At 40.7% G+C, this 72,089-nt stretch overlaps 2 protein-coding genes and 1 non-coding gene across 14 annotated transcripts in view; all 3 read right to left on the bottom strand.

The window, feature by feature from the left end:
• Positions 1 to 12,369: 12,369 nt before the first annotated feature.
• On the bottom strand, positions 12,370 to 45,910 carry LOC137149559 (programmed cell death 1 ligand 1-like). Of its 9 annotated transcripts, none has more exons than XM_067543070.1 (7): positions 45,883 to 45,910; positions 24,286 to 24,354; positions 21,898 to 22,260; positions 20,614 to 20,895; positions 19,777 to 19,917; positions 19,053 to 19,094; positions 12,370 to 14,642 (listed from the first exon to the last, which is right to left on the bottom strand). In XM_067543070.1, the coding sequence occupies exons 2-7, from the start codon at positions 24,338 to 24,340 to the stop codon at positions 14,533 to 14,535; spliced, it is 993 nt and encodes a 330-aa protein (XP_067399171.1). In that variant the 5' UTR covers positions 24,341 to 24,354; positions 45,883 to 45,910; the 3' UTR covers positions 12,370 to 14,532. The 9 variants fall into 9 exon arrangements, with proteins under 9 accessions (XP_067399171.1, XP_067399172.1, XP_067399175.1 ...); XM_067543071.1 differs by having other exon boundaries at positions 19,053 to 19,113; XM_067543066.1 differs by having other exon boundaries at positions 14,639 to 15,043; positions 19,053 to 19,113.
• Positions 18,014 to 18,204, bottom strand: LOC137149564 (U2 spliceosomal RNA). The gene has a single exon (XR_010918803.1). It is a non-coding gene; the product is annotated as a U2 spliceosomal RNA (small nuclear RNA).
• A 3,123-nt stretch (positions 45,911 to 49,033) lies between the features above and the next one.
• The window catches only part of LOC137149545 (programmed cell death 1 ligand 1-like), a 30,998-nt gene continuing 7,942 nt past the window's right edge, over positions 49,034 to 72,089 (bottom strand). Inside the window, exons 1-9 of one of the 4 annotated variants that reach the window (XR_010918799.1) lie at positions 67,422 to 67,529; positions 59,873 to 59,941; positions 58,859 to 59,212; positions 57,366 to 57,659; positions 54,814 to 54,924; positions 51,906 to 51,962; positions 51,209 to 51,274; positions 50,727 to 50,905; positions 49,034 to 50,093 (exon numbers count right to left, since the gene is read on the bottom strand). Coding sequence is in view for 3 of the 4 variants with exons in the window: in XM_067543043.1 (XP_067399144.1) it covers positions 50,071 to 50,093; positions 51,209 to 51,274; positions 51,906 to 51,962; positions 54,814 to 54,924; positions 57,366 to 57,659; positions 58,859 to 59,212; positions 59,873 to 59,927 (960 nt within the window). In the remaining variant the exon portion in view is untranslated. Of the gene's footprint in view, positions 50,094 to 50,726; positions 50,906 to 51,208; positions 51,275 to 51,905; positions 51,963 to 54,813; positions 54,925 to 57,365; positions 57,660 to 58,858; positions 59,213 to 59,872; positions 59,942 to 67,421; positions 67,530 to 72,089 lie in introns of those variants that run through there. The other 3 variants (XM_067543043.1, XM_067543044.1, XM_067543045.1) reach the window with 3 other exon arrangements.

Consider the following 72,089-nt stretch of genomic DNA (forward strand, 5'->3'; position numbering starts at 1 on the left):
GTTTAGAAAAGTAGATCATTTAGAATTAGACAACGATAACCTTGATGCTTTATTTTACTTTTTAGGTGGTGACGAAAAATGCTGGCTTGACAGCCTTTTTAAATGCCTATCTTCTGTTATTCACATACCAGCAATGTCTCATCAGTATCCTTCAAACTTTCTTCTCTATGTGCATGCTAGGGCAGTTCATTCACTGTACCCACTGATCTCTTGGCTAAGGCTGCCACAAAATACCCATAATGATAGTAAGTTCTTTTTGCGATGCGACCACCTGTCGCTAAGGAACTGAAATGAGACTACCAAGACATTTCACACTGGCAGCTGCTCAGCCATCGCGTCAGTAGTGATTTTTGCTCATTCCTGACCTGAACTGAAGACCTGGGATAAAAGGCAGGCCCATTGTAAACAATGGGAGTTTTGCCATAGACTCCAAACGGGCCTGGATTTCACCTGGGGAAGGGGCGGAGGGGCTGGGGTGTGTCTCCAAATCCCTACCTCATCAAATCAGTTGATGCGTCCCATCTTAGCAGTTACATAACTCTGTTTTCTCCCAGGAGTGTTTTTCTTTACCATATTAAGTTTATCCTTTGCCTATGACAAATGTCATAAAATTGTATTTTATCTTCTTGGAGCTCTTTCTTTTGCTGTATAAAAAGTTATTCTGTAGCCCTTCACGATAATCGCGTAAGCAGTGCACATATTTCTACTTACGTATGATTTTGTTTTTTAATTTGCTTGTATGGGTGTTTCCAATAAACTGGACTTGTACTGCTGCTACCATCTTTGTTTTGTCCCAAGGCAGCCTTGGAAAAGAGACATACGATTCAAAAATATTTGAAAGAAATAACCCAAAACAGTATAAATACATCATCAAAGAAAGAGTGAATGTGTTAACACAACTGCCTCTGCTGATCAGTACATGGGCCAGTAGAGGGCACTGTAAAACAGTACTAATGGCCTATCAGTGTTTCCTATTGTATCACTAAATTGAAAAGTGAATTAGCAGATTAGCAGTTAATAGGCACATCGTGCTTTCCAGATGGAACAAGACAAAGGAATAGCGTCTTACTTTAGTACTCCTATAAGATAATATTGAGGCTACCAGGCTACCAAAGTGGCATTAACATTTATCAGAAATGCTAGCCGCTTGACTACTGGACATGGCTTGCTCCATTGGCATGTTTGAGAAACTCAGTCCACAAAATAGCCAACACTGGAAGATGACCAGTAAGATGAAAACATTCACGCTTGGATTCATTATACTTGCACACAGCAGAAAGCAGTTGTGGATAAACTTGTCTAAAGCATCTACTTGTACTGTGCAGGGCATGGCATTACTTTGAATAGAAATGACCTATAACCATGTACAAGAAAGGGCTACAGGGAACAGCTAAGAGCTAAAGCCACATGATGTGCAAAGATGAGTACAGCTTTTATCTGCCCCTTTGCTTATAGGTAGTGACAACAAATGGAAACTACCCCCAACAATGGCTTGTCCTTTGGGAAACAGATGCAGCTGAGTCTTGCTGGGGAAGAGTAGTGTTAAGTATAATTCAGTATTGGATTTACTATAGTCATGGCCACTCCAAAGCACAATATCTTTTTCTAAGCTCACAATAGCCATGGTTGTGGTATCTTTTCAGACTGATGTACTCTTTGTGCAATGTAGGATACTGAGCTGATATCTGTGCGAGCAACATTCATGCACAGCCATCATCGGTTTTATTGCTACACATGTCACACATACAAAAATCATAGGTAGAACAAGTTTTTGCTGATAACTCCTAAACAACGTCTTCAGTTAGCACAAGAATGTTTGCCATGTCATCTACCTTATCTTCAAGTAGCATTTGTCTGAAAAGAGCCATATTGTGCAGCATCCAAAAAGACAACAAGCTGGCATATGCCTTTCTTACCTTAAATTGGTGATTGTATAGTGTACACACCACAATTTAAAAAACATTTCAAGTTACAAATGTCTCGACTGATTTCATTGCATAATGTGACACATAGGATGCTTGAGCCCCTGGAGTTACATATTGGCATAGATGTCATCGTCTGGTAATGATTGTCATACAGCTTCAAAGTGATGAAAGTTAAAACAGTTTGCTTAATTCATATCTCATATATATCATCAAGTGCGTTTTGTGATGTTTAGATATATTTCCAATATTGAGGAACATTGGTTGGTCTACTGACCAACTAGGGGTTGGTCTACTTAGGGGTTCATATGTATATCTGAGAGTCCTAGTCAGTCATATTTATTCATTTCCTTTTCACATACAATAGTTCTCATCCGCCTGAGGCTTTGCTATTCTATACTGCAATCAGTCTTTATGTCAGCACACTGCAGCCATCATTTCCCCCTGGAAGCCTCACCCAATGGGTGTTACTCAGTTAAGAACATGCTCATCATCCACACACTGCCTGGTTTCTTACCATGTATTAGCTTGCATAGCCTCCACCTGGTTATTATAGCTTGGCAATACACTAAAGAATCTAAATTAATAAAATTATTTTTCAAGCCCCAGATTCAACAAATGACAAGTGAATTTGGGTGCCCAGTTTGAAACACCTTAAAGGAGTCTAATTTTCAGAATGTTTTCTGCTTGCCTGGAGGCTAAAGTTGTATTTCCCTGAACTGACATTGACACCAGGCAGAGACTAGTGTCTGTGCAAAGCAAGTTCTTCATTGCTTAGCTGTGAAACTAAAAGTGCATTCCTTATTGATTTAAACCAGGACAATAAAACATGAAGGGATGTATTTCTGGGATTATTTCCATTGACCTGGGGAGGAGCTTTTAAAAAATGGAATCCTTTTAAACTTCCAGAAGTTATTAAAAGCCAAGCAAGCGATTTGTGTAGTCTATTTATTCCATCTTATGTAAATTTTATGATAGCTAACAACATTAAACTTTATCTACATCCTGTAGTAACATTTTAAGATTCACTGATCAAAACTCACATGTTTTGGAGCTATTAGTGCAGCAAGCAATGTGGATTTATTTCAAATCTTTTCTCCTCTGCCTCGTATTTTTGTTCAACTATGTTTTCTCAATTTATGTGTATACCTCATCTCTCATTTTCGTTATATTTTCCTAGCGCTCATCAAATAGTGGAAAATATTTTCAGCTAATATTTCTTTGAATTCTATAATGAGTTTAGATAAAACCATGTTCAAAACCTTCTTGCTTTTACTTTCTGGAAACATTCAAGATCTCAGGATTTATTAACTCAAATAGTCACAAAGCATATGTTGAACGTTACATTCATTTGCAAAATTCAGAGTTCAGATTTCGTTACATAAGTACCTCAAACAGAAACAATATTATGTGACTTCTGAACCCAATCAGCATAGTGTCTATTTCAAATTCTATATTGACTTGTAACACTAGTTGTTTATGATGTTGGTTAGTTACACAAGTCATCCAATGTGAGAAAAGAAACAGAAACCAAAACAGTGTGAATTGTGAATAATCATACCTAACTATTGTAAGTGGTCGGGAGACAAAGAATTATTCACTGTAAAAATCTGAAAATAATTTCTAAATTGGGCAAATTTGCAATTTGTGAATAATTGATTACTAGAAAAACAAATGAAATTAATTGAATAAATTTCTACTTGTAAACTCTTGGCTCAATTCTAGTTTTTTTAAGCTGTTTAGATCTATCTAGGTATACGGATAAAAATTAATTTGACAGAAATACTGCGTGTATTTAGAGACCCACCTGCATCCTGGATCTGCTGCGTTCAGCAATAAATTAATGACTCCAGTCATTATATACAAACCAACAGAGCACTGTCTCAAATCTCATGGGAAGATCCCTTCCAGCTTGCCAAAGAGGGTTTAGGAATAACAAAAGAAGAGACTACCCTCCTTCCCTTAGAGCAAAGGCTCTCAAATTGCGAGGTGGGCGCTGTCCTGTTAAATACTTGGAAAGTGCCATGAAAAGCCTTTATTGACCCACACTAAAACTAGCCAGTACTGGCTGAGCTATCCCCTAATAGTCTAACGCTATTGCTATGGCAAGAAGCTTAGCTCTGTTGCCACGGCAAAAGAGGCAATAAGGCAAGACACAAAATACACAATGGGTGCCACTGTGGGGGGTAGGGAGGCGAGGCGCGGAATATATTCTGGAGGGGGCGGAATGAGACGCTTTAGAAAAAAAAAATGTACTGTGCACATTTTACTCACAGCAATGAATAACCCACCAAAGCTGATTCTTCCAGAAATGTCAGGTTCTCAGATGACACTGTACATTTGACTCGTGCATTTGACTCATGCATTTGACTTGTGCATTTGTCTAGTGGCTGATGAGCGAGGGTTAGGGTTCCTATGCGTACATCACTCAGAGGAAGGGTTATGGTTCCTAAAGGAAGAGCTTCTCAACCTAGGTTTACAGTTCTAATGGTAGGACTGTGTGATCTAGGGTTAGGGTTCCTAACGGTAAGGATCCCTAACCTAGGTTTAGGGTTGTATGAGTAGGTCTCTCCTATCTAGGGTTACAGTTACTATGGTAGATCACTGGGAGTTAGGGTTAGGGTTCCTATGGGTGAGGGTTCACTAGGGTAAGGGTTCCTAGGTTCCTAGGGCTTCCCAATCTAGGGTTAGAGTTCCTATGGTATATCACTTGCTTCTAGGGTTAGGGTTCCTATGGGACTCCCTGAGCGAGGGTTAGGGTTCCTATGGGTTGGGCTTCTCGAACTAGGGATAGGGGTCCTATAAGTAGATCACTTAGAGGTAGTGTTAGGGTTTCTAAGGGTAGCGATCCCGTCCGAGGTTGAGGCTCTAAGTGTATGGCTCTCCAATCAAGGCTTAGGGTTCCTATGGGTAGATCACTTGGAGCTAGGATTAGAGTTCCTATGGGTAGGGCTTCTCTAGCTAGCACCTAGGGTTCCTATGGGTAGATCACTTGGAGCTAGTGTTAGGGTTACTATGGTTAGGGCTCCCCAACACAGGGTTTCTGTTACTAAGGTTAGATCTCCCCGAGCTTCCGTTATGTTTCCGATGGATAGATCACTTGGAACTAGGGTTGGGTTCATCTGGGTAGGGGCCCCTCTGCCTAAGGTTAGGTTTTCTATGGGAAGGACTCCTTTACCTAGGGTTAGAGTTCATGTGGGTAGGGGGTCCCTGACATAGCATTAGGGTTCCTATGGGGAACATTCTCCAATCTTAGGTTAGAGCTCCTATGGGTAGGTCACTTGGAGACAAGGTTAGTGAAATACCCTTAGGAACACTAACCCTCGGTAGGGGAACCCTACCCATATGAATCCTAAACCTAGGACAGGGAGCCCTACTTATAGGAAATGAACCATAGTTCTAAATTATCCACCCACAGGGACCTTATCCCTATGATGGGGAGCCCTACCCACTGGAACACTCACTATAGATTGCTGAGCTCTACTGATAGGAACACTAACCCTAGGTCGGGAGCCTTTCCCGTAGGAATCCTAAATCTAGCTTCAAGTAATCGCCCAATAGGGATCCTAACCCCATGTCGGGGGGCTCTACCAATAGGAACCCTAATCCTAGGTTGGCGTGCCCTAATCATAGGAATCCTAACCCTAACTCCAAGTGATCTACCCACAGGAACACTAACCATAATTTGGGGAGTCTTACCCATCGGAACTGTAACGCTAGGTCAGGAAGCACTAAACATAGCAACCCTAACTCTAGGTCTGGGAGCCCTACCCATAGAAACCCTAATCCTAGATCCAAGTGCTCTACCCATGGAAAATCTAACAATAGCTCCAAGTGATCTTCTCATAGGAACCCTAACACTAGCTCCAAGTCATCTCCCCTTATGATCCCTAACTGTAAATTGGGCAGCCCTACCCAGAGGGACCATAACACTAAATCAGGGAGCCCTAAATATAGGAACCCTAATCTTAACTCCAAGTGAAGTACCTATAGGAACCCTAACCATAGGTTTGGGAGCCCAGTCCTTAGGAACCATAATGCTAGGTCGGGTAGCCATACCCATAGGACCCTAACCCTAGCTTTTAGTAATCTACACATAGGAAGCATAATATTAGCTCTAAGTGAAATACCTATAGGATCCCTAACCCTAGAGAGGGCAGCCATCCCCATAGGACCCCTAACCATCTGTCTGGAATCCCTACCTATAGAATCCCTAACACTCGGTCAGGGAGCCCTATCAATATGAACACTAACCCAAGATTGGGGAGCCTTACCCATAGGACACTTAATCCTAGCTCCAAGTGATTGAAAAAGCATTCAAATCTTTTTCTGTAATAGTATCAAGGGAGCAAGCAGTTCTCATGAAGGCCCCAATCTTGCAAGCAGTCTCGCATGCTAACTTCGGTAGGGGGCCACCTGGGTTCAGGGCGGCTTGCAGGATCAGGCCCTTAGCATCAAAATTCTCCAGTGATTAATTATAACAAACAACCTATGGTATACAGAGGGGGGAAATTTCTTTTTCTTCAATAAAAATAGATGATAAAAAGACATAACCAAATAAACTAACCAGACATAAAGTAACAATCTGGAGTAAAGTCTAACATAAATCCACCACAGCCACAAAATTCAAAGTATTATATTGAAAAGTTCAACCTGATACACTGTCTGTACCTCATTTTTTTAACATTTCTCACGGGTTTTTTTGTGGTTTATTTAACAGCTCAAAAAATTTCAGGGAAGTGTGATTGTTATAAAACCACAAACTCAAAGGGGATTTAAGGCTGTAGTTACGTTAGTCTTTTTTCATATTGTTGCTAGGGGTCTGGAGCACAAGACTTATGAGGAGAGACTGAGGGAACTAGGCTTGTTTAGTCTGCAAAAGAGAAGAATGAGGGGGGATTTGATAGCAGCCTTTAACTACCTGAAAGGAGTTCCAGGGAGGATGGAGATACACTGTTCTCCATGGTAGTAGATGACAGAACAAGGAACAATGGTCTCAAGTTGCAGTGGGGGAGGTCTAGGTTGGATATTAGGAAAAAGTTTTTCACTAGGAGGGTGGTGAAGTACTGGAATGGGTTACCTAGGGAAATGGTGGAATCTCCATCTTTAGAGGTTTTTAAACTGTGGCTTGACAAAGTCCTGGCTGCGATGATTTAGCTGAGGTTAGTCCTGTTTTGATCAGAGGGTTGGACTAGATGACCTCCTGCGGTCCCTTCCAACTCTAATATTCTATGATTCTGTCTGGCTTCTGCTGTTTTTAAAAAAATATTGTTATTTTATACTTCCCAGGGCAGATCTAGCTGGAGTAAGACCCAGTCTGGCAAACACTAATACACATGCCTAACTTTATATTCATCACATTAGCTTTAGTCGAATTGAATTAAAAAAAGTCTATCATGTGCATTAAGGTAAGCACTTACATAAGTGTGTGCAAAATTTGTGCACCAGTTATTATTATGGTAGCCACAAACATCTTGTCTATACTAGTGCTTGATGAGAATGAGCATCTGTAACTAATAAGGCACTATGAACATTTTCGGACTCCATCTTGAAAATGCAGATTCCATCTTGGATTTGAGAATCCATGTTGTCGTGAAAACAACGAGAGTTCTGTGGCACTTTAAAGACTAACAAATTTAATTTTAGCAGGCATAAGCTTTCGTGAGGCTCAGCTCACTTCGTCAGATGCACAGGTAGAAATGAGAAACATAGGATCATCATATACATTGTGATATAGCAAGGGCAGAAGGCAATAGGAGAGTACATGATGGGAGGTATGTAAACCCCAGAATGGTCAGGGCTTTATTCCCTGCAGACTAGCCAGAGTCAGTAGAGGTCAATTAGGAGCAGCTGAGGCCAATTAAGGCCCAGCCAGGTGCCTGATAAAAGCCCACTGCTCCAGAGAGACAGGGCATAAGCTGGAGGAGTAGGTGTGCTGTGCTACTAGGAGCTGCGGAGCAGACAGGAGTACAGTGGAGGTGTGGAAGAGTGGAGGAGTCCCAAGAGAGGTACTGAGCCCAGGAGGGGGGGAACCTGCCCCTGGCCGGACTGAAACACTACCCAAGGCACAGGGGCCTGGCTCAGGAAGCCCAGTTTGGGCAGCAAGGAAACAGGGCTGAGAGGTCAGAAGGACTGAGGGGGGAAAAGTAGCCCAGGGGAAAAAGTCTGCAGCTGCAAATACAGTGCCAGAAGCTCATAGCTGCTACTCATAGGGCCCCTGGCCTGGGACCCGGAAGAGCGGGCGGGCCCGGGTCCCTACCCCCCTCCCTGGGGAGACAGGGTGATGGGCGACTCCCTTGCCCACTACAAGAGGTGAAGCGCAAGATCCACTAGAGCAGGGGTGTCAAACTCGCTGATGGTGACGGGCCAAATTCACGTAACATGCCCTTCACAGGGGCCATGCAATACCCGCTGCCGAAAAATTCAGGCTATCTTCCATTTTCGGCGGCGGGATTTCACGGGGGACCCAGTTGCCACTTTAAGGGATTTCTGCGGAGGAAGGTATTGCTGCTTTAAGACTCTCTTAAAGTGGGCCCTCTGCCGACTAATCTCTTAAAGGGGCAATGCCACACGCAGAGAAACTTTCAGCGGCAGCATGACTCACTGAAACACTGGCTGAACGTGGACCGGATCAAAAAGGTTCGTCGTATGTTTGACACCCCTGCACTAGAGGGAAGTTGGCCGTCTGCCACAACAAATACAAGTGCATAGAGAACAATGGGGGAGGTGGATAAAAGCCCGGTACTTGAGGTCTAATGACAGTCATTGAGTAGGAGGTGAGAATGAGTGAGCAAAGCCCTTGTATATGTATATGATGATCCTATGTTTCTTATTTCTACCTCTGCATCTGACGAAGTGAGCTGAGCCTCACGAAAGCTTATGCCTGCTAAAATTAAATTTGTTAGTCTTTAAAGTGCCACAGAACTCTCGTTGTTTTTACTGTATACAGACTAACACGGCTACCCCCTGGAACTCTTCTACATGTTGTTGTGCCTTCTTTATAGACTTATCCCACACTTTTCAAGCTGTGGCAAGAAAAGTTGAGGCGGGAAAGGCATCACATGATGCAAAGTCTGCCCAATAACAGTACTCATAAAAGGGCAGTACTGACTCAGATCCGGGCTGTCCTTCTAACAGGCAGCCTTGCCCATGTCTGTATAGCTGATTGACGGATCAAGACCTTGAGTGTACTTACTGTTCCTGATGGTGCCTGTTGTCTTGTTTCTCCATTCCTGTATCCTTATTTGTTCCTAGTTCCAGCACTGTTCCTCTCAATCCTCTCCATTCCTTGAGTGACTATTTCATTGTCAACACCCTGTTAGGGAGAAGAGAAATGGTGATGTTTTGGACTTACTGTTACCCATGGTTTTAAGTTTTGGTAGTTGGCCCAGGTTTTATACCTCAAACTTTTCTTAACCCCTGAGCTATTTTTAACCTTGTTATTTGTTATACAATAAATGGTGCTTGCCTGTTTTACCACTTTACATACCTGTTCGTTTAATTTATAAAATCTAACTGGTGATAGATACAGTCAGGGTTGGACCTGAGGGAGGGAGGAGTCCTCTCAAAATAATTACCTTCCCACAGATCCCTAATTAGCTCTTATCAGGCTAGCACGCTCCTACTGAAGGAAAACTGCAGAGAAAAAAGACTAGTGTAGACCAGGCCTAAAATAGCTAACTATACATGACTGGCTCACAGGAACTACCATACCATATTTTTATTGTTCCTCATAGCTGTTGTGAGATTTTTCGACTCTTATAAACAGCCCTGTTGCTGGGTTAGTGCAGCATTTACTGGTATGACATTGCAACAAGAGATCTATTTTTCAAGGAATATTCCCAGTGGTTTTTTTTCATGTCAACCAAGTCAATGAGCATTTCATATGCTTTCATTCATTTTGGTAAAACCCCAAGCAAGTGAATACCAGTTGAGCAAAGCCCAAGGGGAAACTTTTGCATGTAAACAACAATCTTCTTCTCTTGGGCCTAAGATGTCATCATGTAAGTGCATAATTATGTAATGGATGATAACAGCTAGTTATTTTTGCCTGTTTCTTTGGAGCAGAATTTCCTATGGAAGCCCTTCATTTCCTTATTTTTTGCTGTCAAATGCCCTAAATTGGTCTACTCTTCCTCCAGCTATGGAAAGATAAAAGCAACTCACTCCCGTTAGAGACTCAGCTTCGTTTCAGTGCTAGCCAGATGGTTTCCATTCACCCCTCTGAGTTGGGTTAGAAGCCCTGCCTCCAGGAGCTGAGATTCAAAGAATATTTCTTGCCCCTCTGCAGGAATAATAATAAGTACTTAATGTATTGAATCCACCCCTAATGTTGGTGTAATATGTACCATATTCTGGCTTTTTTGCTTCTCTAAGTAAAAGCAATTTTAAGATATTGTTTGAATTAAAAACACTGTGCTAAATGAAACTGTATTGTATTATTAATACTTTTCTGTACAGACCTCTTCAGCTGGCACAATAAGGATATTTCACTTCTCAGCTGGAAAGCCCAGTAGGGAAAGTAGATTGTAAGTCAATGACACTAAGATGCAGAGCAGAGACAAGTAAACATGAAAACAAAAGTCAAATCCAGGACCGAACTTATAATTACTATAGCATTATTATTATGAGTTACTATTTTATTACAGTTTAATGAGTGCAAATTCCAAGTGAGGTGGAATTAACTTCTGAGATATAAATACTTTATCCTGCACTTTAATTATTTACATGAGCGATATAGTTTGTTAAGCTTTTTCCCCTACTCTATTTCAAGAACTAGTGACTTTTTTTTTGTTTGTTTTTGCTGGCAAGCAGCAGGTTACTGCCAGGGAGGAGAAAAGTTCCAGAGGGGTAGCCGTGTTAGTCTGTATACAGCAAAAACAACGAGAGTCCTGTAGCGCTTTAAAGACTGACAAATTTAATTTCTGCAGGCATAAGCTTTTGTGGGCTGCAACCCACTTCATCAGATGCAAGAAATAGAAATCAGATAGGGGGCATATATATATATATATATATATATATATATATATACACACACATCCAAGGGTAAGGAACAATAATGGGGAGGGTATGTGTTAGCAAAGTCCATTCAGTTATTCTTCTTCTGTGGCAGAAGAGCCCAGCTGAAACTGCAGCTAAGCCTTCAAAGTTGCAGGAGAAAGCCGGCAACATGAGTGGCAGGCTGAAAAAAGAAGGCAACCACCCATCCCCTTATTCAACTGCAAATATCAGACTTCCTTTCCCGACTGACAAGCAGTGGGAACACAAGAGCGCCCCCTGCTGGATAGGAGAAGTAGAGGATTAGACACACCATGAATTTCAAGCATATCTGCATGTTAGGGAGTGCAAAATCAGAGTAAATGAACTGGTGAAAAACGTGGCATGTATTTTCACAGAAATGTTTTCATCAGCTCTAACTAAATCCCCAAACCTAATATGGTGTGCTATCACATAGTGCTTTGGTATATTCTCCCAGTGATCATCAGGAATTAATTTATACAGATGAAGAGAGGATGTCCATGTCAGAAGAAATCATGGGAGCCTACAGTGGGAAGTATCCAATGCGCCAGACTGTGATGCCAACCTGGGCTGATAGTCTGAAAGTCTGCACATACAGACTTCCCTTTGGATCTTGTTTTAAAAATTTCCACTTTGATTTCTAGCATAACAGCAGCTTTTAGTCCACTGTACTTGGAAACTGCTCATAAAATCTTTGACCTTTAACCATTCTATCCTAGAATATTCTTGCCTCAGATGCTCCAAAATAACAGCTTGTGAGAAGCAGTAGATGAAGCAGAAAGTTTAAAGACTCATCATATCACACGCTCATGCATGAGTGCATAGGCAAATACAGACTAGCCTAACAGCTGATATTTGCTGAAATTTGAGAACAGTTTTGGTTTCTCTTCTCTTCCTGTGGCATAGACATTTCAGGTAGGTTAAAGTGCAAAAATTCAGATTGATATATTTGTGATTTTCACAGGTATATACTAAGCTGACTTGTGGTCTTGCTCATCTCTGTCATCTGGAGGTGCAGCGCTATAGTTTCCAAGCTGAGATGTTCTGAGGCATTCTGTCTGGGAAGAACAGAGGTAGGCAGCATGCTTCATGGAGCATTGTATAGTGTATAGTACTGTATAGTGCTTTTTTACATTTGATAGTGAAATGTGCAGTGTATGCTTCTCCACAGGACCAGCTTTCCGACTATTGAACCTGCACACAAGAAGTCAAAATTGAATCTTCAGTGTAAGATAATAATGTCAGACAGAACTCTGTCTGTTCATTTGAATAAGGAGGGAACATAACAAAACCAGACATCATAGAAATCATATCAACGCACAGTTATGTTCTTCCAGACACAAAGAGCAAACGTGTTTCCAGCTTGAATGACTTTTATTTTATGATTATGGAAAACAAAAGAATAAGAAAGAACAAAAATAAAGTCTCCGTGTGAGAGCACAATGGGCCAGGTTCTCAGCACTGGTCAGGCTACACAAAAAAGAATGAAGATAGCCCATAACTTCCAGTTTAGTATACCCCTGGCATGGGGGGAGACCCCAGGGAGTATAGGGCCAACTCCTATGCCTCTCACTCTACAGCCCCCAGCACAACAGATGGGTCAAAGCACAGAGAAGGAATGGCTGAAGCATGATGCACTCTGGCTATCCTTCAATGGTGGATGGTCCTTGAGGGACCATTGCTAGCTGATGCAAGTTAGAGTAGTCCTAAGGCTGCTCTATTCTGCACATGAATCCTGGCAGAGAATCAGGGAGCCATAACTGGCTCTCTGACATCCCAACCAATTTGCTAAACTCAGCAGAAAATCTGGGTCAACGTGTCTCTCCTCTGCAACATACTACATCTGAACTGAACACATAATGGTAGATGCTTCCAGCAAACAGGCACCTCTACATTTAAATTGCAATACATGGAAGCAAAGTCATGACACTTTTTATTCTTTCCCTATCAACCAGTGATCATTCATAAAATCAATACTACTGCTGAATCTGTAAGTCAGCTCCTGCCACACATCAGGGACCTAATTTTTGATTGCTCTGCACCTTGTGTAGTCATTTGCACCAGTGCAAAATAAGTGCAGAACGGGTGTAAATCAGTGGTTCCCAACCCAGGGCCCACAAGCCAAAAGTGGCACATTGGGGCTTTCAAAGTGGCCCACTGCTCCCCTCCCACTGGCTGCATAGGGAGCCGCTTCCTAAGAACCCCGGCAGAGCACATTGCCATGGGGCTACAAGACTGGTGCAGGATCTTTGCTGCAGCCAAAGGGATGGGAGAACAGCGCTCCTGTGCACCTGGCTGTAGCAGGGACCATGGCAAAGGGTTGTAATAATGATATCTGTGGCCCTCAAGCCAAAAAGGTTGGGAACCACTGGTATAAATGCTATCATTCTGATTGGATAGTGTTGTACACCCACTTTGCCCTGGTGTAAATAACTCCACAAGATGCAGGGCAATAGGAAACCAGCCTCAAAGTATCCAAATCTAGACCCACTGGAGGAAGAGGGAAATGTTGACTTCACTGTTGTGACAATTTTTATATAGCTGGACCAAAACATTTTGGGAAAGTATGATTATCTCCAAACCTGAGGTTTTTCGGGGGAAGTGGGCTTTTGACAGAAGTTGGTTTCACTGGCTTGTGTGTATCTGTTTATTTGATCCCACAAGATACTTCTCAGCAGCAGGGCCCCCACATGGGGTGAAAGGGGAAAGGGTACACTTTACCAGGGCCTGGAGGCCCTGGGGGGCCCAGCCCAGGCTGCAACCCCCATTACCACAAGGAAACATTTTTTCATGGCTCATGAGATTCTATGTATGGGGTGAGGGATTGTGGTATGTGTGTGGGACGGAGCCTGTGTTACAAGTTTGTACTGGGCCTGAAAAAATTATGCTTGGGCCCTGCTAAGCAGTGACTGCTTTTCCAGAAGACAAAGCCCACAAAAGCCACTGCTCTGGGGGTAAATTACACCAAGTTCTGTCAGGTTCAAGCTCATAATGTGACGCTACTCCAGGAGACAATAGTTCCCCAGGAAGTAATATAAAAAGATGGTGCTCCCCTGTAGCAGTTACTCATAGGTGACTCACGCATTCCTGTGATGGGATGTAGAGATGTTATCCAGTGATTGGCATGGAGAGGATTATTTTTCTGGTCCTGAGGAGGGTTAAAACTGCAGCCTGGCTAGTAAACACTTCAGCACATAAATCTGTGCTTAATTTAATTTTCCGTTTTGCTTTGCAATTCCCCATTAAGTAAAATAGTTCTAAAACAAAACATTTAGCAAATATGTAGATACAGCTTCATAGTCTAGATTTTTAGTTGCTTCCGCTCCGTCGCTGTAAAACAGCTTTAATATTATATGCTTCTACAAATAAGAAATAACTATACAGGAATCAACATAACAAATTGTACATTAAACTGTTGTTTATATGACATAATGTTGATCCAGGGGTAATTTTGGATCTGTTGCTTCATGTGTACTCCAACTCTTCTTAGCGTTGTAAAATGAAACTTCTTCAGTCTATGTCCTTGCCGTTGGTGCTCTAGGTAATTTCCAGTTTCATGCGTTGTAAAGTTTGGCCCAAGAAAAATAGATATCTAGTAATTTCGGCATACAAAATATGATTGTCCAGGCATCAGATAGCACATATAGCCTCTACACAGACTCCCATGAGACATGACCGAGGTTTTGTATCCTGACTCTAGTCCTGAAATTAAATCAGCTTGTCAGAGGATTCTTGAACGCAAAATATTTGATGCACACAATGTTCTCAGGTGAACAATATACCCAAACATACAATGTATGGAATCCCTTAGCAGTTGTTAACCACATTTAGTAACAGCATGATTCTCTGTAACTGTAAGATATAACATGGCAAAAAGCCCAGGGAGCCTTTAAGTGGTATAGTACAGACAAAACCAAGAATTTGCATTGTTTGTTCCAGACCTAAAGTGCTGTGATTTCCCTATGCAGTCGTCAAAAAGGGATCTGAAAAGTGCAAATTGCAAGCATGGCAGATGAAGAGTTTTCATGGACACACGTCTGTGCAGTCTCTTCAATCTGTGACATTTGTCATGATTAAATCCTGGGTTTGAGGGTTCAAGTTTCCTTTAAAAAAAAAGAAAAACAAAAAAACAGAAAAGTATTGTTTAAAAGGAAAACAATTTTAAAACCACTTCTGCTTGAAAACCTGAGCACTAAATATTGAGATCCTAATTCTCATTTATAACTCAGGCTCCTTTACACCATATTGCCAGTGCAAAGGGACCTTGAAGTGGGCATAGATTACAGTTACACCCATTTTAAGATTGATTTATACTGACAGAGTGGCATAAAGAGCAATATTCAAGGCCTGACTCTCATTTACACTACAGCCTATTAATAATTGTGGGTCAGATTATGAACAGCTTACTCGACTGGTGAACATTTACTTTCACAAGCAGTCCCACTGTCTGGGCCTATATTTTAAACTTCTTATAATCAGTAAGTTACTTATTGTGTTTGCACATGCACATCAGAGGTGAGAAGAAGTGTGTTGACAAGACTCAGATAATTTGTCATGGCCGCTGTCAGAGTAATGACAGAATCCCTTATCCTTCCTACTTGGTTTGTATACAAAGTCACTAATGTCTGTTCAGTGCTATTCATACCAATGATGTTGCACTAGTAACAATGATTTAACTGAATTGCAGATATAGAAACCCGCGTATTGGGAACAACATGTGAAATGGGTAACCTGCAATCTTTATATCAGGCTTTATATGGTTAGAATATAGTGTAATATATATTTAACAACTGCTTATGTCCAATAGTGGGAGACTTGCAAAATTACGTGTTAGTTCTTTTAATCTAGAGATGAGCAAATAATTACAACATTTTCTGTGATTAAAAAAAAAAATGTTTAGATGAATCTGCTTTCATTATGTTCATACTCCCTTTGTGCTCTCTATTTGCGAATAGTTTAGCAACAGGTTTACCAGCAGGAATGTTTGCCAAAGACCTTTGTGATTGATCAAAACTGTTGAAAATTTGAATCTAGAACACTGGCAATAAATAATTATGTTAATATTCTAAATCTCCATTGCTGACATAGCTTAAGTTGTACCGTTCAGAATTTCTTATACAAAAAATTCTTGTTCCTCAAACTGAGGCACGTTAGGTCATTTCCAAGGCATTACAACAAACATTTGTGGCTTTCAGGCTTCACATACACACTCAGCATAGAATAAAGGTTCTTTCCAGTGTTTCTTAAAAGTGCATGATGCTGAGAAATAGAATTGGCTGTCATATGATTTACTGCATACTGCACAGACATTTTCAGTCATTAAAATGAGGAAGTAAAACAAAACCCAAAAAACGCAATGAGTATTCCAATGATCTGTTATCTTCTCTTTCAAATTCTTCATTTTAATGTGTTTCATAATAATCTCTAACATACGACTTGATGTGTAAGCAGGGGATAGGTCTTATGGCAAAAAGAATTCTACAGCTGTAAGCAATCAAAGCCATGAGAAGCCACGCTATGTGCTCAAAGAATATGCATTAGAGTTAGGTTTGGACATGTATTGAAACTGAGCTCCAGAGCCTATCTTGCCTGATGGCTTTAGTTTAGTTGGGGCCAAATTTTGCACTCATTTGCACCTGCAGTATCTCCACTGAAATTTTACATCAGTTTGTGAGAGCAAAGACTTTGGTTTTTGATTATTAATGTTTATTTTTAAAATGCTTAATTGGGACAGCATGAAAGTGTCTGTGTTTGGACATGGTACCTATTAATGTTAGCAGACTGGAAAACTGGAAGTACCCTGCAGTATGTATCTTTCAAGACTCAGTGAGTCACTTCCATGAAGAACCCAGTCTCAATCAATCCAATTCCCAATCTACACTTCTCCTCTGGAAGCTCAAAGTTATCTTGTCACCAGGCCACCTTCTGACTTGTCTTTTAATAGTCAGAAGATAGAATGTATTTTTAATTTAACTCCATCCTTGGAAAAGACATAAGACTAGCTGGCTTGTAAATGACAATTAGTTGTTTCTCCAGAGACCATTCTCAATACTGAACCAAAACCACCCCTGTGCCAGAGCTTTGCTCCACATATTTCATTGATCCTGGGGCTTTGGTGGTCTGCTTGGCCTATGGAATAACTTAAAACAGTTTCAGGACTGCTCTAAATTATGTCTCACTTCAATGACTCCGAAGGGGCCATTCTGTCAACTAGGGATGCCAGGGCACAGCAACATTGTGGTCATAATCCCTTCTACTACCAACCACCTTGGCCCATTCTCTGTGCTGGGTTTAGGGAGAAGGTTGGTGGTATAGAATCAGCTCCCTATGTCAGAAGAATCTCCCTTTGGCCAATAAGACTGACTCTAAAGGCATCCTGTGGTGCAAAGTAGCCTTATCAGGGGCCAGAATCTGGCCCATTATTTCAACTGTGTCCTAAGAAGTCTAGTCTCTGGCAGTTCTCCATACTGATTTTGTCCTTGGTCTATCTTGAGCATATTATTGATTGAAAGCACAGTGTTCAATAAGAAGCTTTATACAGAAATTTACCTACAGTACCTCAGGCTGAAGTATATAAATATTATTATCCCCTTTTTGATCTGAATGGCTAGTCAAAGTTCTGGGCTCTGGGAATCTCCTAGTTGGTAGTAGTTGTATGGTGGTGTCTATTATTTTGTTTGATGCAATCTTATTTGCAAGGAATGTACAAAATCCTGCTTCCCTGAATGCAGGAAGAACCAAAACAAAAGGATAGCCCACATTGTGCTAGTTTCTGGGCAGACTCTGTTAGGCCTTGTTTTAGATTTGATCACTGACTGGTCCCTTCCATATATCTTAAATGAAGGGCATGTTCATGCATCAGTTTCAGCAAGGTTTAATCTCAACTCATAACAAGGTTTAACCAATCTGAGAACTGTATGAAATAGAACCAAATGCAGAAAATTCTTAGGTGGAGGTTGTCAGATCTATGCTGTCATCTTGTTTATTGCTTGATTTGTCTTGTTTTTACAAAATGAAAGTTCTTTTGTGACACAGTTTTGGATGTTCAGATACATTTGGAAATTACCTATTCTTTACCTTGTACAAACTTCTGTACAGCAAAGAAAGTCATATGTTCTTAAGAGTTAAAGATGGAAAAGACCCATTAGAATATATTATCAAGTCCATCTTCAATTAGGGCAGGACATGGTCCCCATATCAATTGTTATATTGATAAAAACTGATACTGCACTTGATTTGAGCCAAAAGGCCAAGGAAAAGCAAGTAAAATTACTACTACGAAAAACTCTACATTCACCAAAACAAAGTCAGTTTATCATCCAGTACCATACCAGATTATGACTAGTAGAAACACAAATGGCCATAGGTGGCATGTGTACCCCCTCTTCAGGGAGGCTGGCCCACCACACCCTGCCCCTTCTGCCCAAGGTCCCACCCAGCCTCCATCCTCACTGGCCAGCCAGCCTGCTGGAGCAGCACCAAACCCTGGCCAGCACCCAGAGCAGCCCTGAACCCCGGTCAGCCCACTGGTGCTCAGAGCAGCCCCAGCCAGCTCGCTAGCACATGGAGCAGTCCGAAGGAGCCCTGAACCTTGGCTGGCTAGGGCCAAACTCTGAGCCCCAGCTGGCTAGAGGAGCTCTGAGCCCTGCTGTGGCCCAGCACCCCAAACTCCATTACCTGCCATCCATGGTGTGGAGGACTCGGTGAAGGGGAGGAGCAGTGACGGGAAAAGGTGTGACCATCACAGCCCAGGCATCTGACAGTGAGTCAGCGGAGGCTGCGCCAGGCCTCTCCTGGCCTATTTTACCCGCTACCCATGACAATGGCCTGATGTGAACTTAGAACCAAACTAGCAGCCCAGACAATACCTTGGAGGAAGTGACCTGTTCTTTATCATCTACAAATTTCTGTGTAATCTAGAAAGTCATAGCAATACATTTATAATCTGGAGAACATTCTTACTAGGCTTAGCAATTTTAAGGAAAATCAAATTTAGACTCTAAAGTACATAGTGGTACATGGTGTTATCATTTGTCTAATTCTTTATATATTGATAATGCCCTTGTTTAAAAAAAAAGTCATAAGCAGGAAGTTTAAAATTCCATCACTTACTGTTGTCTTCTTTCTGTAATTGGGGACATTTTCTTTTTTTGTCTGTTAAAACAAATGTAAACTAATTTGACTTAGTTTTGTTTTACAGGTTTCTACTTTAACAAACAACATAATATAATTCAACAGATTTTTAAATATCTAAAACATTTGGGTTCTTATATTTGGCATGAGACTGTAACAAATTTCTCCAGTGTTCTTCTGCCCAACAACTGTAGGGCCAAATCCTGTAGACCTTAACTGCAGGATTAGGCCCATAATCCTGTTTCCATTCCAGTTGCGTATTAAGGTAATCAAAGTGCATGTATAGTTTACTGAAAGAGTAACAAGACCAGAGTTGAATACTAGGCCAGTATCCAATATTACTTTTCCACTATGTTTTCCTTCAGATAGTAAAACATTAAGAAAAAAGCAAAATAAATAAAGCAAGTAAACCTGGCTAACAATAGTTCAGTAAAGAGTATGGCACATACACCATGCAACATCATGTTAGCTATTTAATCTGAACAAAAATCATACATAAAATTCCTATGTCACATGATGAGGGAAGTAAAGCCTAACTCAAGTCTAACAAGTGAAACAATCGGTCATCTTCAGATCAGAGTTCCTCTGAAAAACAAAAGAATCAAATATCAAATGAGTGTGGATAAAAGTCATCCGGTTGTTTTGTAAGGTATGAAGTGCAAATTATGAGATATAGGACCCACTAAATAAAGTCAAAATGTACCTTTTTTTGCATGGAGCTTTGAGAGTGATTTTCTCTTTAGAAAGATAATTAATGGGAACACGAGAATAACCACTATTACACAGGTTGGGATGATAAATAAGATCAGAGATTTTTTTCCAACAACTGATGCACCCATTCGAGCTACAAAAAAAAAACAACAAAAAACAAAAAAACACCAAAAACAAATATGGTATATAAACTTATCAGACCTTAGTCTCATTTACACTAAGGTCTCTTTACACCACCATGACAAAGCAAAGAGTCCTTAAAGTGGGTGGGTATGTTTTTACACTCAAAATAAAACTCTTTAAGCTGCCAGAGTGATGTAAAGGGCTCTTATTGTAAATGAGAAGAAGGCCCATTGTATTCATGACAACTCAGTGAATACTGTTATAAAATCAACTGTGTACAGATTGAAGATTAGTTGGATAAAACGCCATAAAATGGAAGACCATGCAGATTGAAGATATACATTGAGGAATACCATTGTACTGGCAGCTAAGCAAGAGCAGCTGCTTTAGAATTTAGGAGAGGAAATGCAAATATGTGACAGGGGAAGGTTGTGTTTAACAACAGCAAAGCTAGTCTGGTTCAGAAAGAGCTAGTAAAATGCCCAGTTTCCAAAGGCAAATACAATGTTTGATTTGTTTTATTTCCAAAAAAATCAATACTATACTACTTACTAGGAAGGAATTTTAGTGATTGATTTTAGGATATATAGTATTATATTAAAGCATATAATCAGTTTCTACAATCACTCTCTCTCTCTCTTTCACACTCACTCATATACACACATTGTGGCAACCCATATGTACAGGTTCAAAAGGAGATACTAACCTAAAGTGAAAATGTGAGAAGTTTCTTCATTCAGTTCTTTATTCCAGAACGTGCAGCTGTAGTTTTCACTAGCATTTGGCTTGAACATCAGCGAACTGGTTACATTGTATAGTCCATCTGTGGTCAATGTGTAGGTGGTATTTACAGAGACATTGACTTTAAGATTCTTCTCATTTTGCCAGAACACCTCAGCCAGAGGAAACCCTTCTGACTGGCAAGTTAAAATCAACTCCTCTTCTTCAAGTTCACTCATTATTTGTACATTTATTCTCCTGTAGGATGCTGCATAAGAACAAGTTTAATGAAATTGCTTTTAAATATGTATTAATTTTTCCCCTTTGTTTCTTCCTCTTTCTCTCCCTTCCTCTTTCTTTCACTATTTCTTGTCTACAAGTGTTTCTTATGTAATACAATTTGAAATGATGCTCATTTTGCAGCAGAACACAGTATACATTACTCAGTGCTCCTCAGGTTCTATCACATCTATTCTTTCTTCAATTTATTTCTTACAGAGCCACACTAGATCATATATTTATAAATAATGGATCTAGAGAAAGCTAGTGCCTAGCACAATGGGGCTCCATTCAGTGATGGGGCCTGCAGGCCTTACTGTAATAAATACAATAAAAGTAGTAATATCCTAAAGAACAATTCAGGCCACCAGAGGGAAAAATGGGTGTTTGGAATGTTTGTGTAACACCAGCTTACAGCTCTGGCATTATCATCATATTGGAATGAAACCAAGAAAATGACTGGATGCTTGCAAACACAAGTCAAAGTAATACAGCTGATCCTTTGAATTTCACATCTCCGTTCTTCACCTTTTAGAAAGCCTTTCCTCTAAATGATTGCACAGGAGATTCTTCACCCCAGAATCTCCTTGACATGCTATGAGCAGCAAGAAAGGCCATGAGTCAAATGCTGCCCTCAGTTTCATCGGTGTAAATTATGTTTAGTAACATTAGGCTCTTACAAATAAGAAAAGGTCACTGGCCTGACAGGTACAATCTCTTAGACAATCCCCACTTGTTATAAGATGGTACAACTTATGGCAGCCATAAAGCTGCTCCAAGTTTGGCAGGGACAAAACAGGCTCTAGAATCCAGAGGAAAGGAAAGGTGATATAAAGCCCCCTCTACAAGCTACCCCAAATATTGCTTGGGTATACTTGGGGACTGAGCCCAAGGTCTTTGTAGTAGAGCCAGAAAGTGTTAGTGCTGATCTTGGGAAGTGGAATATTGAATTTGAGTTAATATATTATTCATGTCTTATATAGCCACAAACCTTTTACTTCCAAAGTAATGTACTTGTAATCAGCACCTCTGTAGTCAATGAGACAGATGTAAGACCCTGCATCCATGAGCTTTATGCTGGTGATTTGAAGCACAGAATATCCCAAATTCAATTTATCACGTAACAATGTTGCTCTTCCCCTATAGTCGATGTGCTGGAATTTAAGATCTTCCTCTCCCTTGTGAAGAGTGTAAACCTCTTTTGATTTTTGCTCTGTTAACTCTTTTTGCTCCCAACTGACACTTAAGTCTTTAAGATTTAACTGGCCATCCACTGGAAACCTGCATTCCATGGTCACGTTGCTCCCATATTCTGCAATGTACCGTTGCTGAGGAACTTCAACTGTGAAAAAAGCTAAGATAGACAAAACCATATGATACCCACTGAGCAAATGTTATGATTTTTCCTTTAATTGGGGGCAAAAAGTGTCAAAAAGTCAAACATTCACAATTATTGGGTAGACTATAACTTTGCAGACTTTTCTTTGTTATTTTAGTAATTTTTTCTCATGATAACTGCATGTAAATAGCAAATCCACCTGATTCCATGCTGATTTCAGGAGTCCAAAACACAAAGACAGAACAAAACACAAGCTGGGTTCTCTGCAGCTCAGAAATAACCCATGATTGTCTGTGGATGGATTTTTACACAAGGGGCACTTGTCTAAAATTATTAATGTACCTTGTATACCCTGAAGTTTCTCTAAAAGGAACAATCCTTTGTGGAAATACTAAGCCAATTTGTTTTGTCCTTTAGACCAGTGTGAATCCAGTCTAACTCCTGTGAAATTAATATTTTTACTCTGGATACCCACATACACAAAAGGCAGCAAAATTTTGTCCAGTGTAAGTACACATTACTGGAGGAATTTATATACTGAAGGCATTACGCAATGCAGCTTTCAATCATCACTGCAGTTCTGATTCTGCCACACATGTGGAGTAGCACCTTAATTCAGGAATATTTCCAATGTATCTTGTCAGTGGGACTTCTTGCGAGCAAGGTGCAACCTCATGGGAGAAAGGATGGCAGCTAACTAAAGAGCTGGTTTTACTAAGTAAATTTCATGACATTTGATCCATACAGCCACATGAGCCTGAAATATTTATTGCGGTATGTTGTTTACACCTTAAAACTTTATTTGATGCAGAAAGTTATTTCCACTATAAAATTAAATGTATCTTTATTTTATTTGTACTATCACCTGTACTGTACAGTGGTAGATTTAATGCAGTAGTGCTAGCAAACATTATTAGTGATAATAAAAGAAGAAATCTAGATAGCTACTCATGAATCTTCAACTTTTGTGTCATGAATTAATCAATAATTATCAGTAGGAAAAAATTCATTACTTTTTTTAGCAGTGTGATCAATGCTTCACTTATTAAAAATTGTTGTCATGGGAGAACGATATAAAATGGTTTCAAACTATTCCTTTTTATTTATATCTCATATTTACACAGACAGTATGTCTTCAACTGCATCCTGTGGTGAAAGTGAAATAATAAATAAGAGAGAAAGAATATCTTTGTGCTGTGAAAACCATTTGCATTTGGATGTTTAGAAAAAGGTAAAGTGAAGGTTTTAGCCTTAGCAGTATTTACTAGATATTTTGGACTGGATTCTCTGATCTGCTCGTGTGGTACAAATGGTCTTACAATGTCTAGAGATAGCCAGTGGAGAGTTCCTTTTGCATAGTGGAACTCTCTGTCAGCAGAAAGCTGACGGAGGCAATTCCACTCCTTCTATAGCGGTCATGCCATGATCCCCAGCTGTGTGGGGGCATTCTGAAGAACAGAAGTGGGAGGATGTGGGGGAGGGAGGAAGGAGAAGTGATGAAGCAGAGCTCCACAATGCCTGATCCTCTATTGATCCTGGTAGTTGGTGGGTTTTCAACCTTGCTGACAAAGGCATAACAAAATCCAAAGGCTGGAAGTTGAAGTTAGTTTGGCCATGGTGATGGGGTTTTGAGGGTATCACATGAAATAGATAGATCAGATAAATAGATTAGAGAGAGGGGAAAAAACAAATGGATCAGTGGATATGCACTGTCTGTTAAGAAAATAGCTGTTTATGGAAAAATTGATAGGTGCCACTTAGAGGGAAACACCCAAAATTTTTAAAAGCCACTAGTGATTGTGAATGTTTCAGTTTTTGGATTCCCAATATGAGACTTCTTAAAGGGACCTGATTTTTGGAAGTGCTAAGCACCTACTCTTTGGAAATCTGGCCCCAAGTTGGACACCAAAAACTGAGCTCTCAAAAATCACTATTTCTTTTTGAAAATCTTGGTGAAGACTTTGAAATGCATGTACAAAGGCGGTGGCTGTATTTTTATGCCAATTTTATTGATGACAGTCAAAAGAAAAGCTCTCTCACCTCTTATCAAGTAGAGCTGCACTTCCAGTATCAGGATTGGCAGGATTCTGAACATTTTCTCAGATGAATCTAAAACATAACAATATTAGCAACTTCAATTTTCACAAATGCCTTATCATGCTGAGACGTAGCAAGCTCCTTTACCATAAAGTTATCATTAAAAGTTAACTCACTTTCCAGGGTTCATAAAAGTCAGAAAATATAGAGGACCTACATTTTGATTGAATCAAGTGACATTCCTGGTTATGACGACACACAAGCATATGCTGTATATTATGATACACTAAACTCTGACACTGAAAAAAGGGAAACCACTTTTACAGTTTCACATCTGAGCCTTCATAATTTCAAAAGAGTCCAGAAGGGTCATACGCACACCAGTTATTTACCAGGATTATTTCTTACAGTAACTACAATAATCTCTCTTTGAAACTGTACCCAAGAATAATATAAGCAACTGAAGATGAATTTTCATAGTCAGTAAAGCTTTGTATATATATATATAAACATACTTCCCAAACTCCCATAGTGGAAGGAATCTGACCTGCTCTGGGGCTCTCCACCCTATACACTGTCTTAACAGAGTTTTTACATGAGTCCACTGTGCTCATGATCTGTATTTGTTTTAGGTCTCCATGTAGGACACACAAAGGAGAATGAAGACCTCTTTTTAGCTTCTCTTCCACTCACCCATGCAAAGGCCAAGGACAATCTGATCTTTAGTCTGGCCCAGGGATCGGCAATCGGTGGCACGCACGATGATTTTGAGCAGCACGCTGCACTGCTTCCAGCCCCAAGCAGGACCGCATGGCGCCCCTCCCCTCTTCCAGCCCTGCCCCTCTCCCAAGTGGGCCGGGGCCCAGCAGTGCCCTGCTGGCCGGAGCCACGCCACTCCAGGCCCCAAGGAGGGCTGTGCAGCGGCTGCCCCCCTTTCGAGAACCCCAGTGTGCAAAGGCCAGGCAACCTTCCCTCTTTCACTCCCACTCCCCACCACCCCTGCAGGGGGGGGGGCGTGGTGGGGGGGGAAGAGAAGAGTAGGAAATGGGTCTGCAGACACCCCCCACCACTGCTACCACCGTACACACAGTAAGTCACTGGCCAGGGCGCTGCTGAGTCCACGGCACATGGGGAAAGTGCGGGGCTAGAGGGGGGGGGGGGGGGAAAGACTTGGCACGCCCCTTCTTAAAGGTTGCCGACCCCTAGTTTGGTCAAAAGAGGTTAGATTTTTAGTGAAGGGACTTTCTGGAGCGGAAAACATATTTCATTCTTCTGCTTGCTGTGATGGTACGGTACGTGCCACAAAACACCATGCTGTGTGGACAGTAAACAGACAGACCATCAACAATTCATCTGAAAGGAATAAATCCAGTTTTATTGTCAGCAACCTTTTGTACAGACTGCCCCCCAACCTGAAGCAAATACTCACCAGCAACCATACACCCTACAAGAAGTCTAATCCAGGAACCTATCCCTGCAACAAACCCCGTTGTCAGCTCTGTCCATACATCGACTCTAGTGACAGCATCACTGGTCCTAACCACATCAATCACACCATAAGGGGCTCATTCACCTGCACATCCACCAATGTTACATATGCCATCATGTGCCAGCAATGCCCCATTGCCATGTACATTGGCCAAACTGGACTATCACTACGCACAAGGATAAATGGACACAAATCAGACATAAAAAATAATAACATCCATAAACCAGTTGGAGAACACTTCAATCTCCCAGGACACTTTGTAGCTGACCTGAAAGTTGCTATCCTATCACAAAAAAAACTTCAAAAACAGACTTGAAAGAGAAACTGCTGAATTAGAAATTATCTGCAAACTTGACACATTCAAACTGGGTTTAAACAGAGATTTGGAATGGCTATCTCATTACAAGAAGTAATTTGCTCTGATCACCCATTCTCACCTCCTACTCAATGGTTGTCATTAGGCCTCAAGTACCCGGCTTTCATCCACCTATCCCATTGTTGTCTATGCCTTTGGATATGTATATGTTGCCTACTATATATATGTTGCCTGTATTTGCTATATTATTTCTACCAACTGCATCTGATGAAGTGGGGTGCAACCCACGAAAGCTTATGCCTACTGAAATTAAATTTGTTAGTCTTTAAAGTGCTACAGAACTCTCTTTTTTTGTGTGTGTGCCATTGATTATTAACAAGGAGACTATTCTCTGTACAGGTAAACAAAAGAAAAAGCAATGGAATGAAATAGTCTTAAATAGCCAGGAATGCTAGAGCTAATGAGATGGGAAAATAAGAAGGAGGTTTTAATTTTATAAAATCAAACAGACACACAGAAACACAACCAATAAAGCAAACAAAATAGACTCAGAAATAAACATAAGGAAATAAAGAATAAAAGGAGAAATTTTTAACCTCACCAGAATATGGTAATATGGGTGCTAGATTTTTAGTTCCTCAGTTTTTTGGTGTCCAATTTGAGATGTCTGGGACTTAATTTTCAGCAGCACTGTGATCCTGCAGCTACCTCGGACTTCACTGAAAGTTGTGAATTCTCAGCACCAACATTCAGGTTTAAGATTTCTCAGGATGGGCACACAAAGTTAGTGGATGCTTTCTGGAAATTTAGGCCTTCAACTCTTTGTCTATGTCTACACTGCTTAATAAGCCCAGATCTGTGGGACCAGGGCTCACTGTTTTCAAACACACGCTTGAGAGTCCACACTGCATTGTGAACGTAAGCTCCCCAACCATGCTGACACGTCCATACTGCTCTATGCAGACCCAAATCAGATCTACTTCTGGGGGAGTACCCCAGGGTTCCTAGTGCCTTTAAAAGATGTAGCTGCACTAGGGCTTGATTCATAGTGGATTGTGGAGAACTTGTCAGTCCATCCCACGTGCCTTGACCAGAAGTGGCTTGAGTTGTTTGACCCTGCCAATATATACATTTTCTATGAGCCATTTTCTAACCTGCATGCTCTCAGCAGCCAGAGTCATCAACATGGATCCCGACCTGGTGAAAGAACTTCTCCAGCTCATGTTGTCAGTCCTGTTTTGGGAATAAGACAACGCATCTGTGAGATGCTGGTGAATATTTTGGCAGTGGTATATGACCTGCCAAAGACACCTCTTGGCAAGGGGAATTGGCATGTTGGCTGAAACCCCTTGCAATGCTGCTCATGCATGTTGCCATAGCTGCACATTCCCTCTATATAGACAGGCACTTCTGATGCAAGGTCACAAGCACAGACTGGTGGGACCACATTCTCGTGCAGACCTGGGATGACCAGCAGTGGCTCCAGAACTTTCACATGAGAAAGAAGCAGATGCTCCCGGAGGTTTGCGCTCAGCTTGTCCCAACCCTTCAGCAGCACAACCCACAAATGAAGGAGTCCATACTGATCGAGAAATGGGTCCATCTGGAAACTGCCTATCCCAGACTGCTACAAGTTCATTACTAACTAGTTTAGATTTGGCAAGTCAACTGAGTGGGTTGTTGTGGCGGAGGTTTTTGATGTGATCAGGACTGTGATGTACCTAAAGGTGGTGAGCATTACTTATTTTCCTCAAATGATTGCTGGCTTTGAGAGAATGGGCTTGTCAAACTGCACCGGGGCCATTGATGGGACTAGTTTGCCCTTTACAAGGAGCACATAAACTGTAAAGGGTACTACTTTATCATTATGCAGGACCTTGTCCACCACAGAAGCCAATTCATGAACACTAACGTGGGATGCACTGGCAAGGTACATGATGCTACGGTATTTTGGAGATCAGGACCTTACCTTCATGGACAAACTGGTACATTATTCCCACCGAATGACATTGTTATAAATGGAATCATTGTTCCCACTATTATTCTAGGGAACCCCGCTTACTTCCTGTTGCCTTGGCTTATGAAACCATATCCTGATTTCAGAGGGCCTGGCGAAAGAAGGTTCAACTACACACTCAGTAGCTGTAAAATGGTGGTTGAAGGTTTGTTTGGCAGATTGAAATCCCTTTGGTGCTCCAAGTTTGGTGTACCTGCGTTATTGTGGCTTGCTGTGTTCTGCACAAAGTCTACGAGGGCCAGAGAGAATCTTTCCACCACTGCTGGTTTGCTGACCTGGTACACTCAGCCAGATGTCCACCTGTCATTACTTGGGCTGGATCCACACACACAGTGGAAATCAAGGATGCTTTGTGTGCCCACATAATGGGTTTACATGCTCCCGTGAATGAGGGGGAGTGAAATGGTATGTATATTTGTGTTCCTGGGTGTGGGATATCTCTGGCAAAAAAAGTCATTAATTTGTATTAAGTGTTATGAATTTTGTAAATACTTTAATGCACTTCTGCACACTGTTGCTCACTGTGCTGAAATGTGTGAAGCTTTTTTATGCATATTGTGACAGGGCCAGACCAGACGGCTATGAAAGGGTGCTGGAAAGCATGTATATTAGCCAAAGGCTCCATAAAGCCCTATTCCCTGGGTAACCCAACTGGAGGCTATTTCAAAGTAATTGGGCCAATTAGGCCACCTAGAGCCTATCAAAGTAACTGCCCCAGCAGTTAAAAGCCTCCACTCCAGGCAGGCCAAAAGAGGGCTGAAAGGGAGTTAACAGCCGGAGCAGAGAAAGTGGAGCAAAGCAAAATGGAATGGAACGGAGCTGCCCTGCCCTGCCCTGCCCTGCCCTGCCCTGCCCTGCCCTGCCCTGCCCTGCCACAGCTACAGAGCTTGGGACTACCATCCATTGCTGCCACCATACCAGAGACGGAAAGGGTCCAGCTGGGGAAGGCAGAACAACCCTTCACACCGGTACCAGGGAGCAGGCCACAAGCAGTGGGGCTGTGGACAGGCGACCCAGGGAATGTAGTTGATCTCAGGGACTAAGCAGTGTGAGACCACTCCTTGCAGGGGCCCTGGGTCAGGGCCCAGGGTAGAAGGCGAGACCGGGCCCCCCTCCCTCTCCCAGCTGCACCACTGGTGTGGCGGGAAAAGTGCAGGACCGACAGGGTGGAGTAGGCCCACCCCGCCACAATATGGATTACTATGATGACATTTATTTCTTTTTTTGTGAAGGGGATTTCATTGAGAGTGGGCATGTATTTCAAAGCACAGTTTATATAGTATGGTGGTGACACAGTAATCAGCCACAGTGCAAAAACAGTGAATAGTGCGTATTTCCAAATAAGATGGACGGCTATTTCTGGGTGTTCCTTCTTCCTCTGTTCTCCTTGACCTTTCTACTGCATTTGCATGTGTGTGTTGTGAGTGGATTGGACTGGAGCAATGCACATGGTACATTTGACCATTCCCTGTACTAGTGTTCATTGCCTGAGACCTAGTCCAGTGAACTCCTAAGTTGTCCAAAGGCTGCATAGTCTACCTGCACAGTAACATGGAGGAGACTCAGGTAATGAGACTGGAGAAAGAAGTGAAGGTGACAGTGACAGTAGAGCTGGTGCTGAAGCCTGCAGTCTGGTGGCTATGCACACTAGTAACTCCTTCTGCCACAGCAGCACTGTGGCTTCTTTGTCTTGTCTTTGTGCTGCATTGTCTTCTTCCCTCAACCTGTGGTCATGTCTCTCCTTGTGCTGTACAGCCCCACTCTCTCTTTCCACATTTCTTGCATCCTTATCTTTCTGGTACTCAATCCGGTCTGGGTGTGAGCCCAGCCGGACCTAAGCTGGGCCCCTGGGCTACTTCCTCCATCCCCATGCCCAGGTACCTGTGGTCAAGGGTCATCAGGGTATGTTGCCAGTAGTAGTCCAACCAAACCTTCGCTGTCTGAGTTGTCCACTGGCTCAACTGGGTTGGGGGAATCCTCAGGGTAACCGGGGTCCTCTCCAGCTCCTCTCTTCAGCAGCAGACTGGAGATGTCCTTCTCTTTAGCAGCTCCCTCCTGTCTGAGTTGTAGGTCCCACCCTTTATACTTCCGGTTCCTGTCTGGGCTCTGCCCCTCTGCATCCAGCATGGCTTCCTTGGCTCTGCGCTCCAGGGGGTTGAATGGCAGAGCCTCCCTGACTGTCTTGGAGGGAAACCATGCCCCTTCACTACACTACCAATAGCCGAGCTGCTACTAGCAGATGAGAAATTTACTCTTTTCCTTTTCTATGCCCATTTCCATTAGAAAGCCCCAGGAGGATTACCAAAGGATCCTTTGGTAATAAATATCCAACAATTTGTGATATTTGGTTATGGATTGCATTAAAATTCTCTCTGACTGGACCTGTCCATCATATATGCATAAAATCTCTTTCACCACAATTTCTCCAACATTTATCCCCATTCAGTCTCTCTATATTTTTAACCTGACTGATGTGGGGTACCACTGAAATATTATTTTAAAGAAATGTTATTTTATTGTGCTACAGACTGAGATTGCTGGCCATCTTTTCCAGATCAAACCCCATTCTTCTGGGATAATTTGTCTCTCCATATCCCTTTTCCCAGTGTGTCATATATGGACACTTATTTGTTAGGAAAGCTGTCTGCAAAGATTGATGTAAATTAATTAATTTTTTTTTTTTTTTTTTGGTTTCCTAATTGACACCATCGTTTCTATTAAAGTTAGCTTTCTGTATAAAATAAGTTTTCCAGAAAATTGAGAAACCTGGTGCCTGACTTGAAAATACTGGTACTAGGGGAGACTGGGCCAGTTAAAGTTTGTTTTGATCTCCAAATAAGTTAGAAAAGTTTCTTTACTGAATAGCTGGTCAACTATTTGAATTCCATGGCTTTCCCAATCTTTGAAGCCTTCTGAATCACAATGTGGGATAAGATCTGGATTATTTGCAATGGGTGTGATTGGTGAGGGAAAAGCACTTTTTGTTCTTGTTGTTACAAAATCGGTGGATGAAGAGAAATATAGTATATTTGGATTTCAGTAAAGCATTTAACTGACCTTACGCTGAAAAATAATTCAAATCCAGAGAGGGTATGAACAATGTGAACAAAGTGGGAATGAGCTAATAAAACTTGCAGAAAACACAAAGTTGGGAGGTATTGCCAATACAGAGGACAATCAGGATATCAGACAAGAAGATCTGGATGACCTTGTAAACTGGAGTAATAAAAATAGGATGAAATTTAATAGTGGAAAGTGCAAAGTCATGCACCTAGGGACTAATAACAAAAATTTTTGCTATAAGGTGGGGACGCATCATTTGGAAGTGACAGAGAAGAAGGACCTGAGCATACTGGTTGATCACAGGATGACTATGAGCCACCAATGTGATGTGGCCGTGAAAAAAGCTATTACAGTCCTAGGATGCATCAGATGAGGTATTTCCAGTAGAGATAGGGAGGTGTTAGTATCGTTATACAAGGCGCTGGTGAGACCTCATCTGGAATATTCTGTGCAGTTCTGGTCCCCAATGTAAAAGAAAGATGAATTTAAACTGGAACAGGTGCAAAGAAAGGCTGCTAGGATGATCCGCGGAATGAAAAACCTGCCTTATGAGAGGAGACTCTAAGACCTTGGCTTGTTTAGCCTCACCAAAAGAAGGTTGAGGGGAGATACAATCGCTCTCTATAAATACATCAGAGGGATGAAATACCAGAGAGGGAGAGGAATTATTGAAGTTCAGCGCCAATGTGGACACAAGAAAAAATGGCTATAAACTAGCCATCAAGAAGTTTAGACTTGAAATTAGATGTATGTTTCTAGCCATCAGAGGAGTGAAGTTCTGGAATAACCTTCCAAGGGGAGCAGTGAGGGCAAAAAAACCTAGTTGGTTTCAAAACTGAGCTTGATAAATATATGGAGGGGATGGTATGATGGGGGTGGGTTCTGAGTTACTACAGAGAATTCTTTCTTGGGACTTCCCCACATGCTCAGGGTATAGCTGATAACCACAATTGGGGTCACGAAGGAACTTCCCCACAGGGCAGATTGGCAAAGGCACTGGTGGTTTTTCACCTTCCTCTGTAGCATGGAACATGGGTCACTTGCTGGTGGATTCTCTGTACCTTGAAGTCTTTACACCATGATTTGAGGACTTCAATAACTCAGTCATACATTAGAGGTCTATTACAGGAGTGGATGGGTGAGTTTCTGTGACCTGTGTTGTGCAGGAGGTCAGATTAGATGATCATATTGGTCCCTTCTGATCTTAAAGTCTATGAGTCTATGAAAATGTTACTTGTACTAAAAAAAGGAGCTAACAATACACAGCCATTTGTGATATTGGAAGGGGGCATACAGTGGGGAGCAGCAGGGTTTAATGTTATGGCAAGTCTTATTTAACATCTCCATGATCTAAATGGGAGGGAAAATACCACATTAATGATATTCACTACTAGACAGATGTTGACTAATTAGAGGGAAGTCCAAGAAGAGTAACAAAAGGGTTCATGGTTCAAGAGAGGAAAGACTACAAGAATTAAATCCATATAGGTTGACTAAGCAATAAGTATTTAAATTGTATGGGGTGGTACATGAGGGCAGGCATAAAACTAGGAGCAATAGAATGACCAGATGTAGTGGAAGCCCTATCACTTGGGTCTTTAAAATAAATTGTCTCACTGACACCTTCTGCTCTTCCCCCCACCCTCCAAATGTTTCTATCTGTAGTCTCCCCTCTTATACTTGGATTGTAAGCTCTTTGGGACAGGGACTATATTTTTCTTATATATATTTACCGTTCCTGGAACAATAGGGCTCTAATTTCTGCTTGGAGCCTCTGAATGCTACCATAATCATTATCATCATCACTGGAGTAGATAAATAAAATAAAGTACTATAGGGAACTTGAAATGAAACTGAAAGGTAGCTAACTAAATACTGATTAAAAAACCTTTAGCACTTAGTACATAATCAGACTGTGTAACTCATTGCCACACTAAGCCATTGAGAACTTAATAAGAAACAAAAAGGGATTGGACTTTTATATGGATTACAAGAATATCCACAGTTGTAACAGCTAATGCAAAAAAAATTTGGGAGTGATAGGAATGTCATGCTTTAGGGCTTCCAGCAATCTCTGTTGCACATCTGCCTACTGTGTTTCCTCTGAAGTGTTTGGTGCTGCTCACTGTTGGAGATTGGAATTGGACTAGATGGACTATTAGTCTGATATAGTCTGGCAATTCCTATATTCCTAATTTTTCATTGGCTTGTAATGGACTTCATGATCCAGTAAGTCCAATTTCTATTATTATTGTTCATATTTCACGATTCAGTGTGTTAGAAATGATGAAAGTTTTAAAATAGGATGGATAAATAGAAGATCTCAGTTTGGGACCATATGAACAGCAGGGAGGGAAATCATCCTGAGGATACAGTAGACAATCTGGGCACCAGACCATAGGAAAGTTATTGAAGCACAAGAAAAAGTACAGAAGGAAGCAATGAAGATAAGGAACTTGGGGGGGTATAATTACAAGGTGAGTTTAGGGACTTTCAGTATATTGTATTTGTTGGAAAAGAGATTAGGGGACATGACTGAGTTCTTAAATGTTCTGCGAGGTGTAGAGTCTTTGGATGTCACAAAATTATTCAAGACAGTAATAGGCAGTAAATTCACACACAGAGAAACACACTACTGCCAACTTTATGGACCTTGTCTTTCTAGTCTTCTCCTAACATTGCCATTCCCTCTGCTATTTGAGCACCAGTTTCCCCTCTGTCCTGTCCCAGAATTTCTCCACTGTTGGTGCAAGAGCCCTCATCTATGCAGCCCTTCTACTGATAAGCTTTCTGCCTCATCAATTGTCCATCCATCTCATTTCAAATCTCATATTTTCTCCCTCTGTTATTAACCTTGTGACTGCAAGCTTTGCTGTGATTTGTACAATACCATACTCTGTCATACATTCTGCTGTATAAAGTATTTTGTAAAGTGTTTTGACATCTAGTTTCAATTAAAGAGGCTGTACAAAATAAAATTTCATTGTACTGAGCTGGAGTTGAGAGTAACTAATGTGTAGGAGACATTATCAGAGGCAGACAAACACTGACACCTAAGTATCAGAAAAAGGGTTGGATATGCATTTAAGGCCTGATTTTCAGAGGTGATGAGCACCCACAGCACTCGTTGACTTTACATGGAATTGTGGATCTGCAGCACATTTGAACATCAGGACCCTACAGCCTGAGCCTGCTTAGTGCTCAGTGCCCTTAAGTCTCTAAAGTGAGAAAGAAAATTAATTATTTTCTAAGGAGTCTTTTCCTTAGAAGGAAAACAAAAGCAATGAGAAGGCTACAAATCTTTGACAGATCAGGCCATGGCACCTACCTTGATCCATTTCCCTATTTTTCCTGTTGTCCATTTTGTAAAAGAACGCAATTAAATCTGCTTCATGACTATAACATGTTCATTGGGTCCCACAAATTGAAAGGAACGGGAAATTCCAGCACAGTGATGATCTTTAGACAACAATCTGTACATTTTATTGGTTGCTTTGCAGCACCACTTCCCGTTTTTCCTTTCGTAGTTTATTAAAGCATTTACTTGTTTGAATGTTAACACAGTGCATTTGTCCTGGGAGGACCTAGCTGCAAAGTTCTGATCCAGATCTGGATCCAAAGTTCGGTCCATTCTGATTTAGGGTTTTGTATCAAGCTCATCTCAACTGTCTAGCATAGACCAGAGAATAGGACAATGGACAGAGGGTCAGGAAACCTACAGTGTAATCCTGGCTTAATAAAAGTCACTGGCAAATTTCCCATTGACTTCAATGGGGCCAGGATTTCATCACTAATTTCTATTTCTGGCTCTACCACTCATTCACGCTGAGACTAACTTAGTTTACCACTGTGCCTCAGTTTCCCCAACATTTTGTAAGCACTGTCGCCTGATACTGATTTGACATAATTATCAATGCTGCTTTCACTGGGATTCCCTCTTTCCATCCTCCCTTAAAAAAGGCTCTCCTATCAAAGTGAAATTTTGGGGGAGTGCAAAGGTTCTGGTAACTCACCATTCTTTTTCTTGGAATATGCTGTAACCAAGGTTGGAACCAGATAGATGTCAGATAGCACAGTGAGAAGAATAGCATTTGAGATCAAAGTTGAAATTTTTTACTTCCAGTTACATAGAAAATGTATAAAACCACTCAGTGAGGGAGGGAAGGATACCAAGGAGAGTGCTCTCTGTGAGCAAAAGGCGTCATGGTCTAAAGGCCAAGTGAGGGAAGACCAGGAATGATCTGCTACTGGATGTGCATAAGGACTGTTCCAAGCGGTCAGACCAGCACCATGAAACGGAGCTCAGGCATCAACAGGAGGGTGTAGGACTGGTTGAAAAGTAAAGGAAGGAGGACCTGAAGTTGGAGGAGAAATAAATGAGATGAAAAGGAGATTCTGGCACAGTATATTCACCATGATTAGAAGATAAGGGAGTGAGATATGGCATTTCTGAGGGACATGTTTAAGACTTTTCTGTATCATGAACCAATCAGCTCAAAGCTCTCCTGCTGACCCAGGCCTACTCCCGTAGTTTCACCTCCAGGATACCTGTCCTCCAACTTTATCGACAACTCTGGCTGGGAGTGGAGCTAGTTAAAGAGCCGTAAAAAGGACACACAACCATCTCTATCCTTTAAGAGGGAATAAAGTATCCGTTTGCCCATGCTGAAATAGGAGTTCTGTCTATGCATCCTATGTAGGTGTCCATTAATCTGCCATAGTCGTGCACAAGGGCCTGCATGATGGCAGAGTAGTATCCTTTTCTGTTAAGGTACTTACTTACTTTAACTGCCAAGACCCTAAGGTGGATATATACATGCTATCAACAATAGCTCCTGCCACTGGGGAAACATTTCCATTCAAACCCCAATTATTTTAGGGATACTTCTAACTTTTACAACTCTGCGACAGTATTACAACAACAACTCTTATAACAGTATAGCAAGATACTATTCACCACAATAAAGGGTATCAAAATCTGGCCTTTAGAAACTGAAATGAGGATGCACTGCTTTTATGGTAACAGAGATTCTGGTAACATTGGCAGGAGGCATAAGAGGAAATAACCTCATCTTCACTCATATTTTTCTGGAAATAAAACTGTGTCTTGAGCAGTGAGTCATCCAGAATCGTTCCTGGGAGCTCCCAACTTGTATATATCAGAGTGGTAGCTCCGCTGTCTTTGCAGAGGATTTAGTGTGTTCCCTGCTCCCAGCCAGCCCAAGGGAGGGTGTTTTTCGTGTCCCTCTCCCATCCATCCATCACCTTAGGTTTTTACATAGCATCCATCAATGCAGTATCTGAGCAGCGTGTATCAGCAGCGTGTACTGCATCAATGCAGTATCTGAGCAGCGTGTCTGCCCTTGGACTGGCCGAAATGTACCCTGCCCCAGATTTAAGCAATAAGTTGCACAACAAAGGTGTGGTGATACTATTTAATATGTTGTGAAACTCTTTTACATATGGCAACATGTCAGTGCAGTAAAGGGGCCAATATAACGAACGAGAACAAATACTAAGAGCCAATCTCTTGGCTAAGCAGAGCACCTATCGTGCATTGTGCTAATGCTAATTTCTTATTCTTCGATGCGCACATAGCTGAGGAAAGAATTTTGCCCTTGCCATTTAATCTCTTCCTTTTCCACATGGAGTAGGACCTATCAGTTAAAATTGGATCTTGTTCTTTAAGTTGGTCTGTGGACCGCACTACTACAAAATGCAGGCAGGCACTGAAGCTGGAGGAGGGCTGTTTGCACAAACCCACACTTACATAGATAGTGCAAAAATTATTTATTACTTGTGCCAAAGGACTATCAAGACCTAAGCGTAGTAATACAGTTAATTTAATTTAATTCCAGTGTATGTTGACATTATTCATTATTTCCCAACAAGTTATTTAAACATCCTCAAAGTGAAATAGAAATCACAGGAGGGCATTTTTTGTTCAATTATATAACAATAAAAATGGAAACCATTGTTATAATTTGCTCTTAACATTGTTCACATACTTGTACATAGCAACTATGCAACAAGACTGAGAACATAGTACTGTTATTTGAAAAATGAAAATACTTCACATGCAGCACATACATAATTGTTATAGAAGGCTAAATTCTACTCACCAGAAATAAGGGGTTTGCACAAGTATAACTGAAGGGCCAATGTGCTTTTGGAACAGAAAATCTTTTGTTTTCAATTAACATTAAACAGGATATTACTTAATGCCAATTGAAATTAAATAGACACAATTACACTGAACTAGTGCAAAATGGTTTGGTCCACTGAAAACCAATTTCCACTAAATGAGATAGTCCATAAAGTATGTTGATACTAAGTGAGCTTGACTTTTCGGTGTTTAACAGTATCACCATTCCTGTGTCTCTCACTACCTCTATAAAATGTTTCCAATTAAATCCATCAGCCTGCACACACAGACATGTACATGCTTGGGGAGAAAAACATCAAGGGCTGAGCTTTTCAAAAATGGTGCTTAAAATTTAGGCTCCTACTTCCTTATTTAGATGCTTAAATATGGACTCAGGAGCTTAATTTTAGCCCCCATTTTTTAAAAACTTAGCTAAAATATTTTCTGTTCATTCTAAGATTCTATTTGTTTTACATAGATTGCAAGGGATCCTCAATTTTATGTGCACATAAAAAACCCATGCATACTATGGTGCTGTACAAATAACTATAATTTATTAATACTAATATTCTATGCTGCAGAAACCCCACCTACCACAACCATTATTATGTGCTGTTTTTATAGTATTTTGTATTGCTTGATGAAAGACCACTCCTTGGTGATACCCCAAACATGTTACAAGGTACAAAATTACCAGGGATCTGACAGACCCTGTATGCTTTTTTCACAAAATGCTACAATTCAAAGACAGTTTCAGCTACTTTCCATTATTCTGAAGTAACTTGGAAATTCTTCTTGTTCAAGAAAAAACTTGTCCTTGATACAACTCCACTGACTTCAAAGAGATTACACAATAATTTAGGAAGGGAAATACAATAGACTGTTGCACCCATTTGAAACTTCAGGGGAATTTAGTTAAGTAGCATGTAGTCATGAAAATTAGACTCTGTCAGAGCCACCTAGGTGCTTTGCCTTCCACACTCTCAATGTCTGTCTGGACTAAGTAAATTTGTGGCTTCATCTCTACTTCTTTCATCTAAATTTCTCAAAGATGGAAATGTTTCTGTTGGGTAAGCAGAGAACCTTCAAACTACTCCAGCTCCTGTCTTCATAACTCATACTTCCCATTTGCCACCATTATTAGTATAAATATTACAGTAGCAACTAAGGCCCCAGTCAGCATATGACCATTACTGTGCTAGGCACTGTACAAACACAAATGAAGACATGGTCCCTGTCACAGAAAACTTATAGTATAACATGCCATTCATAATAATCATCCCTAAACTCTCCTCCTCCTCCATCTCCATGTCTGGAAATGCCCGTGTCCCGAATGGTGAAAGTTTAGCCATCATAATAATACTCAGCTTTTATATAGCATTTTTGCTCTGCAAAGTGCTTTACAAACATTAATTAATTATGATTAATTACTCTTATGATATCCCTCTGAGAAAAGTAAGAGGCATTCCATCTAATAGAAGGTAGTGATCCAAATACACTTTTAATACAAATACACTTTTTAATACATTTCAGGATCAGAAGAGACCATTGTTATCAATGAGCCCGATCGCCTGTATAACATGGTCCATAGAACTTCCCTAAAATAATTCCTAGAGCAACTCTTTTAGAAAAACATCCAATCTTGATTTAAAAGTTATCAGTGATGGAGAATCCACCGTGACCCTTGGTAAATTGTTGCAGGATTTACTCTCACTGTTAAAAATTTGCATCTTATTTCCAGTTTGAATTTGTCTAGCTTTAACTTTCAGCCATTGGATTGTGTTATATTTTTCTGTTAGAATGAAGAGCCCATTATTAAATATTTGTTCCCCTTGTAGGTGCTTTTAGACTGTAATCAAGTCACTCCTTGCCCTTCTCTTCGTTAAAATAAATAGATTGAGCTCCTTGAGTCAATCACTGCTATAAGAAAGGTTTTCTAATCCTTTAGTTGTTTTCATGGTTCTTCTCTGAACCCTCTCTAATTTTTCAACATCTTTTTTGAATTGTGGATACCAGAACTGGGCACAGTATTCCAGCAGCAGTCACACCAGTATCAAATGCAGAGATTAAAAAAACCTCTCTACTCCAACTCAAGATTCCTCTTTTTATGCATCTCAGGATTGTATTAGCCCTTTTCACCACAGTATTGTACTGGAAGCCCATGTTCATCTGATTATCCACCACAACCTCCAAATCTTTTTCAGAATAACTGCTTCCCAGCATAGAGTTCACCCACCCTGTGAATATTGTGGGAGGATGGTAAGGCAGACAAATAGCATATCATGATATGGATCACCACTTATGCAACACTGCTCAATTCCACCTTAACTCTGAAAGAAAGTATGGTCTGGAGATAAGGTACTGGACTGAGAACCAAAAGACCTGGAAGTAAAATCCTGACCCCACTGCAGTCAATGGAGATTTTGCTCTTGATTTCAGTGGGGCTAGGATTTCATCCCAGATTCTACTCTTGTCTCTCTCACTGATCTACTCTGGGACCTTGGCTGAGTTACTTCAACTCTCTGTGTCTGTTTGCCCTCACATCTTTTGTTTGTTTTATCTCTATAGATTGTATAAGCTCTTTGGGGTAGGGTCAGTCTCTCCCTGTATGTTTGCACAGTGCTTAGCATGATGCAGTTTTGTGTTTTTGCCTTGACTGATGAGACTCCTTTTTTTTCTTTTGCTTTCCTAGGTCCCAAGTTCTCCAAACTCCAACCTTCTCACATGTACAGAGACATTCAACAACATCAACCTCCTCATGAAATGACTAGACTGGTTCTCCATTCATTTCAGGATCCAGTTAAAAACTGCCTCATTTTATTTTCAGAATGCCCCAGCCTGTCTCCCAATACTGCTCCAACATGCCTCATGGAGCTTGTCTTCTGTAAGTTATTCATCCATCCATCCTGTACTCATCGAAATGACCTCTAACCAGCTAGTCCCCTTCCTGTTCATCTGGTACTGGCTTCCTATCCATCCCTCCATACAATCAAGAGCCTTCTCCTCTGCAGCACCCAACACCTTCCTTCCATCAACCCAGCCTTCCTTCATCATCCCACCTCATCCGCTCTCCATCTCATTTCAGCTTTTATCTGAAAACATAATTTTTCCCTTCTCTCTTCATTTCCTCCCACCTGCTAATATTTTTCTCTGTCATTGCACTGCTTAACTCTGTAAAAGTATTTTGAAACACATTTTGTATAAAAGCTGCTTCACAAAATACATCTTCTTTGTGGTATATTGTATACATTTTATGACCAGATTAGCTTTAAAGCAAGGTTGTTAGAGCTACTGTCATTAACTACATTAATATTAACCATGTACTCTAGACAACATTTGACTTTCCATTGTCACCAAGGGCATCGTACAATATGGTTTAACACATCTGGACAGTGCTCTCCTGTTCATTTTAATTCTGTCCCTTCTCCATCTTACACAGAAAAAAACAATTTGCAGAAAGGGGGGAAAAAAACCCTCTTTCTTCCCTTATCCCAATCCTCCATGCTCCTACATGGAAAACATAATGTAAAATTCCAGTGCTGCTTCTAAGAGAAAAACAAGCCAAGAAATAACAGTAAGCCTGGAACTACAGGATGCAATAAGGGATTAATACAAAGTAGAAGAAAGCAAGCCCGGCTTTATAGAAGACACATTCTAAAGCTCCCTAGTGAATTGGAAGCAGGGCAGGGCAGGATAAGCCTGCGCTGTAAACCAGAGTAAAATAAGATCTGGCAGAACAATAGATAGGCAAAAACTGCAACATACTGATCTATCTGTTGAAGCTGCTCCCCAGCACTCTGGCTTTTGCTTTGCCCATGATATAGACAGGACCCATTTTCAAGATTCTGATCCATATCCAGGCTTAGATTCTGAAACCCTCCAAACCAGGGTTTGAAGTTGTTTGGACCTGGAGTTTTGGTTCTGACCCATCTCTGGTCCAAAATCTGAATGGAAACCAAACCAGCTGAAACCAGTCTTAACTGCAAGATAAACTGACTATAAATTCAAGTAGGAACGCTGTTACCTGCCAGTCACAAAATGCAGCACAAATAATTTTACATTTTAGCAGCATTATACTCACATCAGCCCCATGTAGCTGTTGAAAATGTCCAGGTTTTCCAGGCAAAATGCCTCTACGCTATTTGTATGATACCATGAGAACATCAGAGGGGAAAAGACTAGCAATCCCCCAAGACCTTTATGCAGCCAGTAATGGTACAGTTACTCCCTTGATGCTAATTTTATTCAAGCATCATGACTTTTAAAAACAAAAGCTTGCATCAAAAGGAAACCACCCGTATTTCGCAGGAATGGACAGGCACATGTTCCAGTTTCATTCTGACTGTTCAAAGCTAATGAGATTTCTCAGAACTCACTGCTCTGCAGGGCTGTTTTAATAAGAGAATCACTCCTTTAAAAACACGTCTTCAAAACACATTGCAAGCTGATTGGGTCAAATTCTACTCTTAGTAACCCATGCAATATAATTAAAATTACATCCGTTTGATGTAATAGGGGGCAGAATTTGGTCACAGAATTAATAACCATGTGATCATACCACATTGTGAAACCATAGGGTCTCTTACTAAACTTTCTTAATCCTCATCAGCAAAAGTTTATGCGTCTTTTTCCTGCAGAAGGAATACCTAACATTTCTATACCACATTCAAAGTGCTTTACGAGCCCTAACTAATCCCCCTGAGAAGCAGGCAAGCTCTCTGTTTCCTTTCTTCAAAATCCACTTAATTTCCCAGTCTCTCTAAAAAGGACCCACCTTTGTAGGGCAACCTAATAAAATCTCAGATAGAATAAATAAAGAACCAACTCTCTGTGTTTGCCGTGCAAATGCAAGCAATCTCATGACAACCTTGGTTTGTATAAACTACACTCCTCTTTCCCCTTTATTGATTGTCATCTTCCATGCATTATGTAATATTGTATCTAAACTACACTGTAAGATCTTCAGGGCAGAGGCTATCCTACTGCAAAACTCCATACTACATGCTTATGGCACTATATACAAATGCCATATAAGAATTTTCCCCATTTTCCTTTTCCAAGAAAAAGAAGAACTGTATTGTAAAAGCTGGGATAAGAACAAATGAGTTTTTGGCTCCTGGGCTTGTGTCAGATCATATGATCATACAACTGTGTGTGCCAAATATTCTCCCTCCTACAGGGCCTGAACATCTGGGGACGGAGAAGTAAGGAATTTTGTTTTGAGCTTGTGCTGTGGTGCAATCCATCTACATGGAATGTGTGTGTTGGTTGCCTTATGAATCCACCCCCCTCTTCCTTGCTCTGTCTCCCAAGCACCATGCATGCTAAGGTGTAGTGAGGACCCAAAAGCTGGGCTCTGCAATGCACAGGAAATACCTATTCCTGAGCACAATCACTGATTCCGTCGCCCTCATGCAACAGAGCTGCACTGGTCTGATTCCACTGTTCACAACCCTCCTCACTAGTGGAAGGTTCCATTGCCATCAGGGCCCTCTAAATCAGTGGTTTGTGAGATGGAGGCAGAGTGTGTGTCCCTGTATCAGCTATATTTTAGTGTTTAGCATGTTTGATGTGTTGCTATATCAGCAGAGCTCTCTCTGCAATGCTACTTTTACTGCTGAAAAAAGAGCTCATCATTATGTAACTCAGTCATTTTATCCTCGAGTTTATAACTATTGTTAGTACTACAGTCAACTCACATCCTGCAAATCATGTCCAAAAAAGATGAAGCATTCTAATCATCATCATTTGTAAAAAAAGTTGACACATTTTACAGTAAACCAAAGATGGGGGAAATTATTTTTCCTTTTATTGTTTTAAATTCAGGCTGTTTCCTATTACTCATATCTCTTAGATCCAGGAGACCTGGGAAGGGCAAAGCACTCTCTGTCTTCTTTTTCTTCTTCCTCTTATCACGTACAATACTAATGTTGGCATTTAACTGCCAAATGGGGACCCCACTTTCACACATTTTCATTTTTGAAATTTCAGAACTATACATTGGCTTCATCACAATAGCGTCTACAATCCCATTTTGAACTGTGTTAGGAAATGTAACACAATACTTTATATTTGTGAGTAACTGGGTCTGTCTTCTCATTAAGCAATTTTCCAACCATGTTGCAGGGCAATGTCTGAATTCTGCTACAGGGCCTGAGTACTGAGCCTTATTCCACCAGCACAGCGGAGTTTGTTTGATGTAGAGCACTGGCAGAGTGCATGTTGAACAATGATTTTGAGAGAGTTTCATTTAGTGGTTTAGACCATGTTACAAAGCCATTTTCAAAACCAGTGGAACTTTGTGTTAGGGTGAACAGGTGTTGAAAGTGAAAAAGGTTCTTACTGATGTATAGGTATAACATTTTTTGCTCAAATAAATCCCTGGGTTAACTCTATTGACTTTGGCAAAATTGCACCAGGAGTTCATTTGAACTCATTTTGCTCATTCTCCCCCTTCCCACACACAACACAGTAAGTCAGACATGAAGAAGCAAAAAGTAACTGGCGTCAGTCCAAAGGCAATCATTAGCTAGATGTGCAAACAGAAGATTGCTTGCCTTGCTTATTCATTTCCTCTCTTCACTGCCCTCCAACTGCCATATTAATTTAAGGTATTGTTACAATATACAGGGTGTTCTCAGATGATGTAACTAAAAGATTTATGAACTCCTCTACAGCTACAATTTCCTTGTGTTGACCAGCCCTGAAAAGTACGCTACTCCACTGTCAGTCCTGAACGAGCAATTATAAAACTGGGTCCAAAAGGCATTGCCATAAATACCATTTCAGCATTTCCAAATCCACACTCCCCCAAATCCACACTCCACAAGCCAATTTATCAGACCCACTGCTCCTACAGTAACCCTTTGATTTTCCTTACTATTTTTATCCTTCTACCACTGCTAATAATAAATAATGATAATAATTCCACTAGGAACATAATGAAAGGATAAATTGCATAAATAGGCCACCAAACTGGTTTATAACAACTTCTTTAAATCTACATTTTAACTGAGTGAGCCCCACACTCTAACAGGAATACATTACTTCAGGGTGTGTATTTAACAAACTACTGTGGCATAGGGTAACCAGGTGTCCTGATATTATCAGGACTACCCCAATATTAGGGGCTCTCTCTTATATGGGACCCTATTACCCACCCCTGGGTTCTGGTTTTTCATACTTGCTATCTGGTCACCCTACTGTGGAACTTCTTGGGCATTTGAAACCACTTGGACTTTGGGGTGCAAAAATAACCTGTTAACACCCTGCTATGGTTCCCTGCTTTATTTATAGATCTTCACAAAGCTAAACATTCTCTCAATGTGCAAACAGTACTCACTGAAACAGAAAGAGTAAGTATTACATGCACAATTATTAACTACAGATTTCATGTAAAAGAAATGCAAAGTAGAATCTTATCAAAACAGGACAGGTCCTTTCTCACCTTTCCTCTCACAGGTCCTTTCTCACCTTTCCTTGCTCACTGAAGGAACCAATATCTCACTCCTCTACAGCCAGGGAAAAAATATCAATCTCCATATACTGCAGGGATTGGTTTTCTTTCAGATACACACAGTGATTGGCACAACAAAGAATGAGGAAATGGTGAAGGAGAGTACCTCTTAAACAAAACTTTAATAAAATGACTTCATAACTGAAGCTATGGGTTTATCCTCTTCATGTCAAACCCGAAGGAGCATGACACCTTAAACTATTGACATCAAGTGCTCAGGAGTTGGCTGTGTGTGCGCGCGCGCATGTTTGGACTTTCTAAACAACTTTTTATAATCTCTGTTTCATGATTCTACATTTCTGATGTAAATAATTTTTAAACATAGATGTGAGAGGACCCATGGGACATGAATGATATCTGTCAAAATGAGGGACACTTGAGAGAACCTCAAGAACAAAATTATTAAAAGGTTCTCTCTGCTCTAATCCTGTCCTAGACCATGTTTGGTCTTGGCCCAAAGCTGATTTTGGACAGGTAGTTGTGTGGAGGAAATTGGAGGAAAATTCTTTCAGCTATTTTTGGCCTAGGCAGTCAAGAAAATGTTTTCCTACTAAATTAAAACAAAACAACAATAATAATAAATAAAACCCCCACATTCTAAACAACTACAATTTCATCTTTGTAGCTTGTACCACCATTATACAGCACATAAGTATGGTGTGTGGAGCCAGGTAGCCCTCTTACCTAGGATTGCCAGCCTTCCAGGAATTAAAAATTGATCTTTAATTAAAGATTATGTCACGTGAAGAAACCTCCAGGAATAAATCCAACCAAAACTGGCTACCCTATCTCTACCAGCTTGGGGAGAAAAAAAACAGTCAGTTACACCTAACTCTTTCATGCTTCTACCACACAAATGCAAAAAAGATGGAAAAGTAACAAAAATAATGACTGAGAATGGAAGCTCCTTAATCCCTGAGCAGCTCAAGGTCCCGCCCGCTCTCCCCCCAGAGGGAACCATGGGGCCTAGTACCTGCCCCCTTGCAACCTTCTGCAGCTACAGAGAATCAGCACTAATGATTAGCTGCTACTTAGCTGGATCAGCTGTTCCTACCTGCTGAGCTTCTCCTTAGGCCAGGACTGATTGCTCCCAAGCTCTGCAGGCCCTTAAAGTGGCAGACCACACAACTACAATATGCTTCTATAGTGTGGTGTGGTTTAAAATCATCAGAGTGAGGAAGAATAAGCCTGTGTGACTTAGGGTTGCCAAAATTGTATTTAAAAAATAAGGGGCTGTTTTCTGAGCACTACTGCCTCACCCCTTCTCATATTATTATCATCATTATCATTAATAATACTCATCATTAATAAGCAGTGCTCATCTACAGTCAGCTGGGGGTATTGCTCACTGCTTTTTTCAGAACTCAGCAGCTCCTGATCTTGTACAGGGATGAAGAAATCTTTGCAGGATAACTGGAAGTGTATGCAAATTTGGAGTTTGCTTTTAATTAAATCTAAGCTGCCTCTGTTCCATGTCAGACTATTTATTCTCCATTAATGAAAAAATCCTCTCTACTAATGTGTTTGCTCCTGATACACTAAGTATAAACAACACAATTGGAACAAGTTTTTCAAGTTTTCTTTTCCACATTTCTGAAACACATCCATTTTCACTGATAAGAGTTGGAAATGTCATTTCTTGACTGGTGTAGAATTCCTCATAGAGCTGATCCATGTTTATGATTTCCCTCATTTTGAGTGTGTCTGTTACGTCCATATTTCACATTTGCATTATTAGCAGATGCAATTAACATTAAGCTGATGTTTCTCTAGGCAGTCTGCTGCCTGAGATGGTGAAGTATCATAGGCACATCGAAAACATGTGCCTGTATCCCTTATTTGAGGCATTGATTGCTCCACAGAAATGCATATGCTGTTCTGGTAACCCTGGTAATAAATCCCATTAACAAGTCCCCACAGACTTTAGGGTCAAAACATTGGTCCCTAATAGTTTTGCTTTGGTTCTTCCACAACACAATTTGTTTGCAATATTTGAATCATGAAACATTTCACTGGCAAGCGTATTACCACTGTTGTAACTTAGTTTGTGTTTATCTGTGAAAGAGACTCTGCAAGCAGAGAGGCCACATCCAAGAAGTACTGACCCCCCTGCCAGACAGCACCCTTTCCTGACCTTGACCCTTCAGTGCAGCTCCAAGGCACACATACCCATCCACTTGCCCTGCCAGACAGAGTCTGCATGTGGAAAGCAGATGAGGCCATGGTCAGGGCTGGTGGCAACAGGAGTCCCTGTCCAGTAGGGGGCCATTATTCACAAGTGCATCTTTCCACTCCCCTCCTGACCCTGGCCCTTGAGCACAGCACCCTTTGCTTTCCCTGCACAGCACTGAAGGGCCAGAAGGGTAGTGGAAAGATGCACCCATGAGTACTGGCCTCCTACTGTTGAAATATGGGATAAAGGGTATCCCGTACTGATTTAGTACAGGACAGGCAATTTTCTATTTAAATAGGGACGTCTTTTGTTATATGGGACTGTTGGTAACACTAATATCACTCCATAGCATCATAGTACTTTTCCTTTTTTATTTTCCTCCCATGTAAAAGCTATAGAAATTAAATTGTTTTGTTAGTGCAAAATCACCAAGTCAGGAAATGAAATCATGGTGCCATTAGCATACTTTCTGCAAACGCCCCTACACTAACCTCAAAATTATCTGTGCATGTGAAAAAGGATTAGGTGCTTTTTCCATGCAGTGGGACTGGGAACGTGGAGCCCAATCTTGCACCCTGGAGCAAATGGAAATCTGGCCATCAACCTTAATGGGAGCATGATCAGGGCTTTAGAGGGGGAGTTGTTACATTTAAAACAGTGCTCATGAATAATCAGCACGCCTATTTCCCATTCTATGCCAGCATGAGGGTAGTGGTGAGTGGTAGCCAACCCCCTACATCAGCATTATGCCAGTGGAGGTTCCCTCCAGCACAGGAGCTCCTCCTTGGGGGCAATTAAGCCAAGTTTACAGCCAAAATGCAGTCATGGTGCAGCATGAAGCAGCCATCCCAAATTACTGACTTTCATGACTTCTGTGATCAGTATGACAAACACACTTTCCTGATATTGCACAGGAAGAGGGTGGTGAAGAATCTGAAACATGCTACCACACGTACAATTTAACAGTAGGAGATGCCAGGGGTCAGATCCAGCACATCACCAAATCCCAGCACAGGAAATTAGGCTCTAACTTCCTTTAAAAGGAGGAGACCTGGGTTGTCAGACATTTTGGCCTTTAGGCCATGGTAATCTGATCACTTACATTAAGATTATGGAATCACTTTAGAGACACAATAATTAAGTTTGTAACTACTGGAGCTTCACCCTTATTTGCAGCACTTTGCCCTCATTGTGATGTGTAGTTAGAGGAGGTGGGGTTTTTTGTTTTGTTTTTGCAACATTTGAAGTGAATCACACAACCTGTTTGATTACTAGCATTTTGAAAAGTGAGACACTCCACTTTGTTTTAGTTTTCCAACTTTTTCATAAACTCATCTCTCATGAAGGCTGTGGTTGGTGTTTGTTCTCTTCAGAAGCCCTCAAGGAGATCCTGTGCAGGAGGATATTTTGAATTAATTCTCCCTGAAGCGATTCACCCCTGCAGAAGCCTATGCTCTTAAGTTTCACGTAAGCCCTAGTTTGAAGGCTTAAGCAGGTCTTAAGTGATAGCTCTACCCCCACATGAGAGGGGAAAAGGGTACACTTTACTGGGGCCCTGAGGCCCTGGCCCAGACTGCAACCCTCATTACCCTGAGAAAAAAAAATGTCATGGCTTATGAGATTTGTGTGTATGGGATGAGTGATTGTGGTGTGTGTGTGTGGGGGACGGGGCCCATGTTACAAGTTTGTACTAGGCCCCAAAAAATTATGCTTGGGTCCTGTTCCTACCCACAGGACTAAATTTCACTCTATGGATTTCAGCTTGTTTCAGTGCAGCAGGAGAGTTATAAACTTTGTCCATAGGTGTTAATACCCCTTTAGTTTCTTTATAGAAAAGACTTGGCTACTTTAAGTCTAAAAACAAAATTTAAGTACAGTGAATTTCCAGATCTCAAATGATGGTTTTCACAGGAGATTGGATAAGGTTACTTGGAGAGACTATGAATGATATTTCAAGTTATTGTACTAACATACACACATCTTAAGAAGTGTTTGTCCTTCAGGTAGGCATGCCACATGTAAAACATTATACAAAAGGGGAAGTGCTTAGGAAACAGGATACAAAAGGAAACAAAAAGCCCTCTTTATTAAAAAATATAATTGTGAGTTTTATTGTAATAAATAATTCTAATAATTTATGACACAGTGATAGCAAAAAACAGCTAGGCACCTTGCAAAATATAACCAAACCATACCTTAATTATACTTAGTAAATGTAATCCAAAAATGCTTCCAAAATGCATGCTAAATGATTTCATAAGAGCCTATTTTGTATCACAGAAGAACAGAAGTTCCATCTTAACTGTTTCCAAGATGGAAAGCCCCAAAAGAGTCCACTCTATAGGCTATTCTTTTAGAAGGTCCAAAGTCTTGCTTTTCAGATGGTTGATCAGAATAGTGACCAGTTATGAGCTGGTGGTGGCAAATATAACCCTAGTAACAATAAACAATAGAACTTCTAACTCTTCAAAGTGCAAGAGATTATCTGCTGACTTCCAACTCAGGAGGAATCCTGATGCTGACAAGAAGGTTAAACAGCCTTTCTCAGCCTTAACTGCAGAACGTTAATCAATATCTTAAAATCTGGAATAAGGAGAGAAGATGGCCCACATGCATGACATTCAGTCTCCTCCTTATCCCTGTTTGGGTCAAAGTGCTGACAACTTCATCCATGGAGGCTGGAAGTGGTAAAGTCTCAGCAGGGAATTTAGAGCTCAGAGAAAAATCGGAACATTTATAAAACAGGTATGAAAGGCATTAGGGTCAGGGACCTAAAGTGCTTTCTTTTTTGATGGAAGTATTAAAAAAAACCTAAACAACATCCACAAAAGTGCATAATAGATCAAGCAAACATGTAGGAACTTAAACAAATACATACACAAAGGTCCTGATTCTGATCAGTTTTACATCAGGATAACTCTATTAACTTCCATGAAGTTACTCTGAATTTACACTAGTATAAATGAAAGGAGAATCAGGCGCAGGAAGTTTTAAAATAGTATTTAAAATCTCCCCCCGCAGAGCTTTAGAACATATTCAGTGAAGAAAATGTTCTGCTGATGATGATGTCTAAGTCACCTCAATTCGTACATCTGTGAAAGGAAAATAAATTAAACAAGCATTATACAAAAAGAAATCACCACACATTTATGACTCCCATCTCCCATCTTTAGTTTGACTAAAGCCAAAAGTAAAATAAATAAAATATAAATATCCTATATTACTACACAAATTCTGCACCAACTTGCACCCATTTAGCCACTAGGATTGCGTGGGTGTAAGTCAATGCAGAATTTGACCCAACCTTTTTAATAATAAGAAGAAAATAAATAATCTTTATTGAGGCTTGTAATAGTTCAATTACCACATCATGGGCCCAATGCAGGCAAAATCTGGTTACATTAAAGGTTTGTACTAGTTTAACTAGATAATTTTTTAATTCAGCTGCACTCTTCTAGTGTAAACTAACTGATGTTTAAATATTAACTGACTGATGGTTCACATTTTGCAATTATATTCTTGATGACTTCGGGCCTGAGTTAGCCAAAATTAGTATGTGTGGCCATTGACTCACAGGAAACTCCAAATACGAACACAGAAGAAGGAACTATCCTTTTAGTAGCCGCTATCAAATTCCAGTTTAGATAGGTGCTCCATTCCCAAGGACAGAGTCATGTGACATATACATGCAAATGAAGTCCAGGGGTTTTAGTGAACATGCTCACATTTTCTCCAAGAGTTAGCATCCTAACAAGGGTGATGGATGGTTTATACCCAGTTGGCTGAACATCAAACAGCTATGGAAGGGGTCTCATTCTGAAGTTACTGGTCTTTCCCTGCCTGGAAACTCCTTTCTGGAGATCAGCCAGAGAGACCTAGGAAGAGAGACCTTGGAAGACCTAGACTGCAAAGATTTAAAAACAAAAAATGTAACTAACAAGTGGGAGAAAGGAAAATGGCAGGCCTCAAATCACTCAATTATTGGGAAAGGATCCCCTAAAACCACTGGAGTGTGCAGAGGGAAGTGCTGAGAATCTGCATTTAAATTTTAAACCTGGTCCACAGGCCAGTTCTTAATCTGTCAGCAATAGCGAACATTAAGTTCTAAATCCCATTGGGATATGCCCCCTTCCTGGACATGGAAGCTGGCAGATGATTTGTGCTGTTTGAAGTTTGCTACTATTTTTTCTTTTTAAGTTGTACTTACTTTTCAGTTCTTCATCCTCAAGAGAAATCACTCTGCAATCACCCTCTTCCTCATCTGTTGATAATTCTTTAAATAAAAAAATAAAATAAAATAAAATAAAAGATCTACACATACATGAGAGAGCATAGTATTTTCCCCCTCATATGGACTTATGTAAAGAATTCTGGCCGTGGCATTCCAGGTAAGCTGAGTGCCTAATTGAACCGCAGGCCTACAGAAAGTATTAATACAGAAAACTTTGTTTTATAGAAATAAAACACTATTCACCTGAAGTGGCTTCTGGGTGAGGGGGGAAATCGGGTCATTTTAAGGCATCTTAAATTGGACACTCAAAACCTGACCCATTCAAAATCACTTATCACTTTTTAAAATCTTGGGCTTTGTGTTTGCCTACAATTTTAGTCATAACCCTAATTTCTCTTTGGTAGGACTGTTTGTGTTGTAATATGTGAAGTTGGTCCAGTTTGATATATTACTTAATAATTTACTGTTCAGAAGATATTGGTTTATTATTTCAGAAAATAAAAGGCACCAAATTCACTCTTTAATTGTTACTGTCTAATCATCAGACAACTTAAAAAGAGAATGCAAAACAGAGCTGAATTCAGTTTTTCTTAGGGTTGCCCCATTATGTAGTGAGTTCTCAATTAAGCCAGTTCACTTGAAAAACATCCAGTCAAATGTATGCAATACTTACTTATCACTTTCACTGCTGCATTATTTGTACACGTCACACTGTCTTGTTCTTTTCTAGCTGCAAGAGAAAAAGGAAGATGAAAGAAAATACTCATTTTAGATTTAGTGTCACTACAAAACCCCTGAAATATTTATCTAACTTATTTGCTGTTGTATATTTTTACCTCAAAAGATACAAATTAGTTATAGTATCTTACTGAAAAAAAATCACCTTTGTCACTGATCCAGTGCAAACACAGGAAAAAGTTCCCTAACATATGGTCGGTCTCTTGTTAACTAGATTCCATTTGCACAAAAGGTATTTAAAAAACAAAACAAAACAAAAACACCTTTTTAAAAAATCCTTTGTTGGGTTTGCTAGCACAGCCCAGTTTTTAAAACCAACATCAACTACTGATGATCACAATAATAGTGATCCTTTAACTGCTGTACTGTTTATCCTTGTCTGAATCAACTTTGCAGTACTGTGAAATATTAGTGTCCCATATAAATTATTGCTTTTAGTAAATACTAAAATACTGCACCTTGAATGGTCACTTGAAAGAGGTCTTAACTTATGCTAAATATCTGTTCCACCTTGTATTTGCTGTGACATTTTAAGAACATTTCCCAAACTGGAAGAAGAGCTCTGTGTAAGTTTGAAAGCTCGTCTCTCTCACCAAACAGAAGTTGATCCAACAGAAGGTATTACTTCACCTACCCACCTAATAAAAGCATTTAGGGCTTCAGCAAGGGATTTACACAGCTAAAATATTACTCTTGTAACTTAGGAATGAAATCAGGAAGGCCAAAACGCAATTGGAGTTGCAGCTAGCAAGGGATGTGAAGGGGAACAAGTAGGGTTTCTACAGATATGTTACCAACAAGAGGAAGATTAAGGAAAGCATGGCCCCCTTACAGAATGAGGGAGGCAACCTAGTGACAGAGGATGTGGAGAAAGCTGAGGTACTCAATGCCTTTTTTGCCTCTGTCTCCACAGACAAGGTCAGCTCCCAGACTACTGCATTGGGCGGCACAGAATGGGGAGGAGGTGAACATCCCTCAGTGCTGAAGGAACAGGTTCAGGACTACTTAGAAAGATTGGACATACACAAGTCCATGGGGCCGGATGCTATGCATTCGAGGGTACTGTGTGGCTGATGTGATTTCAGAGCCATTGGCTATTATCTTTGAAAGCTCGTGGCAACAGGGGGAGCTCCCTGATAACTGGAAAAAAGCAAATATAGTGCCCGTTTTCAAGAAAGGGAAAAGGATCCAGGGAACTACAGACAAGTCAGCCTCACCTCAATCCCTGGAAAAATCAAGGAATCGATTTTAAGGCACTTGGAAGAGAGAAAGGTGATCAGGAACAGTCAACATGGATTCACCAAAGGCAAGTCACGCCCGACCAACCTCATTGCCTTCTATGAAGAGGTAACTGGCTCTGTGGATGTGATATACCTTGACTTTTGCAACGCTTTTGATAGTGTCTCCCACAGTATTCTTACCAGCAAGTTAAAGAAGTATGGGTTGGATGAATGGACTATGAAACGGATAGAGAACTGGCTAGATCATCGGGCTCAACGGGTAGTGATCAATGGCTCCATGTCTAGCTGGCAGCCGGTCACAAGCGGAGTGCCCCAGGGGTCGGTCCTGGGGCCAGTTTTGTTCAACATCTTCATTAATGATCTGGAGAATGGGGTAGATTGCACCCTCAGCAAGTTTGCAGATGACACTATGCTAGGGGGAGTGGTAGATACCCTGGAAGGATACAGAGGGACCTAAACAAATTGGAGGATTGGGCCAAAAGAAATCTGATGAGGTTCAGCAAGGACAAGTGCAGAGTCCTGCACTTAGGATGGAAAAATCCCATGCACAGCTACAGACTAGAGAAAAGGACCTGGGGGTAACAATGGATAGAAGCTGAATATGAGTCAGCAGTGTGCCCTGGTTGCCAAGAAGGCTAATAGCATATTGGGGGGCATTAGTAGGAGCATTGCCAGCAGATTGAGGGAAGTGATTATTTGGCATTGGTGGGGCCGCATTTGGAGTATTGTGTCCAGTTTTGGGCCCCCCACTACAAAAAGGATGTGGACAAGTTGGAGAGAGTACAGCGGAGGGCAACAAAAATGATTAGGGGTCTGGAGTACATGACTTATGAGGAGAAGCTGAGGGAACTAGGCTTGTTTAGTCTGCAAAAGAGAAGAGTGAGGGGGGATTTGATAGCAGCCTTTAACTACTTGAAAGGGGGTTCCAGGGAGGATGGAGGTAGGCTGTTCTCAATGGTAGTAGATGACGGAACAATGGTCTCAAGTTGCAGTGGGGAAGGTGTAGCTTGGATATTAGGAAAACGTTTTTCACTAGCACTGGAATGGGTTACCTAGGGAGGTGGTAGAATCTCCATCTTTAGAGGTTTTTAAGCTGAGGCTTGACAAAGCCCTGGCTGGGATGATTTAGTTCTGCTTTGAGCAGGGGGTTGGACTAGATGACCTCCTGAGGTCCCTTCCAACTCTAATCTTCTATGATTCTATGTCATGTAGGTTCCATATCATGAGGTAGAACAAGGAACTGAAAGCTGATATTGCAACTTGCGTTGGGTGGGAAATGCTTTCACTTCCAAATGGGGAAAGCCAATCATAATTCTCTGCAGCAGCATCTACAGACTGACCAATGGAGCCTGTAAGCAGATGACCACACAGTTCACTGGTACCCGGGAGATGCTAAACCCTACCTTAATGGTTAAAACGTGGTGAAAGCAAATTAAGAAAAAACAAAGGAAGTTGGACGGATGTGGTTAAAAAAAATTAAGATAATCAGTGTTTTCGGGGTGAAGGAGTTGGAACAAACCATCATCAGCTGATTCTAATCCTATTAGTATCAACAAAACAAAGATAACAAAAGGAGAAAAATATAGTGAAAAAGTTTTATACCCTTTTTTACCAAGAGCGTAAATAGAAGGAACGATCCAAAGAGAGCAAACACAGCCACAGCTGTTCCAAAATAGTGTCTATTGTTAATCCTTTGACTATCCATTGTATAACCTAAAAAGGATTAAAAGAAAATTATTAGGGAAATAATCAACTTACAGTAACTAGTTAAATTATTGGAGCAGGTTAAACTTTCTTTAATCTTAGAAATTTCAACAATTTTTTTTTAAAGTGTCTTAGCATTTTTTTCTTGATTGTCAACCAGCTCATGGAACTGGATAAAATGGATACATTTCGCAAGAAAATTGTTACCATTTAAAAATACAGGTTATTAATTATATAGATTTTCTTTATCTTAGATTATTTGGAAACCCAGCACCCTGAGAAAATAGTTAATAATATTGAATTACAATATTTTGTAAAGCTAAAAATTCATTTGAGAAGTTCAAACAACAGTGACCACCACAAGACATGTCCATGACTCATTACTATGTTCAAAGGGGAAATACAAAACCATGGAAATGTAAGGCTGGAATAGACCTTGAGAAGTCAGAAGGTTCAGCTCCCTGCGCTGAGACAGGACCAAGTAAACCTAGCCCATCCCCGATAACTTTTAAGAACAGGTTGGACAAACAACTTCAATGATGGGGATTCCACAGCCTCCTTTGGAAGCCTATTCCAGATCTTAACTACCCTTATATAGTTAACAAGTTTTTCCTGATATCTAACCTAAGCTCCCTTACTGCAGATTAAGCCCATTACTTCTTGTACTACCTTCAGTGGACATGGAGAACAATTGATTACAGTCCTCTTCATAATAGCCCTTAACGTATTTGAAGACTATTATCAGGCTCCTTCTCAGTCTTCTTTTCTCAAGACTAAACATTCCTAGGTTTTTTAACCTTTCCTTGTAGGTCAGGTTTTCTAAAACTTTTACAATTTTTGTTTCTCTCCTTTGGACTCTCTAATTTGTCCACATCTTTCCTAAAGAGTGGTGCCCAGCGCTGAGCATAGTACTCCAGTTGAGGCCTCAGCAGTACCGACTACAGCGAGAACATTACCTCCTGTATCTTATACGGGACACTCCTGTTAATACACCCCAGAATGATATTAGCCTTTTTGAAGTCTAACATTTTATGAAGGGAGCTTAATCATTAGGGAAAAGATATACAGTAGTGCAGAAACTGATTTTACACTTACACTGCAACCCTCCATCTGAAGCTGTAGCTAACAACCTCACTGTGCACATCGTAGTTATAAACCCCTTCTCCCACAATGTACATTATCACCCTGCTCTAGGCATTTCAGAATGATATTTAAGCAACTTGTCTTTGCTTTCTCTTTTGATTCTGCTGCTTTCTGCTATGTGCACATTAGGGATGATTATACACAAATTCAGCTGTAATAAATTTTAAATTGAATTCAAGGACACACCCTGATGCTGCACTTCAAGCCATGTGAGACAGTCTACAAACAGAAACTGTTTCAAACAAGATAGAAGACAATTTAAAATTTGCTTTGTTTCAGAAGTTAGTGGTATCCAAAGAGATGCACTGGATAATACAAAAGGTTGTAATAGGTTGCAGGGAGATCATTTAGTCACCAGCAAACAAAGAGTAAACTACAGTTCAGCTTCCTCCTTCTCTTCCATAGGTGTTCCAAGAAATGGGTATCAGAACACCTGCTCAGGAAAGAGACTGGGGAGTATCCGTTTGGGAAGGCAGAGTTCCACTCTTGGGATTACAAGAGTGGACTGTATCTCACCTGGAGAATTTTCTGTTTAAATCATTTCACTGCCTTGTTAAATAACACCACTGTTTGTGACATTGCTCACTACATTTATTCCCTCTGATGATTTATTCCAGCAGTTTTCAGGGCCCTAGTCTGGACTTTTGCATTTATGCAACTTCTTCCACCCCCTCCATTCTATACACAGATTTTGATCCTGATACTAATTTGTTTAAATTTAATGTAGGGATAAGGAATTGATGGCTATGATCGCCTAATTGTACATTTCTGGGTAATATGTTTACGATTAGGTTACAAGAGAAGATTTAATTTCTAGGCTCCAAGCTAGTCACTTTTTCAGAAGAAGAAAAATGGGACATTCACATAATTTTTAAGTCTGTGCAGAACTCCCAAACTTGAACCACCATCCCACCCACTCCATGTATACTGGAAACATTACCATGGTGAAAAAATATCCTAACAACACCACTTTGCATTTTCAGTATTCGGAGCGCATTACAATTATGATCACATTAATGCCTACACAACCCCTGCAAGGTATTATCTACATTTTGCATGTGGGAAACTGAAGCAAAGCAGTTCTGTGACTTGCCTAGTGCCACAGAGGAAGTTAGTGTAAGAGCCTAGTGTAAGATTAAAAACCCACACAAGAGTTTCCACTCATTAGGCCTAAAATTTAAAACCACCAGATTATACCCATTTCTACAAAATGTTACTTAGTTTTGTATAGATTAGGAAAAGCAGGTTGTGCTTTTGATCCAATTTAGACAACCTTACAGCGTATTAACGTACTTGAGAAATATTACCTGGTATGATTAAAATAGTAGATGTGTTTTCTTTAAGTTCTTTATTCCAAAATATACAGTGAAAAGTCTCATTAATACTTGTGTTAATTTTAAGTGTACTTGTCACACTGTACAGTTGATCGGTTCCTGTTTCATAACTTGTGTTTGCTTTTTCACTGAAGTCTTTAAGTTCCCCATTCTGCCAAATGACCTCTGCTTTAGGATACCCTTTTGACTGGCATGTTAACTCCCATTCGTTGTGTCCTGCAGTCCTCTGGACAGTCACAGTTCTTTTGGTTATGTTTCTATAAGGAGCTATACAAAAACAACAACACAAAAAGCAAATATAGCTATGGAGCTGACAGAAGGATGTGTGTTATTTCAGGAAGCCAAAATTTTACGTGTCAACTTGCCTTGAGCAAGTAATATTTTTTGATGATGAAGTTAAACATTGTTTATATTATCATTATGGTAAAAGTGGGGAGGTAGGCTTTGTACTTGGACTGATCTATTGCCAATAGTTTTGCAACTTTTTTATAGATTGTATCAGACTTCCCACCCAGTGCTTTCTCCAGCTGGCCTCCACAACATCATTCTTCATTTGTATCACTGCCATGTGTGGTAGTAAAGGGTAGAGTCATGGACTTGACCCAGGCGTAGGGTTGGGCTGATGTATAAGTGCCATGGGTTTGCCTCAGAAAGGTCAATGAAGGCTGCTCTGAATGTTGAATCCAAGTGGACAATTGGAGTCCTAGGGATTCTGCACTATACAGAACCCACAATTTATCCCTTAGCTTCCATCAGCATTTGAGGGAATTATTTTCATAAATATCTGTGTATTAAAGTGATATTAATATTCCCCTTAGTCTACTTTTTTTCTACTACATCTTTGTGGGAGAACAGTTGGTAGTTAATTTTGCATTCTTGATACCAAGTAACCTCTTGTGCAGAACTGCCAAGTTCAACCTGCAATATATACCTAGCAACGCATACATTTCAGAAAGAAAATGAGGGCAATATATAACTTGTATCGGGGTCCCAGGCTGGGGCAAGAGGTGTCAGCACCATCCCTGACCAATGGTACTTTGCCTTTCCTCTCCCCTACCTATGCTGGATTATTCCTCTTCTCCAGTAGGCAAAACCGAGTGAGAAGAGGCCACAGAGGGTGGGTACAGCATCTTCAGTGAGAGCAGGAGGTAGGAGATGCTCAAGGAAGCCTGGGAACTTCTGCATAAGAAGTGCTCTGCCTCATCTCCATCACCCTCATCGCACTCCAAATGTAGGCGAGAGAAGGAAAGGGTGGACAGCACTTGCTCTCGGCAGTTGAGTTGACAATGCTGTAACACAGAGGCTTGAGCTAGATCTTACACATGTTGTGAATGCTAGTTACAGATCAAGAGCCAGATTTCACCCCCTGGCATTATTGCCACCCTAATGAAGTCAGCAAGGGGAGGCTTGTAACTGGATAATGCAGTAATAATCTGATTCTCACTGTCTGGAAAAAAAATACTTACCTTTTACTTTCAAAGTGATTGTCTTGTAATCAGCTCCCTCATAGCCGATGAGACAGAGGTAAGTTCCTGCATCTGTAAGTTTTACACTGGTGACCTGAAGCATAGACTGTCCCAACTGCAGTTTATCTTTCAACAACTTTACTCTTCCCCTGAAGTTGCTGTGTTGGGTTTTAAAGTTTTCTGTTCCTTTGTGAAGTTTGTAAACCTCTTCTGTATGTTCCTCTTTTTTCTCCCAAATGACACTTAAATTTTGAAGCTTTAATTGACCATTCACTCGAAACCTGCATTCCATGGTCACGTTGCTCCCATATTCTACAGTGTAGTGTGGCTGGGGAACTTCAACTGTGAATAAAGCTGGAAAACAGAATTCAGAATAAAATTTATTTTCCAAATAGGACCATGATTTTCAAAGTTATATTTTACCAACTGTATACATACATTTGTGTGTGTCTAGTTTATGCACACAAATATCCACAGTGTGTGCATGCAAGTTAGGCATTTGTGCATATACATAACCAGTTAGGTACCTAACTGGCTATTTATACCTGAGTTGTGTAAACACACACAAACACACAATTTGTATAGATAAACTTAGGTGTGGGTGTCTTCTTGGCCTATATTTTCAGAACACCGTGGAGAAGCTTGTACCGCTGCTGCCTGATACAAGAGTGCTCTATGTATATAAATAGTTACTAGATAAAGTGCCAGTAGATGACAGTGAAGAATATGTAGCATTGTTCTTGGGTTTTGTGAACCAATAAAACTTGTGCACTTTGTGCAGTTCCTTACATCTGCTTTTAACACCTCCCACGTAGTTCTGTGGATAAACTGAAACATTTACTCCTGTCAGCTATAGAAGACCAGACCTTTTCAAGCCACGTGTTTGGATTAACATTTAAATTATAAAGAACAGTAGTTTTTTACCTAAAAGTTTAAGAAAAAACTAAGTTGGAAGTTATAATTGCTGTGCCTATACACTGAAAGTAAACCTAAGCAAATATTTCAGCTTCTTACCATTTAGGACATGCCAATGGGACATGAATATACACAAAAGCAATGTATTTTCCATCTTGCAGAAAGAACCTAAAATGATAAAAAACACACAATAATAGAATTTTGTAACATTACACTATACAGCATACTGTAGCCAGGCAGAATGTAGCAACTGGACATAAGCACTGAATTCTACTATAAACAGAGACATGCTAGATTGCCAAAAGGTACATCAGAAGTCTAGTATTGCATCTGTGACTCTGGAGGAAATTGCAAATATTTTGGTAGATCAGGTAACAGAATCCTTGTTCTTCTTCAGCATATAGCTGTGTCAACTTCTGGCCACCAGATTTAAAAAATAAATAAATAAATCCCACATTCATCCATCATCTGTAATGTAACAGTACACTTTTCATCAATTTATGTCACATAGTAAATGCTTATATAGACATTGGTTAAAGTAGATTATAGTAGAGAGCTCTCACTACACTAGCCATTGGGGAGGGAGGAAGTTATCTGGAAACATTGTTCCTCCAAACCAAAAAAAGAGGTGGGAAAAGCTCCCTAGCTATAGGATTAGAGGTAAAATAATGGAGAGCCCTCCACTCCCTTAACCCAGCATGAAATATATCAGCTGTTAACAGAGCTAGTTGAATGATATAAAAATAAAGTGCGAAGGTTTGTATTCTGAATGGTTCTTAGGTTCAGCCATGTTTGTACCAGTTAATTTTGCAGTTCACATACATGCACAAATACAGGTTTCAGTCTCCTTTTTGGAGAATAAGAATATGCATATTTACATGAAAATAAGATTATTCCCATACCTTAAAAGTTTCAGTCATCCAGTCAGGGAACAGAAACTATACTGTAGCATCAGGAATAGTCAAATGAAGGGACGAAACAACCCTATTTAAAAATCCACAATTCTCCTCTAATCCAGTTGAAGCCTTCTCACTCCAATGCCTGTCCCCCTGCAGCTGACTACCTACGCTGTACCCCTCAAAGAGCACTTTCAGTTCTCCCAGCTTCCCTAAAACTACATCCGCCTGCAACCCAAAGCGTGAAGGAAAGAAACCCATTATAGTACCATGGGACCAAACACAGATTGCAAACAGCACATAACAAAAATAAATGCTTTTCAAATAATCCATAGTCTGAAAAACATTTGTGTAAGGTCTTTGGTGGTCGAGCCATGAACATAAAAAAAAGGACTAAATTTAATCAGATAGTGTCTTCCCAACAAACACTGTGACCAACTCCAGCTCTCAAGATTACAAGATTGAGAGTTAGCCAACATGATGTCCATATTGATTTTCTTAATTGTTAACACCACACTTGTACATGTAACAAACCAATTACACAAACCAATACACAGCATGGATTTCTTACAGGTAATTAGCACATTAGGCATATGTAAGGCACATCACTTAAGTCACAGTAAAATATTCTGTTGTGCAGGGTGAAATTCACTTCCCTGTATGAAGCCCAAAGTAAAGGGTGAAGGTTTGGCATACAAAATCCATCCCTTTGACCCAGGCTGAAGCACATACTAACTTATGCCCATATATAAAGGCCATTGGCTCTGCACATCAGTTGTGGACTGAGTCCTAAGCCCCTTCCCTGGCTCACTTTGTCTTGCCCCCCCCCAAGCCAGCTGAGGCAGGGTTGGCATTAAAGAACCCTTCTACAGCACGCATCCTGTGTGGCTGCTCTTCTGTTGAAACTCCCCCGTCATGCTACTTCAAAGTGGAACTTAAGTGGTGCTAACCTTGCCTTAAATCTTTACATTTTGTGAATATATGCATATATATATATGCATATAAAATATATATAAAATTTTGTGAATATGTGCAGCTGCTAATCTTGACACAAAGAGAACATACCTAAATAAATGCCTCTTTGTAATAGGATCTGCAACTTTTGGGGCCAGGAGTGAAGGGGTTTATAGGCTGGCCTGAAAAGAGGAGGTGCAGTTGGCTTCATCCTGCAACCCTTGCCAGAAATGTCAAGCCTGGAGGGGGGAGGGGGAGAGGGGAGACAATCATACAGAGAACAAGAGACAAAAGTAAGGGAGTAGGCTTGAGAGAGCTGGCTGCCCACTCTGTTGAAGGAAGGAATTGAATCCAGGGACCGAGAACCACAGCCTGAATAAAGGGAAGGCACAGTGGAGCTTCCCTGTGATGGGAAAAATCAGACTACAGACTGTTCTGCTTAGCAGGTGGGAAGAGTGGGGCAGGTTTCTCTGGAGTATCAAAAAGCCTAGAGTTCAGCTCTTGTGTTTTTTCCTCACTCTGTTTGAGTTTACAAACTCTTTGAAAGGCTAGTCAGTGAATGAGACTAGGAGAGGGGAACAGAAGCTCAGAGTGAAAGGTCTGTTTCTGGAGTAGGCTTGTATCCTAGAAGGAAAGAACTTCATTTTGGGACAAATTGTTCCTGTGATGAGAGTAATCGTAGAAGGCTGACATATGAACCTGGAAGAACTTGCCCACAAAGGATGTGACTACTGAAATTCAGAATCCCTTAAAACAGGAAATCTGCTATTTTAATGCTGCAGAGGTGGGCAAAAATGTCACGGGATATTTTCCTTAAGGAAACAACCCAAAGGCCAGGACAGCTCACACTGCATATAAACCAACATCAACAATCATTATGGAGCCTGCTCCTGCTCCAGTTGAAGCTGACAGACATTCTCCTACTGACGTCAATCAGAGCAGCCTCATGCCCTAAACGTTAACTAAGCTTTTAAAGGCAATTACTGTCTTTTTATTACATATCTGTACAGCACCTAGCACAATGCCCACCCCAATATCTGTTAGGCATCTATGGGTGCTACTGTAATACTAATACAAAAAAATGATCATAACCTGAAGTATTCTAAGTTACCAATAACAACTATATGTCACCCTTTATATTTGCTGATAAAGAGTTCTAGAACACAGCTATTGTGCTCAATTCTTCTCTCATCTAGGTTTTATGTTGCTGTAACTCCACTGACTTCACTAGGGAAACTTCTGCAAAAATTCCGCAGTGTTGTGAATAGTGGTTCAGCTCAATGAAAGGCGGCAATGCAGGGAACGTTACTATAAATAACATTAAGCATCATTTCATCTAACCCTGTTCAGAGCAAGGTTTGATCAACAGTAGTCCCGTCTACACTAGGGCTCCCAGTATTGCTAACATGGGTGGTGCTGAACTGCTGTTAGCAATGTTGAGAAATTACAACAGTGTTATTTTGTGTAGACTTGTAAGCAAGAGTAAAAGAAGGGGGGTGGGAGGGAGAGCACAACACCCCCTCCTCTGGAAAAAGCAGAGGGAAAGCTTTCCAGTCCTCTTCATTGCTTGGAGGAAACAAAGCTCCCCCACAGCTCCCTCTCCTCCTTGGCCGGGACAGTAAGAGCTTCCCCTCCAGCTTCCTGTACTCTAACCACTGTTTGTAAGTGAGAGAAAACTGGGTTCATTATGTTAAGCTCAGTGGAACAAAGAGCTCCAACAACATCATTAGCTTTCTCGTACTGTGGTACTTTAAACACTACAAGGTGGCTAGGGCATAATTAAATGTTAAAGACCATAGTCTGATTGTATTTACACTAAGTATAACAAAAAAGCAACTTCATGGTGCAGTGGTTACTCTGGATTTACACCAGTAACAGCACAACATGACTTTTAAAGCACAGTTACTTTAAAGTGCACCAATTTATTGTGTTTTTGCATAGCTCAGGGTATGTGCACATGAGAACAAAGGTTGAATTCAAAGTATGCCACCTTTAAAGGTCATCTAGCCCTGTAAATGTTGTGGCAAACATTTCTCTGCTCCCAACCTATTGTGACATCTAGCCACAGTACAACTGTCAAGGAAGAAATACATAGATGTAGGTCAGAATTTAACCTTGTTACTGTAAAGTGTGGGAGAGGCATAGAAAGTCCTATAGAAACAAGTGAAAAAACAGAACCATTTGAATGTACTCATTTAAGTACTGAGTAATCTGAAAGTACCCTAGAGGTGGTTGAGGGGGTGGATTTTTGAGAGTAGCTAGACAGAACTAGGAACTTCTTGCACTAGTTTCTTTTGCAGTTAGAAAACTGCTTAATGATGTACTCTTCATATAGACACATCTTTGCAGAGTGAGGGCCAGATCCTGCCCTTAGGAAAGTGTGTACATCTCCACTGAATTCAGTGGGAGCTACATGCACTTAGTAAAGGAAAGAATTGGGCTCTTAGAGCTCAGAAATTGACAGATAGTTGAGAGAGCTACATAAGATAAGAATCTTTCTTTGTGTGTTGCAAGCAATAAACACGCATCAGAAAAACTTCCCAAGGGATGCAATTTCAATAAGGGATGGAGTGATTCTTATTAAATGAGAGTGAATGAAAACAAAGAGAGACAGGGTGTGTATACATCAATCAATATATACACCAAGGAAGTATACACTGTGCTTCAATGTGCTTTATTAAATATAAAAGTACACCTATACGTGTCTCTAGGCATCCTGAGAGCAATTAAATTCACATGAGGGTATAACAAAAATTAAAATAGCAGCCTCAAGTCGAACCCCCATTCCACTCTGCTCTATGCCTTCAGACTAGGAGCCATATCAAATAGATGGCTTTTTCTTCAGCAGGCCCGGAATGTCTACAGAGTCGGCTATTTCAGATGATGATCTAAAAACTAAACATAGAGTCTGGCTAAAATTACCTATAAGAGTTCAGACATTGACTGATGGACATACACATGGACTTCCATGTGAAGAGTGTTGTTGTTGTACTGATAAAATAGGTGTGTTTTAAACTATTGATTGTATTTGTAGAGGTTAGATACATGCTTGAAGCACATGTTGCTGTGTGGATGATGCCATACCATGCATGAGGAGAGGTGATCTTACCCCATTAATCATGGGTCTGATAATGTGGGGTATTGAGCTCTCTCAGCTCCCACTGAAATCCATGTGAATTGAGCACACTATGGATGAGGTCATGACACCTTGCAGGACAAGCTGTAAATGAGGCTGCTTTTGTGTCCATATCTCCCCCTGATGGTTCCTCATCATTCTCCTCCGTTAATGCTCTCTCTGCCCCTTCCAAATATCAAGCTGTACTTTTTAGCCAAGTAACTTCATTTTCAAAGTTTTTAATTAGACCCATTCTAGTGGCTCAGTCTTTCTTTCAACGTGCAGAGCACCTTCTGTGTGATGCTGAATGCCTTTGACTCCTATTGCTGTCATGGGAAGTGAAGACACCCAGTACCTGGCAGGTTCAGGCCCTAGGACTCCATGTGTCTACTTTGCTGTCCCAACTTTTAAGGCCAAGTTCCTTTCTGTTAAACCAGTGGGAAATCCCTCAGTAAATCTATTGGCTTCAACAGATCCTGCCCAAAAAAACTGACAATTGAAGGATCCAATTCTGCAGACCTTTGTTTACCTGACTCATCCTTATTCACACAAGTAGGCCTGGGAAAGTCAATGGGACTTTTCTTATGAGCAAGATCAGCCTCAACAAAAAATGTGCAGACAAAGGAGACAGAAAGGACCCAAAATGACATTTTTACTTTTCAGTTTTTTTATGTTAACTCTTGACTGCTTTCTCTGAAAATTACTATGTTTTACTACAAGAGCGTAACTATCAAAGTTACTGTGATAGGTACAACCTCACTCAGCTGCCCACTACTTCCTTTGAACATTTGCTCAGGGTTGGGAAATAGAGGGGAAAGAATGCCACTGGGGAAGGCATCTAGATGATCACCAACATCAAGTGTCTAGTTTCCTTGTTAATTGCTTTCTTTACGTATTGCTTTTGTCTTATAGACATTATACATTAAGAAAAAAACCTTGTTGATAGCAGATACAGCTCTTTATTGTGGCAAATACTTTATGCTATCATTTATGAGCAAAATATTAATCCTAATTAATGGGTCAAATAATTTAAAACTTCACCATCAGCAGGTTCAATATTTTTTCTGTATCTAATGTATGTAAATTCAAAAGCATCCTATATTCATGTCTGTGTTCAGTAGCAGATTTTCCTGACTGATATTGTAACTCTTTTGCCACATGATATTCTAATCAAAATACATTATCAGAATAGCTTTCAGAGATTAATTCTTTATAGAACCTTTTAAAGTTTTCTTTGGTGTAGCTGAAAAGGGTGCTTGGCCATAAACAAAAAACTAACGCATCTGCACACATGTGGATGCAGAATTAAATATGAAAGTCTTCGTTTTCAAGGTTGTCTGGCTATGACCGTTTAAAGAATCAGTTTTGTATTCTTTATTCAGGCAAAATGCCTATTGAAATCAGTGGAAATGTTGAGATTAACTGAACAACAAGTTAATGACTACAAAAATATATCACTAGGGTGACCCAAGAAATATTTTGTCATTTACAGCACCTCAAAGCTAATTCCTTATTTAAGGAGCATTTTGTAAATTGGAAGGTAGGATAGGTGTGTGGCATTTTGCACAGATATAAAACTATAGGTCAGACAGCAGACTGTGCCAGCTACTTCAGCACAGATTAACAGTCTCTGGGATGTGTCACTTGGGGTGACCCAAGAAATATTTTGGCATTTATACACTTCCAGCTCTTATTCAAATTAAGAAACTGTTTCATGAAGTGGGACTGGATAACAATGGTTACAAAATCTATAACATGGTTATAAAATTCAGTCTAGTTTATTCTGAGGAAATTTCTAAGAAATGCAAACTCGTGTTGAAGAATTTAAAACAAATAAAGCGTGCTTTTCAATAAGAAACCAGGAACAAGAAACAAGTCAGCCTTGTCATATCCCCCTGGGGACTAGAAAGGAGGGCAGGCAGCAACCCTCTCCCTCCTCCTCGCAGACGACAGCAGCCGTGATGGCCGCTGCTAAGGACACAATAACGTCCACTCTGCTCATGCTTTCCCCTCCATAGGGGGATGGCTAGTGGATCTGCATAGGATGCATAGCATGCTTCGTTCTCGGTGGGGCTAGGGTTCATGGACATTCCGGGGCGGAGGTCACCATGTACAGTCAGGCTCCCGGTATCCTGCACTTTCAGTTTTGTTTACATACAAAAGTTACGTTAATGTAACTACGCCCTTTTTGAAATCAAATCAAAGTGGATATAGAGCTGTCTGTGCAACTTGGGTGCGTCTAGGCAAAGCCCTTCCTTCCCCGTGCACTCCCCCCACCCCCACCCGTTTTCACTGTAAACGGGGGGTTTCAGAAAAGAGGTAGGATTTGCTCCTAAATGAGGAGTGCTTTAAAGTCAGTCTAAAATGGGGGGAGGGGGTGTCTCCCTCCAAATGCGAACGATCTGGCAGCTCCCTCTCACTATCTCAGTTTGAGCACCCCTGGATGAAGCCATACAGCCCTGTGCATCCCACTCGGATACCTTTTTATGGCTACAACATGAAGCGAAACATCCGAGTAATAGACACACACGCCTACTGCCACGGTCCGCAGTTATTGCCATTAAACGTGCAGACTCTAGAAACAACGCCCTATTTTGTTTGCTACGTATCTGTAAGGTTCTCGCTCCAGCCTTTACTACCCTTTGGGCGGCGGGGCAGGGGAGACTGACTACATTGTTCCTACCTGGTGAATGGATGGGATGACAGACAGCGCCACCGGCTCAGCTGGAGTCAGCAGGCAAAGCGGCAGCAGCAGGCAAGCCAAGCAGCTCCTCCCAAGCCAACAGCTGCTCGCTGTTTGCGCAGGGCTGCAATGAGAGGAGAGTACGGGGGCCGAGAGGGAGTCTTCTTTCTGCCCGCGCTCCACCCCCACACTTCCCTTCTGCTCTTACTTCAGATTCACACGGTTGTGGGCTTGGGGCATGCACCCGGGGCTCGCCTCAGTGACCCCAGCCGGGAAGGCAAACGGAAGGGAATTCCAACCTGACATAGTCAGGGCCACTCAATCTCATGACTATCAGTGTCATAATGAGAGTCGTTTATCCAGAACAATCCCCTTCGTTTCTGCTTGAAAACACTCTCAAGTCAATTCAGAGTCCAGCCAGAGCCTCTGGAGTCAACAGAGCCCCCTGCTGACTGGAGCAATGCAGGAGATACCCTCAAGAGATTCTCACTTCCCTGCTAGGGGAATGGAGACACTTCTTTACTTGGGATTCATTTCAAGGCAATGCTTAAAGTCTCTTCCATCTCTTGGGGGATTCTGCCATCCATGATTCAGTGAAGCATTTTAGAAATTCACTCAGAACTAGTTTGTAACCTGACTCACTCAAAATGTCACAACATGTGACAGCCCTGCTTGCTGAAGTAGTCACAGGTCCAGAGGTGGAGGAGGTAAAACTGTGAGACTAAATGGCATGTGAATGTCCCATTTATCTTTTATTTACCTGTATATTTAGGACAAGAAATAACTGTTCTGCAATAAAAAAAAAAAATCTGCTATTTAGACAACACAGTGTGCAGTATTTTGTCATTAACTCAAAGTTACACTGTTCTCCCTCCATACACTTGTTACTACTCTATTATTCAGGGTTTTCCTCTCAATGATCCTTATTTTTTTCAGCTGTAATATAATAATAAAAACGTATATTGGACAACTCTGAACTGCAAAGTTCAAGTCTGATCCAAGTCTAGGGGTGTAAAGCTCCAGGATGGTAGTTCAGCCCATTTTATAGAGAACAAGGTAATCTGCAAATTTTGGATATGGTGTTGGATCCAAAATTCCCAAAAGTTTGGGATAGGGAGTTTGAAATCAGGTCCATCTCTAATTTGCATGTATTGTTTCTGTTTGTTGAAAATCTCAAATCAGAACATCCTGCTTGTGGTGATATTTGATAAAGCTTTTCCACGATAACTAGAATGACATCCCATCAACCATCCTGTTCTCTCTCCACCTCCTCCTCCCACAAAAAAAGCAGCAAACAAAATATCCTGAAAACAAACCATCTACCACAAGCAAATCTTTTAATATGTCAAAAGGGAGAAAACCTTAAGACTCCAGGAAATCCATAAGGACTTCACTATTGACAATCTATTTTATGTGGAAGATGCTCAGAGACTACAGAAATGGCCAGCAATACAAAACCCGAGAGTATAACGTAAGACCATTTGTGATAATGTAAGTTTGGATCCCATGCTCATTAAAGGCAATGGGAGATTTTTCCATGGTTTCAATTAAGGTTGGATCGCACCAATAAGGAAAGACTATTCTAGTCTGGTGTCTACATCACTCAGGTCTATTATAAATTCCCTCCTTTGTAAAACCAAAAGTTCTGATTACTTGGGGGTATAAACATGAAACAATGAAAGGAAATGGTTTCAGGAGAAAGGGTTAAATCTGTCCAAAATCTGACAAATGCATATATTGCCACCAAAATTATACACAAGTTAGCAGCAACCACTTGGCTACTGCAGCAAGGAGCAATACAAAGTGTTTTATGGTGTGTTGAGCCAGGTCTATGTAGTAAATCTAGCCAACACTGTTGTCTTACACCAGACATACCTTACAACCTATCTAGCTTTGCATCACCACCTCTGCCAAACAGGATTTTGCCTATAATGCTAGGATTTAGCCCATCATTTGTAAAAATATGACTGACTAAAATACTCTATATAAACATAGTATCGTGGGCATAACTCTGAGAAAATATACTTAAAAATAGGAAGCCAAATCCAGTTAAAGTCAGTGAGCTGATTTTTTAAAAATTTCATACAAACCACAATAATTATATCGATGAGACACAAAATAATCTTCCTCCAGCAGAAGGTGGCAGCAATTAGTACTATAACCCTAATTTCTGATAAGAGTATACAGAAGACACCAAGAGAAAGGAGAGCTGATCTTTCTTCAGATTAAGATTTATCCCTATTTTTAAACACCTGTAGACATAAGATAAAAGGAAATTCATCAGATATCTCATTAATTGGTTAGTTTATCAACATACTATAAAACAGCTGATGATCCACCCTGCAGTACATTCCTAGCACAGCAAAATTTTGCACTCAGACCCACAAACTGAAACTGAAATAATTTCATAGGGTGCATTTCCTTCAGTTCTGTTTTCCTGTAACATTTGGACTAATAGGAAAACATCATTGGCGAACTTAAGTTTATCATAACAGAGGTTATTGAAGGGAAAGGAATGTACAGAATTTCAAAACTTTACTGACAATGATAGCCTCTAATAGAAAGAGATATATAGTCATGCTGAAGTACATTATTCCTTAAAGGAAGAACTATAGCCAAGTCTGAACAATCCAAATCACTTTTCATTTGGATATAAATTAACAAACAGATAGAATAAGTTCACTACTTATAGCACGTGTGATCATATCAACAATGGAATAATATATTCTTCTTTTTCTGCGATAAGACACAAACCATGTGATAAACTGAATTTATCCTGCACCTTTTGGCCTCCTCACCTGCAATCTGCCCACAAATCCTCCTTTCCCAGAAGTACTGCTTCTAACATTTCAAACCTCTGAACAGCCATCAGACAAGCCCCACTTTTAGATAATGCAGCATTGGTTGCTGGAAGGATGCCTCAAAATAAATTCACATGAAATGTTTAGTCTACTGGGGGAAGAAAATGACACACGATACTTTTATATTTGATAAATACACAAGCATGTATCCCAGGAAGTAGAAAGAATGACCCTGCAATCCAGTTATTACATACAATGAGGTAGTGCAGCAATATTTTTTCTGGTGTTATCGCCACATCCATAAGTACATTGCTTTTATATAAAAACCAGCATTCCAGATACAGAAATACGTGCTTTGATGGCATACACAACAGGCACAGGTAACCTCACAACTGCAATGTGAATGAACAAGCTAGAACACAAAGATTGTGTCGCTTAAGGCACAGCAATGGGCACATGGAGGTAGGATGGTCTCTGTTTGAAGGAAGAGCCTGTTAATTTTGGCACAGACAGCTCTCGGGTCTGCAGCCACTGAGAGAACATTTTGGACATGTACTATTTTAGCTTTTCTAGCACATTTGGAAGGGGGGCTAATTTGCTAGGCACAACTGGATAAGACATTTCCAAGCCACTCCACCAAGCACATCGGGGATTATCACATCAGAGAGCTAGGCTGCATATTTCCCTAGGTGGCCTCCAGGCTTCTTCAACAGTTCTCTTCTTTGCCATTTTGGGATCCTCCTCAGGGATGCATCCTCCAGGATCACAACTGCCTGAAACAGATTCACTTTCTTTACTAGACATTGTCTTAATAACAAACACACAGTCCAGCAAAAACAAAACACCAAGCAACAACACTACCAAAAACACACAATGAGAATGTCAGCAAAAAAACTGAGCTTACCAAGAAGCCAGAATACTCAACATTATCAAAGCTTTGACAAAGTTGTGCTGGTCTGAAAATATTTAGTAGCGCATACTTTATAGAGTTGAATGGGGTGGAGGGAAATCAACGTTTAAAACCAATCGATGGCAGAATGAACAAGGCCTTTATATATTATATATCTGACAATTATATTAGAAGAAATTTTGAGCTTTGACCCCAACATCCCATAATTACCTCTGCCATGAGTGGGCATCCCACAATTGGCAGTGAGTATCCCACAATACACAGGAAAAATTTCTCATGAGACAGTGCAAATTTGGGACTGTGGAAGGCATTCAATCACAGTACATCATCCTTTTATTGATACAGCATGATGGTGTGTGGATTCAATGTGTCATTACAAATGACAGCATGAACACACATTAATGAAATAGAGTTCTGGATGCACTATGCTGCTAAACCTTATGTTGGTGAAACCTGTGTGTGTAGACAAGGCTTGAATATTGGTTCATATTGGGAAGTCTGTCTGTACAACCACAAGAGCTAGAAGCTTAAGGCCTGATGGTGCCTACTAGGCCCTGCTCTGTTTTGGGAATGATACAGGACTGCATCATGAGTGGGAAAATTAGGAAGCACTGTGACTCAGGGATTCTCTGCAGAATGCATTCCCCTCTCAGAGTAGCCAGCTCCTCTGGCTGGTAGGGGCAGAGCTCCTTTGGAGTAGTTATTGCCATGGGAGTGCTAACAAAGATTGCGATTGTGGCACAGGTGCCAGTCACTATCCAGTCCTAACATTTTGGAGTAAATAGCAAAAGCTCAGGAATTTCTTTTCTCTTTCAGTTCACAGGTATTATCCAGAATTCCCCTTCCCTGGTAGGATGTCCTCCTCCCACACTGGAGATTAATTCTGGTTAGTAAATCATGAACTCTACAAGATATACAGCATTGGATTTAGATATAGGTTCCCGATAAGAAGAAATG

Source organism: Emydura macquarii, unplaced genomic scaffold (assembly GCF_026122565.2).
Source record: "Emydura macquarii macquarii isolate MOO-44397 ecotype Brisbane River unplaced genomic scaffold, CSIRO-AGI_Emac_v2 contig_767, whole genome shotgun sequence".
In the NCBI taxonomy this organism is placed as follows: Eukaryota; Metazoa; Chordata; order Testudines; family Chelidae; genus Emydura; species Emydura macquarii.

Excerpts from the sequence above, each read along its gene's own strand:
- LOC137149559 (XM_067543066.1), bottom strand. The coding sequence starts at position 24,340 with ATGTTCAGAATCCTGCCAATCCTGATACTGGAAGTGCAGCTCTACTTG. Across the intron at positions 19,918-20,613 it reads TTCTCACATTTTCACTTTAG|CTCGAATGGGTGCATCAGTT; the intron begins GTTAGTATCTCC and ends TTTTTTTTGTAG. Across the intron at positions 15,044-19,052 it reads ATTACAGAAAGAAGACAACA|GAAACTTGAACCCTCAAACC; the intron begins GTAAGTGATGGA and ends TTTTTTTTAAAG.